General features: G+C 36.7%; 1 protein-coding gene and 1 non-coding gene across 2 annotated transcripts; one reads left to right on the top strand and one right to left on the bottom strand.

The window, feature by feature from the left end:
• Positions 1–25,772: 25,772 nt before the first annotated feature.
• On the bottom strand, positions 25,773–53,575 carry LOC107863863 (rRNA biogenesis protein RRP5). The gene is given in 28 exon segments (XM_047404205.1): positions 25,773–26,341; positions 26,463–26,543; positions 26,626–26,856; positions 26,944–27,099; positions 27,199–27,295; positions 33,158–33,334; positions 33,453–33,738; positions 33,741–33,834; positions 34,215–34,313; positions 34,658–34,841; positions 34,919–35,064; positions 36,777–36,834; positions 37,998–38,625; positions 39,428–39,578; positions 39,784–39,858; positions 39,958–40,004; positions 40,007–40,122; positions 42,089–42,189; positions 42,282–42,365; positions 42,753–42,898; positions 43,014–43,146; positions 44,756–44,854; positions 44,949–45,023; positions 45,531–45,637; positions 47,002–47,279; positions 52,032–52,166; positions 52,997–53,133; positions 53,492–53,575. Coding segments are annotated over 28 exon segments (4,113 nt in total). The 3' UTR covers positions 25,773–26,233.
• On the top strand, positions 35,317–35,396 carry LOC124893082. The gene has a single exon (XR_007050542.1). It is a non-coding gene; the product is annotated as a small nucleolar RNA R12 (small nucleolar RNA).
• Positions 53,576–57,655: the final 4,080 nt, after the last annotated feature.

The raw sequence follows: 57,655 nt of genomic DNA, 5'->3' as shown, positions 1-57,655 counted from the left end.
ACCACTGCTTGAGTGTGCATCAAGATGTTGACCTAAAACAAACATAGCGACCCTTCATGTATCATTTAAGACTTCTAAAAAAAGTGTTGTGGAAGCCTTCTGAAGGCCTTTTACAATGCCACAGCTTTGAAAAAAGTGTTTCTCCCTCATTGACAAGCTCACAAAAGGCCAAGAACTCTATGTTATCCTCAAAGATGGAAACGACATACTTGAATCTCGAATCAGCAAGCTGGAGGCAAGATTGAAAATTATTGGGATTCACATACTACAACAAGCATCTGATATTCTCCAAGATATGTTGAAAGAATGCTAAGGCAAGAAAAAACAAGCAATTATATCCATATTGCTAAGGAAGTAATGATACTCAATCTATCTTTCAATCTTGTTTGTGGTTCCGATCAGGTCAATAGCAGTGGACCTAATCAGAACCATAAATAAGAAGGCATGGGCTGCAATTTAAAATTCAAAAATTGTCGCCTTCGCTTAGATTGCTTATTTTAAATGCAGTTGTTCTTGGGCTAAGTTTTCTTTACTTACCATACATTATTTCAACCCTCGATGCCCGCAAAGCTGCTTTCTTGGCGTTCTATTATTTTCTATGTAGGTGATCGTTCCTACCACGCTACCTAGTCGCAACTCCCCAGCAAAGTGCCCAGTTGAACTAATTTTCTTTAAGAGAGACAATAGACAAATTTTTAGTACTGGATACACTTTTATATTTGCACTTGATTCAGATTCTCGTGTTCTAATTTAGCTTCAACGGACAGATTTGCTAGAAGTTCTTTGCTACCCTATGTTTTTCTCTTCAATTATCTCTTAGAAGGTATAGTCTTTCATCAAATCCCCTTTTACCTCGCAATTATTCTCCTACGGCTCTTTCTGGCATATAATCATCTTCTCTAACAACACTTTCATATAAATTTGGGTGAGGAGAATTTCTATTGGTATTCAGTTCTTATTTTATGCAGTGTGATGCTTTGAAGGCCTTCTCAGAGTCCAATGCACACTTAAAGTTAAGTCCAATCGCTATTGGATCTATGAAATGACACTAAATATTGATCCTTTTTCAAAACTTGACATGCATAAACATGAGCAACAACTGTCATTAATTCATAACAGGGTATCGGCACCATCTTTATGGGCCCCTCAGCCTCACCAATTCGAACCTATCAAACTAAATTGTACAATGGAGGATCTTATTTGAATGATCAATGCCTAATCAGTTAAAAACTGCATTCACAAAATCATTGTACTTTATGTGTATTATCCCAATGACCTTATCAGTAATACATTACTCCCACACATAAAAATGAATCCATCCATCTGGGCGTATCTTATTCTTTCTAGCCCATCTATGGGTTAATTTGAATAAACAGAACCTGTTGCAACAAATGATACATTTGCTAAAATTATCAAACAATTATAGACATTTGTTTCGACAGATGATCAATCTGTTGCAACTTATGACTTATCTATTGGGAAAATCAAACAGATATATCCATCTGTTATAACAGATTGTCGATATATTGTAAATTATTAAATAGATATAATATATTTTGCAATAGATTACCCATCTGCTAGATTTATTTTAAAACAATTTTTTTTCTTTCTGAAATACAATAAAAGATAAAATATTGGATTTAGATCAGTTTTTTTAATTTACATATTCGAAAAGTCACCAGTTTTGTTTAATTAAGAGATGTATTTATATATAACTCCACTTCTAGATATGGCTGATCCAGATTTGGACAAGGTGATTTTGCGCGACTCCTTGCAGGAACTTGAAAGACAAATTCATGAACTCCGATGGGAGTTGAGCGACATGAGAGCAAGGCTGACGAGGACCCTGCTGCTGTCGGATGACGATGTGTCGGTTGATAATAATAATAATAGTAATAATAATAATTAGATTATTTTTTTCTTTTAGCATAAGTATTTTCTTTTATTATATCAGATCTACCCAGGGGTACATTTTTTTCCTTGTATATATTTGTATATAATGGATTCAAAAATCTATGTTTGGTCGACTTTGGATTTATAATTCTTATTTGATATTTAATTTTAATTTTGTATATTCCTTATTCTCAACATATTGATGGTTGGAGGTAGGAATTGAGCATTTGTGGCAATGGATGTACCATATGTTGCAACAGATGGTTAATCTATTACGACAGATGGATCATATGTTGCAACAGACGGTTATTAATTAAAAAAGGGTTATTGTTAGTGAGGGTGAAAAGTCATGACTTTTCGATTATTTAATATGAAAAACGATTCGTAAATAAATAATAAGGAAATAAATAATAAACACAAATTATAACCATAAAAGAATGGTTATTTAATTTTAATAACTGATTGTGACTTTTCACCATTTTTGTTTTTAAATTTGTTTTTTTTAATTATTTATTTATTATATAATAAAGAAGTCACAACATTGGATTAACTAAGGTATATGATGATTGTTAAAAAAAGGTGAACAGTCGTGACTTTTTGTAAAAACTCACCAGCTTGTTTTAATTAAGTCATTTTTTTCACAAAAGACAATAAGAAAATAAATAATAAACACAATTTATAATCGTAAAAAATGGTTATTTAATTTGGATAATTGAAGTTAATATAAAATAGGGATAAGTAGTGACTTTTCGTCATTTTTGTTTTTAAATTTATATAATAAAAAAGTCACCAAATTTGGATTAATGATATGATGATTATTAAAAAGATAGATTATATGTTGCAACAGATAGATTATCTAATGCAACATGTTGTCGATTTGTTGCAACAGATGGTATATATGTTACCGCAGATGGGTTATCTAATGCAACAAATATAGAATTTTTTGTCACAACTCAATAAAAACGGTTACTGAAAAGAACTAATTAATAATAATAAGCTAAAAAATCATAACTTATCACAATAATCAAAAAGTCAGTCAACAGTTTCATTTAATTAAGTCATAACTTTTCAAAGTAATCGAAAAGTCATCAGTTTGTATGTAATTAATAAATGGAGATGAACAGTCGTGTCTTTTTGCCTAACTCATTCAAATTCAATCCTATATAAATAGATCTCAACTTACTTGTTCATTCTACTAAATTTATTTCTTGCATATTGTCTTTCATATTACACCTTCAACCACTTTCTCTTCCCTGATTTAAGTAAGTTTTTTTCTTGCTTTCTGTATAAATATACCCAATTGGTAGTGTACGTTGTATTATATTCAGATTCTTTTCTTTACTTTTGTTTTAATATTTTTTGTCAATTCATTCATGTTCTAGATATGGCTGATCCAGTGTGGGATGTTGTTATTTTACAAGAAACCGTGTGGGAACTTCAGACGCAAGTTCATTACCTGTAATTGGAGTTGTTTGTAATGAGAGCAAGGATGCTCCGGGAGATTCGAAGGCTGAGGAGGGCACTGTTGCTGCTGGTTAAAGATTGGCCGACTGGCAATAATGATGATAATAATAATTAGATTTTTTTTCTTTTATCCTTTGTATTTTTATTTATTTTTGTTTAATAAAAAAATTATGTTTGATTGACTTTGACGTTTTAATTCTTATTTAATTTTCATTCTATCTATTTCTTCTTCTCAACAAACATGTTGACAATTAAGGAATAATTTGAATCCAGTAGCAATAGCAAGAGTTGAAACTTAAAACTTGACCCAATGCATACATTAATATTCAAGTAGAGATCACTATTAGATTATATTAATTAAGCACTTAGTAAATTATTAAAGTTGATCAAATAAAAACATGAATAAGAACTACAACATACCAGTATAATCCCAGAAGTGGGATCTAGGGAGGGTGGTGTATCCCTAGACCTTAACCCCCTACCTCGTGAAAGCAAATTATTTTTTTTCTTTTAGTATATGTATTTTTATTTGTTTTTGTTTAATAAAAAGTTTATGTTTGATCGACTTTGATGTTTTAATTCTTATTTAATTTTTATTCAGTATATTTCTTATTCTCAACAAACATATCGACGATTAAGAAATAATTTGAATTCAGTAGCAATAGCAAGAGTTGAAACTTAAAACTTGACCTAATGCATACATTAATACTCAAGTAGAGACCACTATTAGATCATATTAATTAAGCACTTAGTAAATTATTAAAGTTGATCAGATAAAAACACGAAAATAAAAACTACAGCATAACCAGTATAATTCCAGAAGTGGGATCTGGGGAGGGTAGTGTATCCCTAGACCTTAACCCCCTACCTCGTGAAGGCAAATTATTTTTTTCTTTTAGTCTATGTATTTTTATTTGTTTTTATTTAATAAAAAATTTATGTTGATCGACTTTGACATTTTAATTCTAATTTAATTTTCATTCTGTCTATTTCTTCTTCTCAACAAACATGCTGACGATTAAGAAATAATTTGAATCCAGTATCAATAGTAAGAGTTGAAACATATGGGTTATCTGTTGGGTTTGTGGAAGGAGTTGTATTGTGTTGTTCTAAACAGATTACTCATCTGGTGCAACAGATAAATATTTTGTTGCAACATATTTCTCGTCTATTGCAACAGATAATTATCTATTACAACAGAATAATTTATCTATTGAAACAGATAACACATCTGTTGCAACTGATTAACGATCTGTTTGATTCATGTTACGGGCACTATAGAATCATAAACTTGAATCCAACATATGAGTCTTCTATTGCAATAGACTGAGTGACATGTTTAAATTTTGGGCTCTTATAGTGTATTCATGAACGGGTTCTATCCATTGTTGAAAAAACAGCAGTAGCAGTGTACCCAAATGACAAATTCAACTAAAAATCATAATTTTACTTACCAAAGTCACCTATGAAGTAATGCCAAAGTGAAAAGTAATGTACGAAATAAAATTTCACCTAAAAAATTAGTCAAGCAAAATAGCAGTAGTAGCGATTAAAACAACAACAATGGTCGACAAGAAGAAGATGAAGATGATAATGAAGTGAAAAATGATGACAATGAAACCGAAGATGATGAATAAAGCAGTAGCAATAATGAACAATAAAAATCACGAAGAGAGAGAACAACAACGGATGAGAAGAGAGAGAAACACACCTTTTTTTCCTCCGTTTCCTGTTATATTAACGAACATTTGGATCAAAGTGTAAATTTATAAACTTGTGAGTTATTTTTAAATTTTCTCAACTTTCTTAATTCATAATAAAGTAATTGTCACCTCCACTCAATTATTAAGACTTGAGACACCTATACCGAATTTTCAAACTCTTTTGTCACTTTTAGCTCATCACCCCGAGTAACAAACTAGTCTTCTTTCATTCCATTTTTGTTAATGTAAGAATATTTTTTATTTCAAATATCTATCTCAATTTTAAAAAGCAAGAATAACAAAGAACAATAAATTGATCTCTTTTAACAAATTGATATGATATTTAAATCTGAGTTGGAATAGAGTTCTAGCTTCTTCAGTAGTTCCTTAGAATAGACAAAGAAAATGAAAAACATAAAAATAAATAACAAACTATAGAAAACTGAGGTGTTGGGGGATAGTTTTTAAACTAATTTTTAAAATATACTGAAGTAATTAGTTAATACACATTGTTATCTATAAATTAAAAATTGAAAAGATATAGAATAAAAGTTCAAAAAAATCATATGTAAACAAAATAGAAATATTTATTTTATAATAATGAAAGTCGTAAATATTTTAAAATATGTATTTGATATTATTGTTCATCTTTTTAATGTTTTTTTATTTTATAGTTTTTCTTTATTTCATTCAATTATATGCAATTCATAATTTTCTGATTTCTATATTTAATATCACATTCACATATTTACTTTTTTTTAGAGGATCACAAATATATTTATAGACATCTTGATATTTTAATTTATTTATTCTCTTTTAATTTTATTTGAAAATTTATATTTATGTATAAACTTTTTATAGTGATTTGGGCATCACTTAATTTCATAATATAAAGAAAGAAAATTAAGAACACAAAGATGAATTATAGAATATGAGATAAGACTATATTTCGATAGTTGTGAAAGTGTTTAACTTAAATTTTAAATTATAATCACTTCTAACATATTAAATTAGTTTGAAGTCTTCTTCTAATCTACATATCATTTATTTTGTTATGCATAACAAAACTTATCTATTCTAATTTCTATATTTTGAGATAAGAGTGAAGAAAACTAAACTGGTTATGTCTGTAACACAAAAAAATAATTTAATTCAAAGTCAAATTATAGAAAAATAAAGTAATTAAAATATAGTAGAAAAAAATGCACATTAAGGATTGGGGGGGGGGGGGGGGGGAGGGGTTGAACTAGTTTCTAGAATATAATGAAGCAATTACACAATATCATATACATTTTACAATTTATAAATTTTACAGTAGAATAAAAATTTACATTGTTTTTAATAATCATAAAAGGTCATTTGAAATAAAAAGGCACCCACAGGCTATATGGACCCAGCTTTCCCCTAGCTGGAAGGCCCTCAATGCATGTAGCCACACGAACCAGAGAAAATCCATAACTGTATATGCCTATATGGGGGACTCGAACCTCCAACTCATAAATTTTGGGGGGGACTCGAACTACCCGATCGTAAACACACCCGCACCGGCTAGCGTGATTTCCAGTGTTATTCCTTTGGATTCTACTTTCACGGTCCGGCACATCTCGCTTTAAATCCCAATTTAAAACCATCATTTCACATACACAACCATTAAGCCAATTACTTACCAAAGACACTTCGTTGGTATCGCCAAACCAACACCACTTGCAAGCGTACAACATGCCATTACCATTATCAATCAATCAATCATTTATTTGACTTTGAGACTCAAACCCATTATCTAACAAAGACAATAATTCAATTCAAAGTTTAGGAACTCAAACCCATTATCTAACAAATACAAATCAATTTAATGTTTAGGGACTCAAACCCTTGTAGCCAATTAAACCACAAAGTTTACCATTTAAATAATTACATGGCCAACAAGGCCTTCTCAAAACCATTTACCAACAATTCATATTCATTAGGCCAATGTCTTAGTTCAAAACACCATTTAACATGTGACTAGTTTATTCTCTTAGGCATTTTCACATACACTTTGAGATGGTACCATTACCAAGACCAAAACCCAAAGTAAAAACCATCAAGTTTAGGGTGAACCATTACCCAATTGTTAAACCATAATTACCAAACACCCACATGTGAAAAACCATTCTTAAAACATGTATAAACACAATTAAAACCAAGAGTAAACAATACTCAACAATATGCAACAAAACCCTCAACATTGGTTTTCAAAACCACCATTAATGAATCATAATCAAAGTTTTAAAAACATGATTTTCATGAACTAACAATGAGGGAAGAGTCACGTACCTTATTCATGAAGATTCATGGAAAGAACTTGACTCTTGAGCCTCAAGATGACTACCTTGTAAAAACCCTAGCCCAATCTTCAAGATAGTGTTTAGAGATAGTTTTTAGAGTGTTCTGATCCTTCAAAGTGTCTTATGAGAGGCTACGATGTGTTTTAAGACATGGGGTCTTAAGGGTTTGGGGGTGGGAAATTTCTAAAATATCCTCATCTTAAAAGCTAAAAAATATGCGCAGGGGGGTACAACTTTCTCCCCTAACTCGTGCACCAATCATATGAGTAGTACACACCATTCGTACCCTAGACAGAATGTTGGACTCCAATTCTATCCAATATTCCAGTTCATGGCCTAACTCATATCCAATCATACGATTGGTACCCTAGAACCGTACCCTAGGCAAAATCATCTAGGCTAGACATAGGATATCATATGATTTGGCACTATACTTCTCGTACCCTAACATACGACTAGTATAATGTCCATTTGTACAAAAACCAACCAAAACCATACGGGGTATCATATGACCAAGAACTCCAAACCATATCTACATAATACGATAAGTAATCACAAGTCATATAATGTCCAAAGAGCTCAAAATCCAAAAAATTCCAATGATCAAAACTAGGGTGTTTCAATTCTCCCTACTAGGATCATTCGTCCTTGAATGACAAATTAGAGAAACCGCAAGCACGATTTAACACATTATTACTCATCAAACTTCCCTTTAACCAAATTAGAAAGCAAAGACATAAAACAAAGACATTAAGATCAATACATACCTCAAGCATGAATTTTTGGAATGGTGAACAAGTGTTAATACTTGGACTTTACATACTTTTCTGCCTCCCAAGTAGCTTCTTCAACCTTATGGTTCCTCCAAGGAACCTTTATAGAAGCCACATCCTTCGTTCGCAACCGACAAACTTGATAATCCAAGCTCTCAACAGGGACTACCTCATAACGTAAGGAATCAAAAATACCAAATCCTTCCAAAGAAACAACTAATGAAGGATCACCCATACACTTCCTCAATTTAGAGACATGGAAAACCGGATGAATAGAGCTCAAGATAGGAGGCAACTCCAACTCATAGGCAACATTACTAACCCTCTTCAAAACCAAATACGGACAAACATACCAGAGACTGAGCTTTCTCTTTTTACCAAACTGCATCACTCCCTTCATGGGCGACACCTTTAAGAACACCCAATCGCCAATCTTAAACTCCAACTCCCTATGCCTCACATCTACATAGGACTTTTGATGAATTTGAGTGGCTTTTAGTCTATCACCAATCACTTTCACCTTCTCCAAGGCTTGGTGAACCATGTCAAGGCCAAACAACTTACCCTTACCAACTTCATACCACCCAATATGAGAATGACATCTCTACCATACAATACCTCAAAAGTAGTCATACCAATGCTAGAGTGATAACTATGATTATAAGCAAACTCTATAAGAGGCAAATAGTAAACCCAACTAACACCATAGTCAATTACACAAGCACGAAACATAACTTCCAATGTTTGAATAGTCCTTTCTTCTTGTCCATCTGACTGCAAGTGGAAAGCGGTACTAAGGCACACCTTAGTTCCCAAACCTTTCTGAAATGATCTCCAGAAATAAGAAGAGAACGGAGTACCATGGTCCAAAATGATAGAAACAGGTGCATCATGCAACTTTACAATCTCTACAAGATACAACTTAATCCTCCACCGAATAACTAGTCCTCACAGGCAAGAAGTAAGCAGACTAGCTCATCCTATACACAATGACCCAAATCAAATCACACCAATTTTGAGATCAAGGAAGACTAGTAATGAAATCCATATTGAATATCTCCCACTTCCGTTTGGACAACTCAATCTTTTGGTACAAACCTCCGGGTCTCATGTGCTCAACTTTCACTTGTTGACAAACAATGCACTTCGGGAACATATAGCCTACCTTGGTACCTCAAGATACCATATCCACCAATCACAAAGTCAACAACCTTCTACTAACCTAAATTTTCTCTAATATTCATCTAATCAGGATCTAACATTTGCTCTTTCTTTATCTCAACAACAAGAGACAACTATAATATCAGATACACAAACACACCCCATCCTTAGAGTCCATGAGACAAACTCCAAGATTAGTCAAATGATGGATGTCCTTTACTAACTCCTACTTATCCTCATTCACATAAGCTAGATTCCTCATGGATAACCTACTAAGAGCATCAATAACTACGTTATCCTTACATAGATGGTAGTAGAGAATCATATCGTAGTCCTTCAGCAACTCAAGCCATCTCCTTTGCTTGAGATTCAACTTTTTCTAAGTAACAACATAGAGGCTCTTATGATCAGAAAAAATATCAACATAAACACCATAGAGATAGTGATGCAAAATTTTCAATGGAATACCACAACCAACAACTCTAAATCATGAGTAGGGTAGTCCTTCCCATGAACGTTCAACTGTCTAGCAACATAAGACACTACCTTACCATGTGCATCAACACACAACCAAGCTCAACACGAGAAGCATCACAATACACTACAAATCCATTATTACCCTCGGGCAATGTTAAAATCAAAGCTGAAGTTAACCTATTCTTCAACTTCTCAAAACTACCCTCACATGCATCGGGCCACAAGAACTTTACTTTTTTTAGGTCAATCTAGTCAATGGGGAAACTATAGTCAAAAACCATTTTATAAATCTCCTAAAGTAGCCGGCTAAACCCAAGAAGCTCTGAATATCAATTGGAGTTATGGGTTTAGGCCACTTTTTAACCACTGCAACCTTTTATGGATCCACCATAATCCCTTCACTAGAGATAACATGACCAAAAAAAGTCACAACCTTCAACCAAAACTCACACTTTGAGAACTTGGCATACAAACATTGATCCCTCAAGGTTTGCGACACAGCACGGAGGTGATCGATATGATCCACCTCACTCTTAGAGTACACCAAAATATCATCTGAAAACAATGACGAACAGATCCAGAAACTGATGGATGACCCTATTCATCAAATCAATAAACACTGTTGGAGCATTGGTCAACCCAAAAGACATAACTAGGAACTCATAGTGCCCATATTGGGTCCTGAAGGCAGTCTTAGAAATATCTTCCTCCCTAATCTTAAGCTGGTGATAACCCAGCCTAAGATCAATCTTAGAGAAATACTTCTCACCTTAAAGCTGATCAAATAAGTCATAGATCCTAGGAAGAGGATATTTATTCTTTATGGTCACCTTATTCAGCTGCCGATAATCAATACATATCTGAAGGAAACTATCCTTATTACGCCCGAACAACACAGGAGTGCCCAAGGAGACATACTAGGATGGATAAAACTTTTATCTAAGAGATCCTTCAATTGCTCCTTAAGCTTTTTCAACTCGGCTGGAGCCATTCTATAAGGAGGGATAGAGATAGAACGAGTGCCCGAAATAAGATCATTAAAAAATAAATTTCCTTATTGAGAGGGACACCAGGAAGGTCATCAGAGAAGACCTCAGAAAACTCATTTACCATAGGAACAGAATGCAAGGAAAGATATTCCAAGTTAGAATTTTTAACCTGGACCAAATGATACAAACACCCTTTGGAAATCAACTTCCAGGCTCTAAGATATGAGATGAACCTTTTCTTAGGCACTAAAGAACCCTCTTCCCATATAATGACCGCTAATTAGGAAATTTAAACATGACTTTATGGGTTTGACAGTCTAAAGAAGCATAGCACGAATGCAACCAATCCATCTCTAATATGACATCAAAGTCAATCATGTCTAACTCTATCAGATCCATAATAGTTTCTCTACCACTAACAGATCATAGAGTCACAACCTGGGTAGATACAACAAAAAGATCAGAAATAAACTCAGGATCAAAACTAAAATGCACAACCACGAATAGGGTCACATAAGAAAGAGTAGACCCTAAATCAAGTAAACAATACACATCACAAGAGAATAGTTTCAACATACCAGTAACGACATCAGGAGATGCCTCAGAATCCTGATGAGATTCAAAAGCATAACTAATTTTGGCCAGTGCCGACACCAGAAGCAGAAATAGATGTAGAATCAACACCTTTTTGGTGCAGGAATAGATGAAAAGCCAACATGGATCTTGTTAGCCCCAGAAGCCATTCCCAAAATCCATTATAGCATGGCATTCACACTGCATATGACCAATTTTTCCACAATAAAAACATTTGTTCTTTCCTTTCTCATAGAACCCATGATGTGACCACCCATAAAATCTATAAGAAAGGTGGGATGGAGCCGACTGAGCCCTACTAGCCTGAGATTGGGCACCCTATGCTCGGACCCCACTATCATGCAAAAATTAATGATCACTCGATGACTTCGGGTAAGGAGCAATAGCTATAAAGAAAGAATAAGAACTCTCTTACTTGTTTTTTGGCCACTTACTACCATCTCTACCACTTTGCTCAAAAGGACTAAATTTTTTCCCTGCCTCTTACTAAACTCAGCCTGCTTTCTCTTCTCTTTCTCCACCTGTTGCATATACATAACCAACTTGGAGATATCTATGTCAAGAAAGCCTTACTCTCAAGGATAAACTGACGAACAATCCCAAAGTGAACTTACGCATGCTAGCCCTCATGCTAGAAACCAACTTAGGAGCATACCTAGACAACTAATAAAATTTTAAGGCATACTCTTTGACGAATATCTTACCTTGCCTCAAAATCACAAACTCTTCTGCTTTTGCCTTACCCAAATCTCGAGGAAAAAAGTGGTCCAGAAATACACTAGAAAAATCTTCTTACTAGAAAGAATTTATATCTTCTCCCCTCAACTATTCCCACTCTTCATACCATTAGTACGCCACATCTATCAATTGGTGGCCAGAAAACTCAGCACCTTCAACCTCCAAAGCATGCATAACCCAAAAGATCTTCTCTATCTCATTAATAAAACTTTGAGGAACCTCCTCAATCTTTATACCAATAAACATAGAAGGATCAAACCTCATGAACTGGCCAACCCTTATGGTCTCGGGAGATGGAGTAACAGGAATACCATGCTCAGACTGAGAAGATACCAACTAAGTCAACAAGGTAATGGAGCAATGAAACTCAGCATTTCCCCTTAAGGCGACTGACTATAAGTATCGCCCTCAGGAGTAGGATCAGTGAGGACAGGTGGAACCCAACGAGAACAGTCAGATGTAGTGACCCTTGACCGGGTCTGGACTCTAGAAGTTGGATGAGCTCCATCCACATTGTCCTTAGTCGGGATAGAAAAGTTTACAAGAATATCAGATTTTCTTGGAGGTATGATTTGAAAGATGAGCAAACAAAAATCAAAAAGACTCAAGACCTTAGACTCTATAGCTCAATGCAAAATAACAAGAAAGTGAAATATTCCTAAACATCTCATAGCCTATATCTTATAAGTGTGGCGTGCTACACATCCATAAAAGAGACTCTACTTGACATGGCTTTGTGGACACCCAACTATGCATGAACCTAGTGCTTTGGTACCAACTTGACATGACCCAAACTAGGGCCTTGTCGTAATAGGTATTCCAAGTCTAACAAGAACTGAAGATCACCCCTGATTCTCAACCCAACCAATCAATAAATCACAAAATAATAACAAAACCCATAACAATATTATAACATACCCAAGTCCACAATTTGTCCATACAAAGCCTCTAAAATAAAACAAGAATATCTAGTCGAGACATGCCCCTGACCATAGCCAAAACCAATATCAAAGTCTAAACCAATAAAGATAAAGGAAACTCAAAGCAAGAAATAGAGTCTTTCAAAGTATATAAGCTTACCATTTCAAGTCAATACAAGTTGTCCCCGAATCTAAGTCACTAAGTAGGAGTTGTGATAGTATGACCAACACCTGCATCGCGTAGGGATACAATGTTCGAGAATGGTTAGCCTTTGAAGCACTAGCATGTAACTTAAGTATAAGGATAAAATAATGCCAACAGTTCAAAACCAATCATCCAATGCACATAACCAATGCAATACATACATATATATATATATACATATATACCATACTGGGATAGGGAACAAGATTAGCATGAGCTTTGAAAATATTAACCTGGGTTGTATAGCAAACCATCATATAACAAGGCACCCAAGACGACATGGGTTGAGCCCTTCCCTAGCTGGAAGGGCCCCAATACGTGTAGCTACACAAACCCAAGAAAATTTATAGCCATATATGCCTATATGGGGGACTCGAACCTCCTGGCATAATCAAGGTGACTTAAGCACCAATACATGTATTATGGAGGACTTGAACCTCTCAGTTGTAAAGACACCCGCTTCGACTATTGTAATTTCCAGTGTTAGTCCTTCGGACTTCATTATCATGGCCCGGCTACATATCCTGCTTTAAAGCCCAAGTTAAAACCATCATTTCATATACACAACCATTAAGCTAATTACTTACCAAAGGCACTTCATTGGTATCATCATACTAATACCATTTGCAAGCTTACAAAATACCATTACTATTTTCAATCAACCAATCATTCATTTGACTTTGGGAATTGAACCTATTATTTAATAAAGACACTAATTCAATTCTAAGTATAGGGACTCAAACTCATTATCTAATAAAGACATAAATAAATTTAATGTTTAGGGACTCAAACCATTTTAGCCAATTAAGCAACCAAGGTTACCGTTTAAATTATTACATGGCCAATAAGGCCTTTGCAAAAACATTTACCAACCATTCATATTCATTAGGTCAATTCCTTAGTTTAAAACACCATTTAAGATGTGACTAATTTATTCTCTTAGGCATTTTCACAATCACTTTGAGGGCATACCATTACGAAAACCAAAACTAATGTAAAAACCATCAAGTTTAGGGTGAACCATTACCCAATTGTTAAACCATGATTAACAAGAACCCACATATGCAAAACCATCCTTAAAACATGTATAAATATAATTAAAATCATGAGTAAAGAATACTCAACAATATCCAATAAGACCCTCAACATTGGTTTTCAAAACCACCATTAATGAATAATAAACAAAGTTTTAGATACATGATTTTTTTGAACTAACAATGAGGGAAGAGTCACATGCCTTATTCATGAAGATTCATGAAAAAAACTTGACTTTTGAGGCTCTTGATGAATACCTTGTAGAAACCCTAGCCCAATCTTCAAGAGAGTGTTTAGAGATAATTTTTGGACTGTTTTGATCCTTCAAAGTGTGTTATGAGAGGCTACAATATATTTTAAGAGGTGGTTTCTTAAGGGTTTTGGAGAGAAAAATGTCTAAAATATCCTAAGCTTAAAAGCTGAAAAATATGCGCAAGGGGGTACGACTCTTCCCCCTCCCTAACTCGTACACCAATCATACGAGTGGTACACACCACCAATCATACCCTAGACAGAATATTGGACTCCAATTCTGTCCAACATACGATTTCATAGCCTAACTCATATCCAATCAGACAATTGGTACCCTAGGCAGAATCATCTAGGCTAGACATAGGACATCATATGGTTTGACACTATACTTCTCGTACCCTAACATACGACTAGTATAATGTCCATTCATACCTTGGACAGAAACCAACCAAAACCATACTGAGTAACATATGACCAAGGACTCCAAATCGTATCCACATCATAAGACAAGTACGCATTAGTCATATGATGTCCAAAGCTCAAAATCCAAAAATTTACAAGGGTTAAAACTAGGGTATTTCGATTGAAGATGGGGTTAGGGGTTTGGAGGTGGGGGGAAGGATGGCGCGGTGGTGGTGAAGGGAGAGTACATAGTTCACCTAAATTAATTGAACTATGTTATCTTTTAAAGCAGAATAATAAGTTTAGATATTTAGAGCAGGATGCAGGTTAGCAAAATAGTAGGAGATATAGTACGCAGTGGATTAAGAAGAAGAATTGGGGGAATTCTTATTCGATAGCTATTTCTCCCTATCCTAAGATTTGGGTGATAATCGTTTTCAGACTGGCAATGGTCCTAAGTCACAGGGTGCCTAGTCTCAGGCTAGTGGAGCTCAGTCAACCCTACCTTATCCTCCTTGTCATTTTATAGGTAGGTTCATCATGGATATTATGAGGGCAGAAATTGAAGCTATAATTGTGTTTAACTTGGTCATATACATTGATATTGTCCTTTAGCCAAGGTTGTCACTAAGGCTAATAAAGTTTGGGTTGCCACTTTTTCAGCTACTACGCCAAAGGGCGCTACTTCTGGTACCGACACTGGCCAAAATCATCCCTATGCAGTTGCTATCCATCAAGAATTTGAGGCATCCTCAGATGTTGTTACTGGTATGTTACAACTTCATCTCCTATTATGTTTATTATTTGCTTGATACAAATTCTACCTTATCTTATGTGACCCCTTATATGGCTGCACACTTTGGTTTTGGTCCTAAAAGTATTTTTGGCTCCTTTTCAATTTCTACTTCAGTGGGTGATTCTATTTTTCTAGAAAAATCCAAAGAAGTTGTGTGGTGTCCATCTTTCATAGGGAGATATTGGTGGATTGGATAGATTCGGATATGGTGGGTTGCAATATTATCCTGGGGATGGATGGGCTTCATTCGTGCCATAACTCTCTAAATTGTAGGACCCAAAAGGTCAATTTCCATTTCCCTAATGAACCGGTATTAGAATAGGAGGGGAGCTCCTTAGTACCCAAAGAAAGGTTTATCTCTTATCTTTTAGCTCAAAAAATAATTTCAAAAGGGTGTCTTTATCATCTAGATCAGGTTAGGTATTCTAATTCTAAAAGTCCTTTCTTGCAATCTATCCCTTTTGTTAATGAATTTTCTAAAGTGTTTCTCGATGATCTTCCTGGAATTCCTCCCGATAGGGAAATAGATTTTGGGATTGATCTTCATCGAATACTCATCCTATTTCTATTCCTCCTTATAGAATGACTTTGACTGAATTATAAGAGCTAAAGGATCTATTAAAGGATCTTTTTCATAAGGGTTTCATTCATCCTAGTATTTATCCATGGAGTGCTTCTGTACTTTTTGTGCAAAAGAAATATAGGTCTCTTTGGATGTGTATAGACTATCGTCAGTTGAATAATGTTACAGTGAAGAATAAGTATCCTTTTTCTAGGATTGATGGTCTTTTCGATCAGCTTCAGGATACTAGATGTTTCTCTAAGATTGATCTCCGTTCAATTTATCATCAATTGAAAATTAGGGAGGTTGATATTCCTAAGACTACTTTTCGAACCTAGTATTTTTTATTATGTCATTTTGGTTGACTAATGATCCGACTGCATTCATGGATCTTATGAATTGAGTTTTCAAGCAGTTTCTAAATTTGTTTGCTATAGTCTTCATTGATGACATCTTGGTGTACTCCAAAAGTGAGGAGGATCATGCCAATCACCTCGGAATTATGTTACAAACTCTAAAAGACCAAAGGTTATATGCAAAATTTTCTAAGTGAGAGATCTAGCTAAATACTTTGACCTTTCTGGTGCATGTCATTTCGAGTGAGCGAATCAACGTAGATCCATGAAAAGTTAAGACAGTTAAGAAATGGCCAAGACCCATAACTTCTACTGATATTAGGAGTTTCTTAGGCTTAGCTGGGTATTACAGGAGGTTTGTGGAGAGATTTTCTTCTATTGTTGCTCCATTGACAAGGGTGACTCAGAAGAAGGTTAAGTTCTTATGATCTGATGCTTGTGAGGGTAGTTTTGAGAGGTTGAAGGATAAATTGACTTCTACACCAGTTTTGACCCTACTCGAGGGTATTCAGGAGTTTGTTGTGTATTGTGATACATCTTGTGTGGGATTGGGTTTTGTCTTGATGCAGCATGGTAAGGTTGTGTCCTATGCTTCTAGAAAACTTAAGGTTCATGAGAGGAATTATCCAACTCACGACTTAAAGTTGGCGGTTGTAGTCTTTGTATTGAAAATCTAGCACCATTATCTTTATGGGTTTTATGTGGATATATATTTATATCATAAGAGCTTGCAGTACGTATTTACTAAGAAGGAATTGAATCTCTAACAAAGGAGGTGGCTTAAATTGCTTAAGTATTATGACATCAGCCTTCACTACCATCTAGTTAAAACTATATTGCTGTTGATTCTCTTAGAAGTCTGTCTATGGGGATCTTATCCCATGTTGATAAGAAGAAGAGAGGTGTAATACCCCGTACTTCTACCTAGCTTAAAATCATCCCAAGTATGTTAGAAACTTACTTTGAAATATGAATCCACTTTTATATACATGGAATTTTTAATATTTTCACTTTTTTTCATATGGGAAATTGAATTAGCTTTCCAACGATACCAATTTCATCTAAATCCGATATCGGGGTAGAAAGTTATGGTCGTTTTATAGAAAGCAGTCAAAACTGCCCAAGTGCAACGATGAGGGACAACAGACCGTCGCAGTGGAGGTAGTGAGACCATCTTCTACCTAAGGGCAATGGCTCAAGTAGACGAACCATCGAGCTAGCGATGGATCGTCGCCCAAGCCATCGCAGCAGAGGCAGTGAACCCCTATTCTGCCCAAGTACGACGGTCAAGACCGACGGACCGTCGACCTAACAACGGACCATCGCACCCACCATCACATAGTTCATTCAGTTATTTTAAAGTCATTTTTAAAGGGTATTTGAATCTTTTTCCACCTGTTTTAACCCCTAATAATATCAAATCAAGGCTCATAAGTTTATTATCCATCTACAACATCAAATTAGGATTTTCTCTCAAAGATAATCCCTAAGAACAAAAAACCCTAGGTTTTTAATTCCAAGTCAAGAATTCAAGTTTTCCTCCATCAATCTTCAAGAAATCATCAACCCAGGTATGTTATGTGTTGATTCATGGGTCTCTTTCACCCATGAAACTCAAGAATCTCTTTTCAAAATCCAAGATTTATGTATTTATGAATGTTCACGATTTAAATTAAATTGAAATCCATGTTCATGATGTTGCGGGGTTTTGATTCATGTTTGAAATTACATATTCCAATGATTGATCCTAGGATGTGATGATTTGCATGATAATCATGATAAACCCTTAAATTTACACGTTGATGGATGTATCCATGATTATTAGTTGTGTTGATGATTGTATAACCAAAGCATGCTTCCCATGTGTTTGATTAAATGCCTATGTGAAGAAAAAGTGTCATTCTAGTATGATAATATGAAATCCCCATTCATGTACAAGTTTATGCATGTTAAGTGTTTAATTAAATGTCTTAGTCAATGAATTATGGATATATGTGTGGCCATTGTGTTGCTTTAGCACTTGTACTTCATGAAATACCCATCTTATTATATTATGGATTGTCGATGTTGGTCATGTATTCAAGAAAGTCATATTTTGTCAGTTTTACGCTATCGAGTCCTGGGGTTACTTGTACTCGATAATTAGCTGTGTGCCTAGAGCTAGTGTCATGTTTTCAAGATACTCTCAGTCAAGCCATGTTCATAGAAATTCAGTCAGTCATGTGACTCAGGAAAACTCAGTAAACTCAAAAATCTCATAAATACAGTAATCTCAGTAGTATTCCATCAGTCAACAAAACTCAGTTAATTCAGTTCAGTAATCCATGTTCAGTGTCTATTCAGATGAGAGTAGGAATTAGCACCGAGTAAACCCAAGGATGGGAACACACACTGTCAGATGAGGGTGTGATTCTTAGAAGTCATCCTTGCATTCCAGAATTATGTAGCCAGCATAGGTTGAGACATCAACACTGTCAGATGAGGGTTGATGAGATGGATAAACACTATCAGATGAGGGTCTCACCATTCTCTTTTGGGGACACTCAGATGAGGGTCACCCATAACTTATCCTTACTAGTGGCACAGTGTTGATACCCTTTCAATTGAGGTTATAGATTGGACCTCAACTCAGCTATAATGCATTAATTGGGGCATGTCGGTTAGATGAATACTTCCCACAATTTCAATACAGAATTAGGATTGTCAGATACAGTCATCAGTCTTAGTAATAAAACTCAAATTGTTCTACAAGATTCAGGACTGTTAGATACAGTCAACTTAAAACAGTATAGAACTCAACTAGTTCCATCAGAACCTAAACTGTCAGATACAATCGCCAGTATCAGTTATTTCAGTTATACAGATATCAGTATCTTATGTTATCAGTACTCAGACTCAGTAATCATGTTATCACAAACTCAGGTATAGTTATTATGTATTCATTTATGTATTCTCACATCCATGTTATCCAGTCAGTTAGTATAGTTCATGTATGTGAACCCTTTACATTCAGCCTACCTCATATGCATACCAGTATATTCAAATGTATTGACGCATTTGCGCTATGGTGTTTTATACCATAGGTTCAGAAGCACGAGCTCCAGAGCATCAGTAGCATTTCAGTCTCAGCAGTTAGAGTTAGCAGTGAGTACTCATCCTTCGAGGACATGACCATTACTTTATTATCTCATTAATTAATTTATTTCAGTAGTTGGAGTTAGTTGGGTACATGTCCCATCAACTCCTAATTTAGACAGTTCAGTCAGTTAAAGGCTTTTCAGACTATTATGTTCAGACAGCTTATTTTAGGTTTTATTTTAGTACTGTGATACCATATTATTCAGAGATAATTTTATCATTTTTGAACCTTATGGCCTTTCAGCCTTTATTTCCGTATTTATATAGTATATTATACAGTGTACATGTACAGATATCAATAGGTTAGCTTGTGGTCTTTCTGGGTCATAAGCACCGTGTGACGTTTTAAGTACCAAATTTAGGGCATTACAAGAGGGTTGGTAAAGGATATTCACAAGCTGATTAACTTGAGAGTTCATCTTATGGATTCTGAGGATGGAATGGTGATTGTTCAGGAAGTGGATAGATCTTATTTTGGTGTGGAAGTGAATAAGAAGCGGGCTTTGGATCCCATATTTATGCAGATTAAGGATGATATGGGTCAGCAAAAGGTTATGACTTTCAAGATTGGGGTAGATGGTATCTTGAGATATTAAGAGAGGTTGTATGTTCCTGATGTTAATGGGATGCAGGAAAGGATTTTGATTGAGGCTCATGAGCTTAGATATACAATTCATCCGAGTTTGACTAAGATGTATCATGACTTAAAGAAAATCTACTAGTGGAATAATGTGAAATTAGATGTGGAGAATTTTATTGCTAAGTGTAAGGTTTGTTATCAAGTTAAGGTTAAGCATTTGAGGCCTAGTGGCATATTTCAAGAGATAGAGTTTCCCATGTGGAAGTGGGAGATTATCAGTATGGATTTTATTATCGGTCTTTCACGGTTTCGAAATAAGTATGATTCCATTTGAGTCATTATGGATAAAATGACTAAGTCTACTCACTTTTTGCCTACCCATTGTGGATAGACTGACTAAGTTTACGCATTTTTTATCTGTGAGAACTAACTACTCAAGAGAGGATTATGCTAAGCTTTTCATTCAGGAGATTGTAAAGTTGCATAGTGTGCCTGTGTCTATTATTTTAGACTGACGTGCCCAATTTTTATCTCAATTCTAGCATTTGGTTTAGAAAGGTTTGGGTACTCAGGTGAACCTTAACACCGCTTTCCACTCTCAAATGGATGGACAAGCTAAATAGACTATTTAGATTTTAGAGGATATGCTAAGAGCCTGTGTGATTGATTTTAAAGGTAGTTGGGTTTACCATTTGCCTCTTATTGATATTGTGTACAATAACAGTTATCATTCTTACATTCAGATGGCTGCTTTTAAGGCTCTTTATGGCAGGAGGTGTAGGTCTCCTATTGGGTGGTTTGAGGTTGGTAAGACTAGGTTGTTTTGCCTTGACTTAGTTCACCAAGCCATGGAGAAGGTGAAGGTGATTAGAGAAAGACTTAAGACTGCTCGAAACCGCCAAAAGTCTTATGCAGACATGAGACGAAGAGAGTTGGAGTTTGAAGTAAGTGATTGGGTATTCTTGAAGGTATCTCCTAAGAAAGAAGTCATGAGCTTTGGGAAGAATAGGAATCTTAGTCACCATTATTTGGACCGTACAAAATTGTAAGGAGAGTTAGGAATATAGCATATGAGTTACATTTGCCAGCAAGTTTTCCATGTGTCCATGCTAAAAAAATATACGGGTAGCCCCTCTTTGATAGTGCTTATTGAGGATGTTGGTGTCACGAATTTGTTGTCTTATGAGAAAGTCTCCATTGAAATATTGGATAGGCAAGTTCGTAGATTGAGGATAAAGAATGTAGCTTTGATGAAGGTCCTTTGGAGAAATCAAAAGGTGAAAGAAGCTACATCGGAAGTCGAGGAAGATATAAAGGCCAAATACCCGTTCTTGTTGCCCGGGTTGGATAAAAGTGTTAGGGTATGAGTTTTGTCTTCCTTTGATCACTTTCCAAGTTTGTCATTTGATTTTGGTGTATTCTTGTATTCTCGTGCTGAAAGTGTCCTAACTCATCGTTCGGGGATGAATGATCCTAAGGAAAATAATGTGAGACCCCATAAAACTTTGGTGATTTTATTTTTGACCCTTCCGCGTGCATAATGTCAATTTTTGACTGGAATTACGTTTAGGGATGTTAAAAGGGTGTTTTGGGAAAGTTTCAGATTTATTGGAAAGGGTTAGAGGTCATTTTGGGACACCAAGGCAGTAAGCCTTTTTGATAAAGTCGTGTCACTGAGGTTAACGTCTGCGATATTGGCATGGCACAAGGCTAACCTCCATGATATTAGTGTGCCACGCCGCTGTTTTAAATTTGTCCAGTTTTTGTTTTTTTACTTGAGTGAGGGAATTTTGGTCTTTTACCCCTTGTACAATATTTAAACATAAAATACACCCTTTTTCCATCTATTTTAAAGATCAAAGACCTTTTCTTCCTCTTAAACACTTAAACTAAGAAACTTCAAGGGTTTTACAGTAGAATTTGTTATTTGGGCTCTAAATTTTAAATTATTTTCAATTCCTTGTGTATTTCAGACATGTTTCTCTTTCCCCTAACTTTAATTTTACATTGTGGCATTAATTTAATGGATTTTCATATGATTTAATTGTGGGTTTTGAAATTGGGTTGAGGGATTTTAGTTTACTGATTGAATTACTTGTTCCATGTTCTAAATTGATCATTCATGCTTGAAATTGATGTTTTTGGAACTGAATTGGTGCATGGTATAAATAGTTGGAATGAGGGACATGGGTTTTTTCAAATTGATGGAATTTTTAACTGATAATTGCATTAACCTTAATCCACCTTGTAAACTTGATTTTGATTGTGGAAAATTGCATGATTTAACTTGTTTTTTAACGTAATGCATTGCATAAAAGGATAAATGAATGAAAAGTGGTTTTGGATGGCCTTGGTCTTGGATTTTAAATAGAACTTAGGAGTCCAATTTGGTTATGTGGATTGGTTTACATAAATATATTTGCTTGCAAGCATATTGGTAGGACGATACCAAGTGGTAAATGCCTTAACGAATGACTCCTAGGTTACTGGTTAGTTTTATATGAAAATTGTTTGAATTTGAGCTTAAAGGAAATTGTGTAGCTCACCGTGAAGGTGTAAGTCCTGGGGGAACAAACACTAGAAACCATGTTTGCCAGCGTTGGAGGTCTATACTACTATCTGCTTGATGCACACTTGATATATATATTTTGGGATGGCTATTTCCTTGGTGGCTTTAGTTTTCCCTTGGTTTTTCCTCGATTTGTGCATCTAACATGCACTGGAGACCTTCCAGTAGGGGGAGCTGGACCCATATAGCCCATGGGTTCCTTTAGGATGAATCGAACTACACAATTTAGGTTAAATCCTTAAACTCTCATGTTCATGACCCTTTTCCCTATCCCAGCATCCTATATATATGTATATGAATATGGTGCATATGGTTTATGACTGGATTTTGGTAGTTACATTATTTTATCCTTATTCCCCGAGTTACATTCTAGTTCTTATCCCACTGACTGTCCCTGAACGCTATATCGTTTCATGATGTAGATTTTGAAGGATTTTTTGTTACTCCAGTGCAGCATTAGGTAGTTTAGCTGCTTCTCACAAGATCACACGCAAGTGTCCATGGTCCCACTAAGTAATAAAGTGGCCTTATAAAAAGTCAAATATCGATCCCATAGGGGCTTGTGTTGACAACTATCTTAACATAGTTCACTATAATTATTAACAAGTTCAAAGGTAACTAAAAGAGTCGGTCATTAAAACTACAGCAAACTTAACAATGCGGAAAAGTAAAGTGCTTGGACAATCAATGTGGAGAAACCTAGGTTAAGGCTCTACTAACAATCATACTATGCTACTAAATTTCATTGGTTATGTTACTTATATTGGTTGTTCATTCACGGGGTTAATATTATGACTATGGTCTTTCGAGCCTCTAATCACCTATCTAACTTAGACCCACAACTACATCGTTGAGCGGGAATGTAAAAACTAAGTTAAATGCATCTATATTTCATCCTGTACGTGAACAAAATAGGGAACTTAAGTATATTCCTATCCTAAATGCAAATTATAACTTCATTCTGTAGAAGATTACAATTCTATTCTATTTTCCCCACTTTCTATCCTTTTGTTCCTCCTTCCGGGCTCATAAGATGACAATGGATGTATTCTAATGGTCGCGAATCCTTAAAATAGTAATAAAAAGGATAAATAATCAACCTAATATGATAAATAATCAAAACCAAATCAATTCATAACAAGATTAATCATGTTCTTAGTCTTAACCCAGAAAAGGGGTGTTTAGCTGCTCATGGACATAACCGTAATTGCAATGATAGAATACATATTAAAATCCATAAACAAATCAAAATAATGGAAGAAAAAATCTAATTTAAGTGTTCTTCATCCTCACTCCAAGTTTCAGGTTCTTCCAAGGTGTGTAACATAATGTTTAAAGGACCTATTTATAGGAGGACACAAGTTATCGATTTGAACTTACCAACGTACCACAGACCTTATCGCATTGCCTAGGGTCAGTGGCACACCAGTATCATGGTGACGCACTGAAATTGATCATTTAGGATGGCCCCAAGGGCGTGGAATGGACCCTAACGCGGTGTCTAAGGTTCTGGCACGTCACTAACCCCAAAACATCCATTTTTTGGCAAGTCTTGTCCTGTGCTTGTGTATCATCCATACATCATCATGATAAACTCACCAAGCATCCTATAGAATTAAACACCACTAATTAGAGCTCAAAACCACATACAATCCAAGACGATGAACTAGACACTTAAGCTAAGAATACTAGTTTTGTCTTTTTTATCTTTAACTAATTGTTTTGTCTCTTGGCTTGTTTCAATTGAACAAGTTATTCCGCACATGATGACACAATCATATCCTTAGTAACTCATTACACACACTAGAATCCATCGAGATCAACTAGAACAATACATTGCTCAAGTTCATAACACTAGTTTTCTCGTCTAAACTCTAAGTGACCAAATTAATTCCAAACTTGTTTGAAAGACACCTTAAACATTGTAATCAAGTATTTTAACACTTGCATGCTCAATTATACAAAGATTTACTCATTAAGCACAAGAGAAGTCCTCAAAACAAGGCTAAATAAGCCCGGATAGCAACACTGAGGTGCCTAAATCCGCTTCAGATCAGTGGTGCGTTTGTTGAGTTGTTGTAAAGTGGTGAGATTCCATCCGTCGAAATGCCCTGTCATTTCACTAATTTCTCTTATGAACTTAGTACTGTTGGATTCTTTTTCTTTTGGTCATAGTCGGGGGCATATCTCGACTTAGTTGTTATTTTGGTTTTAGAGGCTATCGTGGACAAGTGTGGGTGAATTGTTATTTGTATTCTTTGAACCGTCATTTGATTCGTCTATTCCTATTACTATTATCATTGGTTTGATTGACTTCCGCTTTATTTTTATAATTATTGTGCTCTTGAGGTTACGCTAAGGGAGTGATCTCCCATCCATGGTGGGCTTGAGATATCCGTCACGTGAGTATTTATTCTGATTCAAGTCATGACAATGTCTACGTGAGTATTTATTCCTTGCGAGCCCTTTTACTCAAATGATGTAGAATAGTAATGATTAAAACTGCAGTAACTCCAAATTTGAGCATATCATTTCTAAAGAAAAGTTACTAATATATTAAGGGATGTATTGTGGGGGTTCTCACCCGGTACAATACTCACGTTGGAGCTCAACTAAATCTAAATTCGTGCCAAGAAACCCCACACTAGGGGGTAAGCGCTCCCTAACAAAGGCAACTCCATACCTAGGAGAACTTGAACCAGAGACTTCTGAATAAAGATGTGGAGTACTTACCGCCCTATCACAACCCATGTTGGTAGATAATAAATATAGGAAACACGTAGTCCTTTCTCAACTACTTTTTGACATTTAGAAACAGGCTGGAATTGCGTAAGAAAATTTAAAGCGTCAAAAATGGATTCATCATTGCTAAAATTCATATTCATACACAAACGCCTACAGAATATCATATCCCCCTTGCTTAAAACTGAGATTCTCTTTACACCACAATTTCTCTGTTTGTTCCAAAAATTACTCTTTTACACAGTTACAAAAAAGAAGTCGCATGCTTCTCTGCCGTCTAGCATGTTTCAAAACTTGCATTTCAGTCTCCTAACTCTATTTCAATCACTCAACTCACGTCCAACAAGAGAAGTTGGTTCTAGTGCTGGGGACATTACTTTCAACAGATTCTTGCCACAGTTAGTCGTGTTTGTACGTCCCAAACAGCAGACAGTTTCAACCTCAAGGTAATTTCTGAATTGGACATCAATACCATGTGATGATCTGTTCTCCAGCACTATGAAGGACTCTGAACCAGGTCAAAATATTCCAGTATCTCCACGACTGCTGTGTTTAATTCATGTAAGACTGCTCTCAACATATTCCATTGCTTTCCTTTTCACAGCCTCCATTCGTTCATCATCACCAAGCGTATTTTCATACTCAAGATACTTTTTAAAGAGGAACTGCACTCCAGATATCACAGGCCATTAATAAAAAGGACAGGGCACCATCTTAAAACAAGAAAACCAACTGAAAGAAACATCACGACAAATATTCCAGGGTATTGAAAATATATATAATCACCTTCATCTTTTTGGGTGGAAGGCTAAGAGTAATTGCCCTTTCAAATAAACGGATCACATCTGCATTTCCCAGTCGAATCTCCTGTTCATGTGATTTAGTTTTGAGTCATGAACAGTAAAAATGATTTTCTTCACCCACACAATAGTGCAGTTCAATACGGTACCTGATCGAGATAAACGCTCCACAGATCAGTTCTCTTTGGATACTCGCGAAACATTTTCTCAAATAAGGAGCGACCCCTGTCAGAAACTACACACTTGAACTCTAGAATAGCTGTTTGTGTAATAAAGTTAAAATGTTTGTGCAGAAGAAGACTTAGCAAAGCACGATTCACCACTGACTGGACTCCATCTTGGTTTTGTTTCAATAGCCACTGAACCCGCCTGAGCCAAACCTAAATGCAAAGAGGACACAAAGAGTTAGCAACAGTTAAATAAGGATCAACCAAAGCACTTCCAAAACCACTCTTAGGTGTCACTACCTTGCACGAATGCTTGAACTTCTTGACCATCTTGTTAAGAAGTTCATCTGTGAGTTTGTGTTGCTCAGTCCTCTCATACATTCCTAACAAGGCCAAATGCACTTTTTTGGGATCACAATACTGCAATGCTCTTTGGAATACTTTTGCAACAGCTTCCTGGGGCATAATCAAGAATATGGGATTCAGAGGCAAATATTGGAATTGAAAAGTGAAATATAACAAACATAAATGGGTCAATATCATTGTTTTGCTGACCTCTGGTGGATTTCCATACTCGTTTTCTAAATTAAAGTAAGCAACCCAAACATTCAGCTTTTCCAACTCTTCTCACACATTTATCGTCCTCAAAGCCCTTGAGAAAAGAACCAAGACACAACTAACAGGTCATACATAATTTTCCATCACATTTTGCAACTCAATAGTACCTAAAAACACTAAATCAAACATGAGTTGTGCATTTGTTTGCACCTCATGTGGTTCTTTTAGTTGTTTCATGCAAGGAACCTTTTGGAGCAAAGTGTTATACTTAAGCCATATAGATCACATATATCTTCTGAGGCACTTAAATGTGATGGCACATCTGCCCAAGATAGTTTTTCCCAAAATGTGATGTTAGATTGACAGTCAAGGGAACAACCCTATTAGCTGGTCATGGAAACAATAGTGGAAGTCCAGAAGCCCATATGAAGTTAGCTGTTTTATGTGGTTGGTTGCTCACGAGGTGCAGCCTACTTGTTGAAATCTGCCTCATGAGCTGTTAACTAATGCTAGGTTGGCATGATTACATGGCTGCTAATGTGTTTTTTCTGTTTCCAGAAGATAGAATTTTCTGTAGTAGTTTTTCAGTTATGATTTTCCTAGTCTTTAGGCATATAGCTGTTGGTGGACTTAGTTCCTATTAATTAGGTAGTTCAGTTTTTTGAGTTACTGCATTAGTTACTGCAATTTGTTAGGATTTTGCTGTATTTAAACAACTTTGCAGCATAATAAAAACATCTCTCTTTTCCTCTTCATTTGTTTTTATTTTTTTCCCTCTGTAAACATCTATAAATTGGTATCAAGAGCCTTACTTCTTAAGGGACTTGTGAGAGACTTGTGAGTGTGTTTTTTTTTTTTGAGTGTTTATCCAAATTTGTGGCTGCAAAACACCATTCAAACAATGGAGAATGCATGTTCTTTTTATGCTATGGCTCCGCCAGTTTTCGACGGAGAAAATTATCAAGCCTGGGCAGTGAAAATGCAGGCTTATTTGGAGGCCTGCGATTTGTGGCAGGCTGTCGAGGAAGACTATGAAGTGCTTCCTTTGCCAGAAAATCCAACCATGGCTTAGATTAAAGCTCACAAGGAGAGGAGAACAACAAAGTCCAAAGCTGAATCATGTCTCTTTGCTGCAGTTTCTACCACCATTTTCAGAAGAGTAATGATATGCAATTCCGCCAAAGAAATTTGAGATTTCCTCAAAAAAGAGTACGAGGGAGATAAAGAATCAGAGGAATGAAAGTACTGAACTTGGTCAGAGAATTCGAGATGCAGAGAATGAAGGAATCCAAAACCATTAAGGACTATTCTGACAGGTAGCTTCTGATTGCAAATAAGGTAAGGATACTTGGAACTGAACTTAATGACAATAAAATAGTTCAAAAGATTCTTGTAACCTTACCTGAAAGATATAAGGCAACTATTGCTTCATTGAAAAATACTAAAGATCTGTCAAAGCTTAGCTTGGCAGAGTTATTGAGTGCTCTGCAGGCACAAGAACAGCGAAGGGTGATGAGGCAAGAGGGATCCATCGAGGGAGCCCTGCAAGCAAAGTTGCAGCTTGGTTCAGGTACTGCTAAGGGTAATAAAGGAAAAGAAAAGAAAGGAAGTTATGAAAACTACGAAGGTATATCTGCAAAAAATGCTACTACCACCGATAACAACAAAAAAGGCAAATATCCTCCTTATCAACATTGTGGGAGGAGAAATCATCCACACTTCAAGTGTTGGAGAAAGCCTGGTATGAAGTACCGAAAGTGTCAAAAGCTTGGTCATGCCGATATTATTTGCAAAGAGAAGGGTTTACAACAACAAAATGAAGCACAAATTGCAGATCAAGAACAAGAAGAGCAATTGTTCGTGGCTACCTATTATGCAAGCAAAAGTTCAAGTGAAAGCTGGCTTATTGATAGTGGTTGTACAAACTACATGATCAGTGATGAAAAGCTTTTAAAGAGCTTGACAGATCAATTAAATCAAGAGTCAGGATCAGAAATGGAGAATACCTCCCAGCGACAGGAAAGGGGACCGTAGCAATTGAGAGTTATAAAGGTACAAAACTTATTTATGAAGTTGTATTTGTTCCTGAACTTGATCAAAATTTATTAAGTGTTGGACAACTGCTGGAAAATGGATTCAAATTATTATTTGAAGACAAGGTGTGTCTAATCAGTGATCCTAGTGGTCAGGAAATGTTCAGAATTAAAATGCAGGGGAAAAGTTTTTCCTTAAATCCATTCAACGAGGAACATATAGCTTTTCCAAGTCAGTCCATAGTTGCAGAAACGTGGCACAAAAGGTTGGGGCATTTCCATCACAAAGCTCTGTTGTTTATGCGAAGGAGCAAAATGGTAAATGATTTACCAAACTTGGAGGAGCATATCTCAAGATGTAAGGCTTGTTTGCTTGGCAAGCAAACTAGACTTCCATTTAAAAGTTCCACATGGAGAGCTACAGAGAAGTTGCAGCTCATTCATACCGATCTCTGTGGTCCGCAAAGAACTCCGTCGCTTAATGGCAACAGGTATTATATTATCTTCATTGATGATCTAACAAGAATGTGTTGGATTTATTTTATGAAGTTTAAGTACGAAGTTGCTGGAATTTTCATGAAGTTCAAAGCTTGGATAGAGAATCAGAGTGGCTGCAAGATTCAGGTTATTAGATCAGTTAATGGAACTAAATATACATCCGATAGGTTCAATTCTTTTTGCGAAGAAGCTGGAATAGAGCACCAGCTAACTGTCCCTTACTCTTCACAGCAAAATGGAGTTAGTGAGAGAAAGAATATAACAATCATGGAGATGTCCAAATGCTTGTTACAGGAGAAAAATCTGCCGAAAAAGTTTTGGGCAGAAGCAGCAAATACAACTGTCTACTTGCTGAATAGACTGCCTACGCGGGCGGTGGGAGGGAAGACTCCATTAGAGGCATGGTATGGTTTCGAACCTGATTTTAAAACCCTCAAGATATTTGGATGTCTATGTTTCTCTTATGTTCCACAGGTTAAGAGAGACAAGTTAGATAAGAAGGCAGATTTGGGAATCTTCATTGGCTATAGCTTATTGTCTAAAGCTTACAGGATCTTTCAACCTCAATCGGGCAAGATTATGGTAAGTAGAGATGTTCAATTCCTTGAAGATGAGCAATGGGACTGGAATTTTGAGGATTCTCGAGTTCCGAACGACAATTCAAAGTTTGATGAATTGGTGGATGATCAACCTATTAGGAGAACGAGGTCACTCTCTGATATTTATCAGAGGTGCAATGTTGCTATTTTTGAACCTGCAGGATACGAGGAAGCAAAAATTGATCAAAAATGGATAGATGCAATGAAAGAGGAGCTGTCCATGATAGAAAAGAACCAAACTTGGAAGCTAGTGGAAAGACCGCAAAACAGAAAAGCGATTGGAGTTAAATGGATTTTTCGAACAAAGCTCAATCCAGATGGTTCGGTAAACAAGCACAAAGCTAGATTGGTGGTGAAGGGCTACGCACAAGTTTGGGGAGTAGATTTTTCTAATACTTTTGCCCTGGTAGCTAGATTGGATACAATTCGAATGCTTTTGGCAATAGCGGCACAGAAAAGTTGGAAGATTTTTCAAATGGACGTGAAGTCTGCTTTCTTGAATGGTCCACTATAAAAGGAAATGTATGTTGAGCAGCCAGAAGGATTCAGTGTACCAGGAAGTGAAAATATGATTTATCTGTTAAAGAAAGCTTTACACGGGTTAAAGCAAGCTCCTAGAGCTTGGTATAGCCGTATGGATAACCATTTGCTAGACTTAGGATTCGAAAGAAGCTTAAGTGAATCGACTCTTTATGTCAAGAAAGTTGGCTCTAACATTATTATTATTTCTCTGTATGTTGATGATTTACTTGTGAAAGGAAATAATATAGCGTTGATTGAAGAATTCAAGGAGGAGATGGTGAAAGTCTTTGAGATAACCGATCTTGGAGAGATGACCTATTTTCTGGGAATGGAGATTAAGCAAACTCAGAATGAAGTGTTTGTTTGTCAAAATAAATACATGAAGGAGATTCTAAAAAGATTTAGAATGGAAGAATGCAAGAGTATGAACACGCCTATGAATCAAAGAGAGAAGCTAATGAAGGATGATGGTGCTGAACGAGTACAAGAAGGAAGCTACAGGAGCTTGATAGGATGTTTGATGTATCTTACAGCAACAAAACCAGATATATTGTATGTTGTAAGTGTACTGTCCTTCTTTTTGAATTCTCCAAGTGAATTGCATATGAAAGCTGCAAAAAGAGTACTCAGATATGTCAAAGGCACTATAGATTATGGAGTCAAATTTAGCAAGTGTCAGACTTTCAAACTTCAGGGATTTTCTGACAGTGATTGGGGTGGTTCTGCTAATGATATGAAAAGTACTTCATGGTACTGTTTTATTTTTGGCGCTGGATGTTTTTCTTGGTGTTCGAAAAAACAAGAGATTGTTGCTCAATCCTGCAGAAGCAGAATTCATTGTTGCGACAGCTGCGATCAATTAAGCTTTATGGATAAGGAAAATCTTTTGTGATCTTGGTTTGGAGATGAAGGAAAGCCCAGAGATATTTGTGGACAATCAGGCTGCCATTACTATTTCTCACAATCCAGTCTTTCATAGAAAGACCAAGCACTTCAATGTGAAGCTATATTTTCTGAGAGAAGTGCAAAAGAATGGTCTAGTGAATCTGGTATATTGCAGAACGGAAGAGCAGCTGGCTGGTATTTTTACGAAAGCTCTTCCAGCCAGCAAATTTGAATTCTTGAGAAGCAAACTTGAAATTTGCAGCTCTTGACGCAAGGAGGAGTGTTGAAGTCTGCCTCATGAGCTGTTAACGAATGCTGGGTTGGCATGATTACATGGCTGCTAATGTGTTTTTTCTGTTTCCAGAAGATAGAATTTTCTGTAGTAGTTTTTCAGTTATGATTTTCCTAGTCTTTAGGCATATAGTTGTTGGTGGACTTAGTTCCTATTAATTAGGTAGTTCAGTTTTTTGAGTTACTGCATTAGTTACTGCAGTTGTTAGGATTTTGCTGTATTTAAACAGCTTCTTTGCAGCATAATGAAAACATCTCTCTTTTCCTCTTCATTTGTTTTTATTTTTTTTCCTCTGTAAACATCTACACGACTCAAAACAAACTAGAGAGGGCTTTCATTATGCAACAGGTGCTTTATGCCTAACCGTGATGACTAAAACAGCAGACACTTATTCCTTCACTGTCCTGTGGCAAGTCAGATTTGGTCATTCTTTTTTAACCTATTCAAGATGCCTTTACCATGCATCGTGCAGTGAGGGATCTCTGACCATCTGGGGGGTTTGAACGAATAAGGAAGCTACGAGAAAGATTTGGAAAACTGTACCAGCTTGTGTTTGTTGGATATTACAGAAGGAAAGAAAATGCAAGATGTTTCGAAGGAAAAGTAGATCTGGTACCGAAGATTAAGTTCAGATGCTTATGACTTTTTTTGTGTAATCTTCAGGATGTCAAAAATGAAAATAGCTGGTTGATTTCCTCAATTCAGTACAAGGATAGGAATTGGTAGAAGGAACCCTTCTTTTTTCTTTTCTTTTTTTCTGTAAGAGAGTTCTATGTAAATGTACTAGAACCAACTTGGTGCTAGATTTTTCTCTTCTATCAATATGCATTACTAACCTGTTAATTAAAAGATCTTTTCATATGCTTGGCAATTTGACGAGGTAAACAGGCCAATATAATCTTCTTACTGTCCTGTTAGCATATTCACTGTCCTATCACATTGAAGCACAAGAAGCAGAATATTTTCCTTTCACAAGAAGCATATATAGTCTAGAAGAGCAACAATACCAATATGACCGAAGGTTTATTAAAATTCCAACTACAACTTTATAATTCAAACTCTTCATTTGCCAGACATGGAATTCACTGTTTGTTTTAGATGAAGAAAATATAACTTCAAAGATTTACCGTTCGGCGATCAATCGGGCCTTCTCAACATCAGCCAAAGACAGCACAAATGCCATGTATTTTATCCAGACAAAGCTGCTATTTGGGGAACTTCTAACTAATTTCTCAAACTCATCTTCATCTCTGGGAATATCTTTTTCCAGTAATCTTTCCTCGGCAGCTCTAATTTCTTGTTCCCTGCTTAAACAGATTTTATCATATGAAGACAGTTATGATATAGACAACATTACTCTCTATGAATTAGTAAAAACTGAAAGAACAGGTAAGAAAGAAATAAAAATGATTCAAACAGTTCCTCAATCTTTTAGCTTTTTTTGCTGCACGTTTCTTGTTCTTGTCATCTAAAGTATCGAAATTGATGGCATCACCTGAGTCTTCATTAACTACATCACACATATCCAAATTTTCAGTATCATCAAGTGGGACCTCCAGTGGCGGTATGGATGCCCGAGATTCAACTTCAGCAAGGAACAGATCCTTCCCATCAACAGATTCACCATCAAGATCCTCCCGTCCTTGAGAGCTCTTCTCAGGTGAAGGAGTTGATTCAATACCTATGGAAAGAGCATCTCCATTCACTAACCAGAACTCAGCCTTGCATCTGTTTCAGTACTTGTAGCATCATTAAAATATGATTTCTTCATCCCAAGTAAAATTCGATGTCTTTCCTTATCAACCTACAAAAGGTTGAAAAAATGAGTTTCGAATGTAACAGAACCAAATGGAAGAAATGACACACACACTATACAGCCGAAGTCATCCCTCTAGCTACTCTGAAAAGTTAGATTAGTACTTGTAGAAAGAAGGGTGATAAAAGAATTTGACATGCAAAAATCAAGTACCAACTTTTATAATTCACTTATATAGCATGATCTAACATTGTTATTATTGTCCAAACCAGGAGACGACGACAAAAATGAAAAAAAAACGAAACAAGGGATATAAACAAAATTATTTATCATTACTCTTCCTTTCCCTTTTGGCTTGATAAAATTCACGTATACAAAAATGTGTCTACACTACCAAAACTGCAGTGTTATACAGAACAAGCATTTACCTTCAAAATCTTTGCTGTAACTCTATCCCCAGCTTTGTGTCTAGAGTCAATAGTGTCAACATGATTGTCAGAGATCTCTGAAACATGGCACAACCCAACCTAGAAAATAAAGCTGGAATCATCAGCATACAAGTAAAACACAAGCTTTCTGCTAAGAACCATAGCTCATCAACATTGCAAACTGATGAGAAAAATACATTCATGATGAATATCAGAACTTGCTTATAGCTGATGAAAATACAAAGCAGGAAAAAGATATATTAATCAGTAAAGAGTATGAGAAATTCATTACAGTTGATGCAATAACAATAATGCGAAAAGCTATAGACTGAAATATTAATAATGAAGTGAGTGTGATCCATGTTCAAAAGTAACAATGTGGTCACTTAGGTCATAACAACTTACTGCCAAGTCACAACTACTGGAAGTGACCTGGTACATACCAAGTTTGTGTGATCAACTGTGATAAACAGACCATATGGTTCAACTCGCTTGACTCTGCCAGATATGACATTCCCAACAGTCAAATCACTTAGAGCATCATAATCAGAGCTGGGGGCACCAACTGCACTCGATGTCCTTAGAGTGACTTCCACTCGCTTGGACAATGGCTCCATGGAGACTACCCTGTAGTATAGGAACTTAGCATACGAGAACGAGAGGATTGATACAATAAATAATTTGTCCATACTGAGAAAACTTACTTTCCCATGACAAGTTTCCCAACAGGGAATTCTTTCTCTGGATTTTCCACATAGCCATCAGACAAGTTTGACAGGAGAACTTTAGCATCAACTTTGCGCGAACGCATTACAAAACAGCCTTTTGGTGTTACATTTTTCACATATGCCTAAAAGTAAAAAATGGAATACATTACACTTTAACAGGCAGAAAAAGGAAATTTGTCATCACTGCAGATGCAGTAACATAGAAAGAAACAAAGGCTAAAATGATCTTACCAATGAGTTTTGAGTATACAAACAGTTTATATCATATGTTCTTGTTTTCTTTGACAACTGAGAAATCAGTTCATTTCATATATGTTGAACGAATTTAATGGAAAATGATGAATAAACAAGAACTATTTATGCATATATAAGAATGAAGGATGAAGAAAGACATCATTTGGAGTCGCTATGATATGTCTATAATGATAACTAGAACCAGCTACTTCTGACTGAAAGAGGAAACATATACACACCCACACCCACATACATATACACTTGTTACAAAGTCAGTCCACATCCATTTATTTTACATATAAAATACAAGATGCAGTTGCTCGAGCGGAACAAAAAAGTTCATGCTTGAAAAAGTGTGAAAGAAGTTTCAGATGAAAGGTGAATTACATTCCAACAGAAAGGGAGAATGGAAAAATGAGAACAATAAATATTTGATGCAACAAAATTAGTTACTTCAAGATTTTGATATTAGTGGAAAGGAGAAACAAGGTGTATCTGAAGGCATAGTTATTAGCATTGATAAAAATTGAAGTACACATTCAAATCTCCCCACATAATATAATGCATCTCTTTTAGGAAGTCAGCCTATGTAGCAGAAGAGATCAGTTAATCAGCAAAGTGGCACTTGATATTATGCTTTGATATTGTAAGTGACAGCAATATGGAGAAAACTTAACTAGAGACACGTATGAGGATGAAAACGGAGCATGGTGTATGGGAGGCTAAACAGTTTATATGGGACAGATCAATGGACATATGTGATGGAACCTTGGGATGAACCCAGAACACCTAAGTTGAAGTCAGGAAAGATGTCATATTGGGAACCCGTGGTGGGATGAGGTCTGTTCATGGAGGAGAGACTTGAAGTTCAAAAGAAATCTAAATGGTTTGGTTCTGTATTTTAGGGGGAGGGTATTAGCTGTTAAATGCCAGCTTCTTCTAGCTATGATGCATATTTGCCTCTGAATGTGAAATCTGATGTTAAATATGTAGGGTATCAATTGGTTTTTGCCACTTACATTGAAGGATTTAAAGAAAGATATACTTCAAGAAAAGCAGATGTTGGATGAATAGCAAAGGGAATTGTCCTACTTGTGGGATTTTGATTTTGGGGCAAGTTGAAGAATTGAATAGGACAGACGACCGTCTGTAAGGAGTGAGCAGTAACTTAATAGCTAGATGTCCATGAGATGTTAGGAAGATCATTTCATTTTGTTCGAGGGAGAAAGGAAATCATATGATCTTCTCCACCCATAGAAAGAATACATCCCTTGGACACCAAGGAAAGAAAAGGTAAATTACCTCAACATGATAACGAAGATGAAGCTTTCCTCATCTTTAAGAACCCCTTCAATCGATTAATTTCCAATTAGACAAGTGTTACATAAGATTCAATACTATTATATCATCAAAATTAACTTGCGGGCATCCATCAGAGTTTGGCATATATCAATGTTGTGCGATATCTTTTGCATGGAGGGGGATGAAGACACAAGCACGAGGGTATTATAGGTTTAAAGGTCAGAAAACTACGGAAAGAGAATGACAGCACATTAATGCAGCTTGCAAGAAAAAAAGAAACATCCAAATCATATTGTACCTGCACCATCATATTAGGATGAAGATCCTCAATCTTCTCCACCAATACAGGAAACTTCCTGAATAAACAATAACCAAAAAAAATAAAAATCAATAAGCAACAAAAAGAAGTACGGAAATGATATAGCCTATGGGTGAAAATACCTTATATATCCACATTGAAATAATTGCTAGATAGCCTCAAGGAGGGAAAGGAAGGATAGGTGGAAAGACATCTAAATTGTTTTTTTTTAAACAACCGTGGTGTCCGGCCCAGATTGCGCACACCTCGACTAATTCCACGGAATACCTGTCACCTCCCACCTGCAGGACATCAGGTAACTCTATCCACCAAAACTAGAACAGATGGAAAGAAATAAACTAGTGTTTGTCTCTGTTGGGAATTGAACTTGAGAACTCACGGTGCTCAACCCACGTCATTGAACCACTAGGCCACACCCTTGGGTGCATTGTTTCTTTTGGTTTTAGAGGAACGGAAATGCCAAAGTGGAAGGGCTTCTCTTTCCTTCCCCTCATCTTTTATTTCCTAAGCCAAACAAAGGAAATAGACATTCACCCCTCCTATAGTACTCCAATAATGAGTAAGATTCCAATGTTATACAACATTACCAATTTTATAACCCATTTACCGAATAAATTATCAAACAACTATTACAGGACATTTCGGCCTAATCATCTATATTAACTTCCTTGAGTCTGCAGCAAGGAGGATCGTGAACACATAAGAAGGTCCAATGCACTGGATGACAGAAGTCATAACGCATAGCATATATCCGCCTTTAAATTCACTATCAGAACCTCTATTTTCCCGCCTAATCAGCTAAATTGACACCCTCAGGTCTGCAAGGAGGAGGATATTGAAAACATAAAAAGGTCCAGTACACTTTAGATAACAGAAGTATCATTGGGATCAAGTGCATAACACACATTGACTGTGAAATTCATTGACCGAACTCTGCAGAAACAGACTAAGAAAAGCTTAGGCAACAACATTTTTTTATCATCTAGAAGAACAATTATATTCCAAAAGTAAAACATTTGTAGCATGTTTTTTTGCAGCATGATAAGAAATCTATAACCGATGAAGATTATAAATGCATTCAGGCTCATGAAGTTCATGTGTGTTGACCTTTAAGAAATAACACAAGAGGAGAGGAGAGCATACGTAGACGTCTTAGGAAGAGTCCTTAGAAAATTCAAGTGTAAGAGATCTGGAACTTACAAAGTGTCATTGAGTGCAGAGAGTTTCTGCTTCTGGGTTTTGTGTGAAATAGATCGCAGCGAGAGGTCAATATGAACAGTTCCCTTGCCTGAATAAGCAATCTCCAGAACTTTGCACTTTACAAATTGTCCTTCATGATATCCAGATAGAGGATCGGTTACCCCTGGATCTGTCAGTTCAGTGAAATGAACCTTACCATATAGGTGAGGATCAATCTGAACAAGCACTCCACCAACACCTGGAAGGATTTTGGAAATCCTGCCACCCAAAACACTGCCTTTACGAATATGAAATGACATATTTTCACTTAAATGATCTGTGGGACCATCTTCTTGACAAGCAGGTCTTTCTGGGTCAATCAACAGTGGATGTGAAATTAAGCGCACTAACTTCTTCTCCTTGTTACAACTTAAAACATAACCAGAGAAGGCCCTGCCAACAGAGAACCTTTTCTGAAATTCATCTAGCTCACTAGGCTCACTTGAGCTATTTAAGATATAGAGCTGGGCCTTAACATCTCGAGATATCGTTATCCAAGCCCATTCACTGTCAACTTTGTACACAAAGCCAGAAACTAGCTGGCCAGTTGAATAACTGAATTTTTTAACGGGTTCAATTTCACCAGATCCTGGACACAAAAGAACAACCATAGTCAGAACTCAAAAGGGATACCTTCAAAAATAAAAGTAGACTTGCATCACTTGAACATGATTGAATTGTGTCTATTTCACGAATATTAATCTGAATATCTTAACCACCCTAGTGCGTAAGATTTATTTTGGTTTTTATTTCTTTAAATGGAATAAACCTTTTCTGCATCCATAGAGGAACTCATAAAAGAAAGACAAGATTTTCAAGTTTATAAATTGAAGTTTGTCGCCATGAACTCATAGAAACAACGAATGAGATTATCGAACTAAAATTTAAGAGTTCTCAGCATTACGCATATATATGCCAGCCACAAATACATCAGACTGGGGAAAAATTAGTCCAATAAGAGAATACCCCGACATATCCGGTATATAGAGAAGGACAGAATCACAAGACTTTTTGGTGTTAGTAAACATAAAATAACCATGCAAAGACATAAGGATTGGGTAAAATAGTTCCCTATTAGACATGCCAAGCTTGTGGAGCTTGCAAAGAGACAAAAATTAAGGCAGCAAACCTTCTACTAATATATCACACAATACAAATTTCAGTTTATTGCACTCTCTCAAGATCCCATCTGGAGTCTCACAGCCAAAAGTATATTCTTCACACTCTACAGGGCTTTAAGAGGGATGACATTTGATCTAACAACAAGAATGCAAATCTGTTCAAAGTGAACAAGGTAGACGCCAAGCTCAAGTGGAAGAAATTCATACGAGGTAATAGTCGGTAAAAACAAAAAAGATATCATGCCATACTTAGCAATGTTATCATTTCACCTGCAAGTATGGATGGTTTAATGGATAGCTCCCACTGATAGACACTCTTAACACTTTCTGAAATATTAAACTTTGAAATGATCCTTGCAGTAAGTGTCTGCCCAAATCTGAAGTTACTAAATGGAGCTTCAGTATAATTGTCATCTGATGCCTATTCATCAAGAAATTGAAAGACACAAGTTACGGAACACAAAAAATTAAGTTACATTTATCTTTTTCTCCTATTCTTTTTTCTTTCAAGGCGGCAAGGATTTCTATAATCAGGTATACTTTCTTTCTTTGTCTATAATGCAAGGGAGGAACTCATTGCACTATTACATAATCATTTGAGAAGAAGTTATCAAATAATTACTTACCTCTGTTATGTGCACCCTCCCATGGAAACTGGACCCAAATTTTAGTCTCAGTTCAAGTGGACTTATTTCAGTAATCTGCAGTTAATTGAAAAGAAAAAATATAGTCCCAAGCTAATTTGTGACCTGAATCCTTCATGAAAAAATATAATCTATTACCAAGAAATATATCCATACCTCTGCCTGAACCAGCGATCCGACATTATAAGTAGATTTCCTTTTAGCCTCTTGGAATTTGACGTTTCAATAGCTTCACTGATAGACTTGAGCTGCAGCAGCAATCTCCCACTTGTTGAAGGAGAGGGACAATGAATAAAAATGACCTACCACTCACACAACTAGCTCCCAAAATAAGTCATACTAATTTTAGTAAGTCCCATAATTATACAAATACTTATTGAGCCTTGACTTAGAATTCGAAGTCTCCTTATATTAAATACTCCCTCCGTCCCATTTTATGTGTCGCCATTTGACCGGGCACGGAGTTTAAGAAAAAAGGGAAGACTTGGTAAAGTTTACCAAATTATCCTTTATCAAAAAATGTGTCAATATCTTTTTTTTAATTAAGTGGGACCAACAAGGGTAAAAGGGTAATTGTGTCTTTAAAAAGTTGCCTAATAAAGAAAGGCGACACTTATTTTGGGACGGACTAAAAAGGAAATGATGACACATAATTTGGGACGGAGGGAGTACTAGATAGAAAGAGGTGTACATTCCTGACGTCCCTCCCTCAAAGTGATTCAAATTCCACGGTAGCCTTCTCTTTTATATTCTTCCATTTAAGTATCAGCTAGATATATCTTCTGACTGGCATGTGCACATACACCGTGCAAAGATGGTTTCTCCAACATTTCTACCCATGGTAATAGTCGATTGAATGTTTACATTAGCTTAAGTTCCATCTACCCAAGTTCCCACTTCATGAAGATTATTACAGGGAAAAATTGGCATTGCTTTATAAATCGATGATTCCATATTTCACTTGCAACCATACTACAAGATTCTTATACTTTTTTCCTTTCGATCATATTAATTAATCTATAATTCTATATCACAGCTACCTCATGCAGTCATTTGCTATTCACCAAACATAAAATACAAAACATGTCGAAGCAAGTTTTGCTCTGAAATTTCTGATTCGCTTTACTTCCTTCTCAAGTCTAGTGACACTACAAGGTCCAAGCTCATATTTTCAAGGTGATGTTAAGTCACAATTTTTTTTTGCATAACCATGGTCTTTCAGTCAGCTTGCACGCATCTCGATTAATTCCGTGGAGTATTTGCTACCTCCCACCAGCACCAGCATATGCATCTGCATCTGGTAACTCTATTCACCAAGGCTTGGATAGATAGGAAGAGATCACATAATGTATTTGCCTCTGGTGAGATTTGAACATGAGACCTCATAATTTTCAACCAACTTTATTGGCCACCAAGCAACACCGTTGGGTGCTTAAGTCACAACATTTACCCCATGAACTAATATGCACATCTCATTTGCTTTACTGTTGGAATTTCTAAACATCACTTTTGTTGAAGAGTCCCACATCGGGATCTTATGGGACGGGCAGTTTCGTTATATAGCTTGGGTAATCCTCATCTTTTTGGTTTGAGTTATACCCAAAATCCATTTGTTTACATACGATCAAAGAAGGATCCCTCCCAATTCTTGTTTCCCAGTGTTGGACCACCCATATTAAAAGTTGCCCGTGCTCGAGATGTTTAGTTGTGGCGTTAGGGGGGAGGGAGGATGTTAAAGAGTCCCACATCGGGCTCTTATAGGATGGGTGGTCTTTTTACATGAATTGGACAATCCTTATATCTTGAGCTAGCTTTTGGGGTTGAGTTAGGTCCAAGATCCACTACTTCACAATTTTCATTGCAACTCAAATACCATAAAAATTCCAAACTGAAGCAAAACCACAAAATAGTGAAAAAATAAAATAAAATGACATAACATTTTTCTGGGAGGTGGTTGAGTGGTTGGGAGGTGGGCCTCCTTTGTGGGAGAAGACCTGGGATCGAATCCAGCCTCTGTCTGCTGCTGAGCAATGAGCTCGTTGCATGGGACTCGCCTAGTGCGGTGTACATCTCCTATGTGGTTGGTGTGCTATTGCACAAAGAACAGGTTACCACAGAGTGCTCAACCGAAGGAAAGAAGTTGTGGCAGAGGATTCCAAACAAAAAACATTTTCCGCTCCACCCGGACAACATAAATGGAATGACAATGAAAACACAAAAAAGACTAATAGAATAAGAATTATCAGGTTTTATTTTTTTATAACCTAGCATTATCAGGTCTTATTACCTTTCTCCATTGGTAAATGATTTAGGTGGAAAATTTGGAGTATTGTAATCAGCTCGTGATGCATATCCAAGTGTGTAATTATATGATGGTACTGAAACAACCTGGTTAACAGAAAATGTTAAGCACGCCTACAACATGAATCGAAGTAGGCAAAATACAACATAAAAACACGGGGAAAAAATGAAAGACTTGCCAAGTAATTTTCTTTAACAATCTCCACAACAACATTTACAGTTTGATTTACTTCCAATTCTCCTAGCATTTCCCTTTTGCGTTTCTGTTTAAGAAGGTAAGGTAATCAAATACACCAGAAAAAAAAATTAGAGCAGTGCAACCAGAATAGATACAAGATAAAACAAGAAAGAAACTACAAGATTTATACAAAAATTTAGTAGTTTTTCACAGAAGAATTAGTACAAAAAAAAGTCCCCACCTTGTGATATGTGGGCTGCCCACCCGCACAGGCTCAAACCCTGCCGTAAACAAAAGCCTGGTATCTAAGTAGAAAAGGATAGAGGTACAGTCCATTATCCACCGAATTTCTAACTGTGCACACTGTCCCTCGGGGATCTCCCAGTTATAAAAAAGGTCTTCAACGAGACGAATAAAACCGAGAGAATGAACAGTACAGTATAACAAATGAAATAGCAAATTCAAGAATGACCTTCTGGGTTTGACTGTTAGTGGTCTCTTTCTTTGATTTATCCACAAAAACAGGCTTCAAAGACAGATCCACCAGGCGTTCTATCTTGGAAACATCCAGTACTGCTGTGCGAATACTTGAGCCAGTCTCCACAGGGATTCCACTTACTGCAAAGGTATCATTTACTTTATTAGTTCTCAAGGAAACAAACAATAACTGTATATTCAATGTTTCAAAGGGATTTATACTGATAGTGGGAAATAAAACCAAAAACGTCATTACATTTCTGAAAGCCTACTACAACACCGAATTCCTTTATTTCATGAACTTTTCCCTTCACAGTGCAACCCAGATTAAACTGTTCCACCCATCTTAAGTCGGAACCTCCAGAGTCCACTGACTGCAGCTTGGAAATCTGATAGCAGAGAAAGATGAACAAAGATCCATTCAAACTGACACAGATTCTAAGAGAAAAGAGTATTCCCTACATCACCTTCTATATAACAAGATCTGATAGAGGACACAGTCCAATAAACATGTCATATTTATGAGCATCGGTTACTTATTATTAAGTGAGTTTTTGGGATACACAATTAATGAAAAGAAAAAAACATTTTTACTTACATAGACCTACGTTTGGGATGCGGGAAGCGAGGTTGAGATGGCTCGGGCATGTGATGAGGAGATGCTCGGATATCCCAGTGCAGAGGTGTGAGAGGTTGGTTATGGATGGTTCCAGGAAAGGTAGAAGTAGACCCAAGTACGGGGGAGAGGTGATTAACTAGGAGGAAAGGTCTAAGTAGACCCAAGAAGTACTGGGGAGAGGTGATTACATAGGACATGACACAGTTTCGGCTTATCGAGGATATGACCTTAGCTAGGAGGTTGTGGAGGACACGGATTAGGGTAGAAATTTAGTATGTGGGAGTGCATTGTCTTGATGTTCGTCCATACTAGTAATTGTAGTATTACTCTTGTAGTTTCTTGTCCTTCGATTTTTGTTACTATCTGTTGTTTCTTGTACTTGGCTTATCATACTGCTTTGTTGTATTACTATTCTGTTACTATACGTTGTTTCTTGTACTTCCATTATTTCTTTTCCTGGACTGATTTTCTTGAGCCGAGGGTCTATCCAAAACAGCCTCTCTATCTCTAGGGTAGGGGTAAGGGTTTGTGTACCCTCTAACCTCCCCAGACCCCACTTTGTGGGACTACACTAACACTGGGTATGTTATTATTGCATTTTATTGAACAATGAAGACACTAGAGACTCCAATGCAAAACCTTAGCACACAAGATAATTTTGAATCTTGTTTCAGGCTACCACATTCTCCTCTGTAAGCAGAAAATAAAACAAACATACAAGCCCACCTGTTATGGACCCAAGGCAGGTATTCACGCTCTTGAAAGTCGAAAAGGTTAATTAAATGATAAAACAGATGAGCAGAAACTGTAAAAGACTTTGATCATTCAAGTCAAAAGCAACAAATATGGAGATGAGGAGATCTACGGTACTTCCAAAAGTTTGTAGTCAAAACAGGCAACTCATAAGAACATATGATAAGTTTACTTCCAGTCCAAAAGAACACAACCAAGAACAAGTAAGTGAAGATAAATCAAATGGGAAAAGTCTGGCTAAATTTGGGGCAAAGTTGAACAATATGTAACATAACACACCCTATGGGCATAAGAGTTAAAGTGAATTTAATTTAACCCAATTAAAAAGGATTTACAGCGAATTTAGGAAGTTCCAAGCGCACTATTAGATAGAAAGTCCCTCCCTTAATAAAGGCAGAAAATCTGTCTACACAAGGCCCATACCAGAAGTCTTAACAGATTTCCAAAAGGTTTGTTCTATGTTCTGATAGTTTTCTTCCCTACCAATTGCAGATGGCACCTTCCAGGTTGGCTAAAGATGCAACAGACAGAGAAAACACTCCGTATGACAAGCAAACAGGAATATTTTGCCAGTCAAAAGATCAACAGGGCTTTTCTGCAACATAGAATTCACGGTCAGTAATTACCTTCTCCACAAGGAAGTATTCTTGAATAAAGGATGCATCCGTTGAAGAGCAAAAAGACTGCTTCAAAGAAACTGTAATTCGACTTGTTTCACTGTTGACCTGGATGAGAAAGGGAAGGGACGAACCAAAATTTCACTGGGAATATCAAAAGCATAACATACTAAAGCTTCAGTATACCGAACTGTTGACCTACATCAACAACGTTAGTGCGTACAGACTGTCCAATCTGGTAAACTTCAGAAAGACTAGATCTTCTATCATAAGTAGCCTTCATGAAAAACAAAATGGCGATGACTCAACATTTTCTATTGATCATATTGTGCACTTCATACAAACAAAAGAGACGATCATGAAGGTAATAGATTTACTGCAAGAAGTATATATACCCTGTTTCTTGGAGAAAACCCAGTCAAGCGCCCAAGGTAGCGAATGAAGATACCACTTTCAATTATATTACAAACATACCCCTGGATAAAACTATATATGCTGTAGATAGCGGAGAAGTGGAATTACCAGAAAGAAATATCATGGTCAATAAACCAACTTCAACTACTAATGCTTTGAGCATTTCAAAAGAAAAACTTTAGTTGTTGTGATCTCTCCGGTTATGAACAATCACTAGTTTGTAAGAACCATGCCTACCCCACAAGAAAAGGAGAAAAACAAAGATAAAAAATGTGCCTCAGTTCCTTGCCATTGGATTATAAACAGTTGCCTAGCTTACCTAGAAAGGAGAGATGAAAGAAACTCAAAAACTATGAAGTACATTTCTTACATGCAGCACCGAGTTAAGACGGACTTGGTTAATATCCAGCGGAAGTTGCTGAGCTGAGGTCACAAGAGAATGTTTTGCTGAGGGTATAAAATTGCTGCCGTCTATGTCTACAAACATCAAAGACCCAAACAAATATCTAGTCAGTGCAGTGTCATGTTAAAACATTCTCTCTCATGCAGCCTCAGAAACTAAAGAACATAGAAATACCACAGGTCAATCTATGGACAATAGTTGGTTAAATTACAGAAGAATCACATAACAAGTAGAGGATACAAAGTTGACCGCAGCATTAATATAAAGGTATTATAATGGGCATCTCCAACTCCAACATCTACAGCGTACTGACTAAATCAGTATTGCTGAATCAGTACTCAGTACTTGACTTTGCAGAATGCGACTAGAAAATCTAGAAGTCTCTTTCCCCCTCTTCAAACTTGTACTGTTGTATTCCTCAGCATTAAGGAGGATATGAGAGAGATAGCTAGTTACAAAGCTCCTAGAAATTCTACCACTTGATCTACTTCTTCCATACAATGTTCTTTACACCAAAAATAAAGAGATAAAATACAATTCTCTTTCACTTAAAAAAGGGCAGCTCGGTGCATTAAAGCTACCGCTATCCGCGGTGTGCATGGAAGGGCCCCACCATAAGGGTGTATCGTACGCAGCCTTACCTTGCATTTCTGCCAAAGGCTGTTTCCAAGGCTTAAACCCGTGACCTTCTGGTCACAGGACAACAACTTTACAAGTTACTCCAAGGCTCTCCTTCACAATTCTCCTTCACTTCCTGAATTGAATTGGACCTATCTTCAAAACATTCTCATTTCATTTCCAGAACAAAATAAAAGCCCCCCCCCCTCCCAAAATAAAAAAAAGAAAACCTTTTCTCACCCAACAACTCAGTAAATCTGGGTTATGTTCTAGCATGGTCCAATTAACCTATGTAAGACTAAAAAAAGATTGCCCAAATTTGAGCCATGAATCTACAGTGGAGGAACAGATGGCCGTTTGTTTCCCTTGTTTCACTGCACAGGCAGCATCTGGAGACTACAGGTAGTCTCCTTTTCTGGAGCACTTCATGTGTTAAGCAAGATCTCCTAGTCACCAGACAAGTGAAACATTTTAATTTGAATGGTACTATGCTTTTCCAGATTTTCCTCCATAGGATTACCCCTTGCAGATTCCTCCTCTCTTCTGCTTTTAAGTTTTCATACTACATCAATGATAAGTTTTGCTCTCAATGACACGCTAATCTAGATTAACAAGAAACCACCTTTTTGCTATTATTGAATAGGCATACAACCACTTTGGCTTCTTCTCAGTAAAACTATTAGCTATGTCTATCCAACAAATAAAATACAAAATTACTGGACAACTAAAAAGTGAGCTATGAAAAAAAATTGGTCAGAAATGACCAAATATTAACTGAAGAGATATCTTGATACAGCTGGATGTAGGATAGAGAAAGTACCAAGAACCAAAAGCGGATCAAATTCATACCCAGGTCTCAAGGCAGACTTCATCAACTCAGCATGGCCTGCAAGCGGCTTAAAACAGTAAAAGCAATTGCAGAGAAACAAAGGATTCAACGGATGATATTCACCACTGTGATAAGACAAATGTTGGGGTGAGATTGTGCCCTTAAAATGACCCTGAACAGTAACATCTAGCACAATTGCATCCGGAGTTACTCGTTCAACCACTCCAGAAACAACATTTCCTGGTTTAACGAGTTCATTGCTGAATACCCTAGCATTAACACTCAAATAATTGGAGGAATCATTTATGTAAAAAAAAATGAAATCCAGAAATGCAACCTAAAAAAGAAAAAAAAAAAAAACCAGTGATACGAGTCAAATTGACGTCAACGCTTTTGAGCATGTAATTCGAGGCCAACACTAGGGAGCCCAAGCCATGACCACCTCATGGATGCCAAGACGTGTTTGGAGTACCCTTTTAGAGCTCCAACTAGAACAATGTCATGCGTGGATGATAGTTTGGAGCGCGGGAGGAGCTATCGCTGATGATATCATCAAAGGGAGTATTGAGCAACGTCGTGTTTGGAAGATAGCATGGAATCTACGAGGTCCAACGAAGCAAAGGAAGAGCATATGTGACAACATATGGCCATTTGGCATTTAGGGTCACTTTTAGGCCCACTTGGTATTTAGGGTCACTTTTGGGCCCATTTGTAATAAATAGCTCATGGCTATAAATAGTTAGGTCTTCCTTCATTTTTAGGATAGCTGATGAATAATGATGACAGATACACTTGCAAGAGTTTTTAAGCTTGTTGGGAGCTTATTGCTTTATTGAGAAACACGGTTGTGAGCGATTAATTTTACTCGAGGTCTTCATAAGAGAATTGGTGCTTGAAGGATTTATCGTTGGGGTTTTTGGGTTTAATATACCCATTAGTTTCATTGATTTTTCTATCTGTGTTATTCTATCTATCCTTTACTTTCCTGTATTGTCTCTATCATTTTTCCTTTGTTTTTGTGTTATTTTGCCTTTCCGTATTCTGTCTCATATCATTTAGTATCAGAGCCGAGCCGAGCTTAGGATCATTCCCACGATTCTAGTCTTGGGTTTGTTATCTAGAAAATTAAAAAGAAGTGTAAAAATAAACGTTTTGGTCATTTTTGAATCTTTGAGTGTTTTGATTTTTGAGTCTTCTTGTGTTTCTAGTACTAGAATCTTGTTCCCTAGTACTATTAGAGCCGAAATCTGAAATTTGAGCTTATTCCGACAAGATTTAAGTGTTCCACCATTGTTGAAGTTTGAGTTTGAAGAAATTTGATGTGGGTTCTCAAATATGATTTTTGTGGTTGAATTTTTGAGCTTAAAATTGCTTGGATTGTGCTAGGGAGTTTGAAGTGAGCTTGGGTTTCGAATTCGTCAAATTCCGAGTTTGTTTGCTCAAGGGTCAATTTTCTGAATGTTCTTCATGTGCTTCCTATCTTGTTGAAGAAGAGCATTCAAAAAGGGTGTGTTTGAACCAAAGGAGTGAAAGAAAAAGTTGTGTACTTGTTTATGCCAAGGAATATTCCAAAATTTCAAAAGGAGAAAGGATAAGGTTAGCACAAAAAGGGAATATTGCAAAAGAGGAAAGGGCAAAAATAGAGTACAAGGGGGGACCACAAGAAATTTCAAGGCTTCTAGAGCTTGAAGGATACATTGAAGAACCACAAACTGTTGAATAACTGTGCAACTAGCCTCAACGACACAGCAATTTGGGCCAAAACACTTGACGACTTCCCTTGACGGCTCACCAAGCTAGTGACGAACCATCGAAAAATCAGTCGCGAGTTGAGGGTTGTGGATGACTTACTGGTTAGAGCTGACGGACAGCCTGACGCTCAGTCAAGCTTGCAACGGCCAGCCAAGTCATCCGTCGCCAAGAACCAGTTCAACAACCTATTTTGGAAAGGGGGCGACGGCCCAAGCGGCGGACCACCAAGGGGCTGACGGTCAGTCACTCAAACCATCACCCTGAGGCAGAATTGCACCACTTTACCAGAAATATTGTGACGGGTTCCTTGACTTATCTCCACAAGGTTGACGGATCACCAACAAATTGGTCGAGTTGGAAAAAGTTTTGTAAGCTCATTTTCAGATTCTTAGTTTCTCTTTTTGATTCTTCATCATCTTTTTTCTTAATTAACAACTAGTAACCCCTCTACTTAGTCGTGATTAGTTCTTGAATCCGTTTTTCTTTCTTGTTCTCTTCTTTGTGTGCTTTTATCATTTGTTTCTTAGTTAATTTCTTGTCTCAAGTCCTTTTACTTTTAATTGAGTCGTCCATATTTGCTTCATCCCCTTTCTCCCATATACTAAGAACCATGGGTGGAGCAACCTTTGATACCTTAGTCAAAGCCATCAAGGGGTGCGACAAGATGTGAATGGATTGATTAGGGATTGATCACACATGAAAGGGAAGATGGTAAATTTTAGGTGTCTTACTCCCCAAAACACTTCCACTATCACTACCCCGGAGATCATCCACCAAAATTTTTCTCCAATAACTCAAGAACATGTTCCCTCAACCCAAACAAATGCAAACCAAGCTCTACAAAACATTGTTCAACCATTCCAAATCCAATTACGCAACGATTCTTCCCACATTAGGCCCATTAACCGTGATACTAGCATTTTACCTAGCATTACTCCTCCTCTTGTGCAGGATCATGAACCAATACTTCCAAAGGAGAATGCAGGGAGAGTGCCTCGTGAACATATGCTTGAAGGCCACACGGAGTTCTTACCAAAGGATTCCAAACTTGAAAAGTGTGATGGCAAGTCGATGAAAGATTTGGATTTAAGGTCGAATCCTTTTCAAGAAGGAGAGGATGATACGAGTCAAATTGGCGTCAACGCTTTTGAGCATATAATTCGAGGCCGACACAAGGGAGTCCAAGCCATGACCACCTCAAGGATGCCAAGACGTGTTTGCAATACCCTTTATTCGAGATCGAATCCTTTTCAAGAAAGAAAGGATGGTATGAGTCAAATTGGCGTCAATGCTTTTGAGCATATAATTCGAGGCCAACACAAGGGAGTCCAAGCCATGACCACCTCAAGGATGCCAAGACGTGTTTGGAGTACCCTTTTAGAGCTCCAACTAGAACAATATCAAGTGTGGATGATACCTTGGAGCGCGAAAGGGCTATCTTTGATGATATCATCAAAGGGAATATTGAGCAACATCATGTTTGGAAGATAACGTGGAGTCTACGTGGTCCAACGAAACAAAGGAAGAGCATATGCGCCAACATATGGCCATTTGGCATTTAGGGTCACTTTGGCGCCCATTTGGTATTTAGGGTCACTTTTTGGCCCATTTGTAATAAATAACCCATGGCTATAAATAGTTAGGTTTTCCTTTATTTTTACGATAGTTGATGAATGACGATCAGAGATACACTTGCGAGTGTTTTTAAGCTTGTTGGGAGCTTATTGATTTGTTAAGAAACATTGGCTGCGAGTAATTAATTTCACTCGGGGTCTTCGTAAGAGAATTGGTGCTTGTAGGATTTATCGTTGCGGTTTTGGGGTTTTGGGGTTTAATATACCCATTAATTTTATTGATTGTTCTATCTTTGTGGCACGTAGTGGAGTTAATGCTAAATTAGAGGTTTGGAGGCAAAACCTTTGAGTCTAAAGGGTTTAGGTTGAGTAGGTCCTACACGGAATATTTGGAGTGTAAGTTCAGCAAGGTGTCTCATGAGTTCGATGTGGTTGTTAAGCTTGACACTCATCCTATCAGTAAGAGAGATAATTTCAAGTATCTGGGGTTTATGATTCAGGAGAATGGAGAGATTGACGAAGATTTCACTCATCGGATTGGGGTAGGGTAGATGAAATGGAGGCTCGCCTCCGAAATCTTATATGACAAAAAGGTACTTCCCAAACTTAAAGGCAAGTTCTACAGCATAATGGTTAGACCAACTTTGTTGTATGGGGCAGAGTGTTGGCATGTTAAGAAGGCCCACCTTCAGAAGATAAAGGTGGCGGAGATAAGAATGTTTCGGTGAATGTGTGGGTGTACTAGGAAAGATAGGATTAGAAATAAGGTTATTCGAGATATGGTGGGAGTGGCTTCGGTGGAAACCAAAATGAAGGAAGCGATTTTGAAATGGTTCGGTCATGTGATGAGGAGGAGCATGGATACCCCCACTGCGGCGGTGTAAGAGGTTGGCTAGGGATGATTTCAAGAGAGGTAGAGGTAGACCGAAGAACTGTTGGAGAGAGGTGATTAGACATGACATGGAGCAGCTCCAGCTTACCAAGGACATAACCCTGGATAGGAAGTTGCGGAGGAGGCGGATTAGGTAGAAAGTCTAAGTTTAGGATGTTGTATCTTTTGTTCTGTTACTTGGAGTATCTTGTTTATGGTATTATTGGATATGTTAATTTCTATTGTATCTTGTTCTTTTAATATTCCTTGTCTAGATTGTTTTATTTTGAGCCGGGGGTCTATCGACATCAATCTCTTTATCTCTATCTCACATCTGAGGTAGTGGTATGGACTGCGTACACTTATCCTCCCCAAACCCCACTTGGTGGGAATATACTGGGTATGCTGTTGTTGTTGTTGTTGTTGTTGCGGTATTCTATCCATCCTTTACTTTCCTTGTTTTGCCTCTATCGTTTTCCTTTGTTTTTGTGTATTTTGCCTTTCCGTATTTTGTCTCGTATCACACAGCGGTGAAGGAAGGGCAAGGATACATATTATAGATCAACATGACAATAAAGCGGTTCTTCTTGAAGAAAAGCTTGAAAGTCACAGTAAATATTCCAGTCGAAGGATTTCAATGATTCAACAGACACCAACTCTACTCTACTGAACCACCACAAAGAAAGCAAAAGAGCTGCCAAAGATAATAATTTCAAGATATCTATTTATTCATGAGACACAAAATTTACATATGGAACCAATAACAATAGGAACATCACAGTTAAAGCAACCAATATAACATCCTAGACAAAAAAGAAACAAACCTTGAGGGTGTCATTGTGAAACTGAGGTTAATACGGCGTGAAGCTGGATTAGAACTCGTAACTCTACATTTGACTACTTGTTCAACGTGATACATGGAACTTATTTCACACCCGGGATCAAGTCCACGTTCAGATCTGGATACACAAATGGACGCGTCAGTGCCAATAAGATGTCACAAATATCACAGAGACATCAATTGGCATACAAGTAAGGTAGAGAAAGTATCATAACCTTGATATTTTTGCGTTTATATAATACATAGAGTGAAATATACCGACAAATCTCAAATCACATGTAGCCTTTACCCTGATAATTAAAAAAAATTGATCATCCAATTCATATTGTTTATATTTAGTCTTTCTTCATTTCCAAAGAAGAAGAAAATTAATTAAAGTTCCCTATCAATTAGAAAGTTGACATCCCCAATAACATAAACATATCTTAGGGCACATATTTGAAAGAAATTATCAAACATGCAAGCAGCGTTGACACAAAGGCAATTTGCAACATTTCAGGCAACTTCTATCGTACACTCGTCCTGATACTCTTAACAGTTTTTTGGGGATAAAAGCAATCCTGTAATCTCATACAGATAATAACAGAGTTCCATTCTGAAAAAGATCCTCTCATAGCTAGTCTACACCAAAATGTTCAACTCTCCATTATATAGGTCCACATCCATAGATTGGTAAAACAAACTCATAAGTCAGAAGAGAACAAAGTTGTCTGGAACATATAGGTGATACATACTTGAGCCTCTCAGAAATGTAATCATGATTAACAGACAAAATAACATAATAGAGTTAAAGAGCGATCATTTACAGAAACATAATCAGATTCAAAGCGAAAAAAAAAAACTTAAAATCACTGTATTACCACACATCATGATATAACCAAATATAGATATAGTGTTAGGTACTGGGATATGGGATATAGTTTGACGGGCGAATTCTAAGGGACTAACCTAGGGGCAAACCCTTGTACTCCATTGTAAAAGCGGACAAAGCAACTGTGGTTTTCAATCTTCGTTATCCACCCGTGTGTTGTTAGTCCTTCAGTAGCATCAGCATAAGAACCAAGAATTTCAAGTTTCGATTTAACCTACAAAAGACGCCAGGGAAAATTTGAGAGACGTCCAAATGATGAGAGAATGACAACGAATAGCAGAAGGAACGAGAGAATGGCAGATAATTACGAGTAACTTTCTTAAAAGGTGCAATAATAGAGTGGATATGAATGGATAAATAGTTAACTGGATTTTGCAGTACAGGAGACAAATGGTATGGGTTTACACAGGATAAGTGCGCACTCAAGAGGGGCTTCACAGAAGGTTCCAACACAACCTAATGCTTTTTTTTTTGTTTAACTGAGAAACATAATGAAAATTTTACAAGCCAACAATGAGTACAGCCTAAAAATGGCATAGGATGCACCACTGACCCACTTCACCTTATCTTACCCGATACCAACATTCACCAACACCGTCTTTCGAAAAGCTAAAACCATATAAAAGGTCCTTTTTAACAATGAGATTGTAAAACATGATAGTTGTCAAAATGTACAGAATAAGAATACTGACGTCCCATGTCAGTACTTGTTAATTTCTTGGTATAAGAAACAATTAAAACAACGGTCACCTTACAACAAACTTATCCATATTAATGCACAAACAAAAATATCATGAAACTCTACATTCTCCAGCAGTTTTAATTTTCGTTTCAAATTTCATTATATTTCTGTTAATGTTAACTTTAATCTAGTTGCAATTTGAGCAAAAATACAATGAAGATGCAAAATGCAGCCATCTTAGAGAATCCAGATACAAACTGCAATGCATAAATTGTAGATGGAAATAAAAAAATATTAACTAAAACATCATGACAGCACACAAGACAAAATTAGAACAAATTTCGATTGCTTTATTAGAATAAACATAATACGGTAATTGGAAAAACCAATAATTTTCTCATCCAACATCTATGTTTCAATTTTCTTCTAATCCTCATTAGCGAGAGGAGAATTACTCAAAGCTTCTGTAACTAGAATGAACAACAACAGTGATAAGAGGATCCCCTTGTCTCAGACCTCTCGAGCTCCCAAAAAAAAAAAGGCCTGGCTTACCATTCACCACCGTAGAAATCTCACCAAAGACATGCAAAAATAAATCCATTTCCTCCACTTCTTCCGTATTCCATTTGAAGCATAATAGAATCTAGGAATTTCAAGTTCACGTGATTGTATGCCTTTTCAAGATTAAGTTTGCACAACACGAATAACACTCCTGGCTTTCTCCTTGAATCCACCACCTGTTTTCCACCAAAGTTGCATCCAAAATTTGTATGCCCTCCACAAAACCATTATATGATGTCAAAAGAGTCTCATGCAGCACCTTCTTAAGTCTAAAAAGAAGCACCTTAGAAATAATATTGTATATGCTTCCCACTAAACTAGTAGGTCTATAATCCTTCATTCTCGTAGCTCCCTCTTGGTTTAGGGATAATGACAATGAAGGAGACGTTCAAACTATTTATTCACCTCTATCTTGGAACTAAGCAATAGTATCCATCACATGAATTTTGATCGCATTCCAGCTATGTTGAAAAAATCCAAAGAGAAACCATCTGGTCCCGAAGCTCGTCACCTGTGCTGCCCGAAGCTCGTCACTTGCACAACACTTCACCACTCTTTTCACTTCCTCCTCGATTGCCCTCTCTAACCACACACCTCCTCCCCGCTAATTTGACTGAACTCTAAACCCCCACAAAAGGCCTCCACTCCACTTCCTCTTTAAAAAAATCATAGAAATCTACAACTGTCCCCTTTACGTCCTCCTTCCCCATGACTCACCGCATTGACACCACTAATTCTATAAAGTTCCACCTATTTGCGACTACTACCCTCGAAAAGAATTTAGAATTAGAGTCCCCTTCAACCATAACACCTTTGCTTTTTGCCTGCAAAGCCAAATTGGTTGTAACACCCTCCAGATTTCAAGCATTTTATTTTTCGCTCTCCCGTGTTCGAAATGTCGATTTTTGACTTAAATTGTGTTTAGGCATGTGAATGGAGTGTCTCGGAGAGTTACGGAATTTTTGGGATGGGGTTCTCCTCTTGATCAATATTTTCTCCTCAAGTTTTCAATATAATATCTCATAGTATAGGTTTCATAACTCTATTTTTAGATATATGAATTATTTTTAGCCTAATCCTTGCACCTAGATCCATATCCCCAAATCTTAAGATTGAGATCATGAAGGATCCGACCTCTAGATATGCACTCGTATTGGACACCCGCACCCGAGTCCGAGCAACTTAATAATAAAGAACCTACTAAAAATATAATTGAATAATTAAAGTTACTTGGCTTCAACGCATAAACGCACCCACAACATTACTCCCCTCACGTAGAAAGAGCTTGTCCTCAAGCTCGAATTCAACGTAATCATCCAAAACTTCAGGAAGTGTCAACTGAATCATCCAATTTCAGCCAAAAAAGTCATTTGCACTAGTGAATGGTTGAATATTGTTCGTCACAGTTATAGAGTAATCCCTTAGATCTTTCACTGCCATTTCAGCATAAGTGAATCACTACAAAAAGGATGTGGTTACTGGTTTGGGTTTTCCTCGAGGTAAATGAACCGACCAAACTAGTACTAGTAGCAGATTTTGCCGAGTTTGTTGTACTGACTAGACTTGTTTGAGACTGTTGCTATGCCCCCTCACAAATATTACTAACTTTTTGTCGTTGCTTTGTTCTAAAGCCTTGATACAATTATGGTTGTCGATAAGTTATAGTTTGAGCAACTGCACATTCATTTTGATCGAATCATCCAACCACGCCATAAAAGTTCCCAAGTGTTCTGGAATAAGCTCATCATCTCTGGCCAACTTTTCTTGAAACTAATGCTGATAAATTTCAATTGTACCAGTTTGCTGAAGTGTTACTAATTCGCTCACTGGGTTTCTACTTTCAAGAGGTTCAAATCGTTGAAACAATGTTTTAAGAACTCATCCCAACTAATTGGGCCCTTTGCTTGTTTAAGCTGATAATACCATAATTGTGCTTCTCCCAACATGTGAAACCCAACCACTCCTACCAATTCGCTTTCATTGTATGTTAATTTTCAAAAAATTATTCACAACTATGTGCCCATACTAATGGCTTGACAGTGGCACCATAAGCAGGAAAATTCATCTTTGCATACCTTGGCTATCTAATGGGAATTACCATTTGTTGTATGATTCTAATTGGTTAATTAAATAGGCGGTGTATTTCCTCGAGTACCATTAATCTGCCAGTCGTAGGGGCACGGCTCGACTCATTCCTATGAGTTGTTGGTTATCCAAGCTAGAAAGTTGTCCTTGATGACTTGGACAATTCTTTCGTTGAGGCATTGTTCCATCATTATAGCCTACAAGTTTCGAGTCCATAGTGTTTAATCACTCGTTCCCCTGAAAACTAGAATTGAACTCATCACCCATTTTGTCAAGCTTTAGTACCAAATTGAAAGGAATTTTTAGAGAAGGATCGAGTCACAGGAAAATCAAAATCATGTAACTTCGACTTTCCCTTGACTTTGTTCAAATTCCTAGATCAGCCTATCTTCTATATAAATCCAGCTCATTAAAGGAAAACTGAGGTTCAATGGAAGAGAAAGAGAACTTTGAATTCATTTTTTTGGTTGAAATACGACTTACTGATTTATTCCTCCGCAACTCTTTTAAATAGGAGTCTTATTACAAGAATAGAAAGTTTAATCCTTATGAAAATATTTAACATAAATCCAATTCTATACTAATAACTATAGCTAAACTTAATCCTTCAGAAAATATGAAACACAAATCCTGCTCTAGAATAATAAAGAAAGCTACTAAAAATAAAATTAAATACTTAATAGAATTACCTTTAACGCATCCACAACAGTGACAAAGTTGGCCTTAAAAAAGGGGGATACAAGTGTATCCCATAAGGAAAAGTAACATTGATTCAAAATATGATATCCTTCCGATATAAATACATCAAGTTTCAGTTTAGTTATAAGAAAAAGAGAAAAAAGTGCCTGAAACTTGACTTTTCACACTTAGAGATACTTTTATTTGTTACTTATTTTCGCATGCAACACAATCCACCACATGAAAGATTTTAATGATTAGTGACAATGAGGCTCATACAAAGACTTGTCACTTGTGTTTGCTCTAATACAACATTGAAAAGTGTGAACCACAAAATAAAAACTTAAATACTTAAAGAGGAGACATTTCTTTGAGGTGGTGATTCCTATTGTTTTTTGTTCCTTTACTATTTCTTTTCTAGACTGATTTATCTTGAGTTGGGGGTCGATCGGAAACGGCCTCTCGATCTCACCTCCTCTGAGGTAGTGGTATGGACTGCGTACACTTACCCTCCCCATACCCTACTTGGTGGGAACATACTAGGTCCGTTGTTGTTGTTTGTAAAGAGGGACATTTCTACATATTTGTAGGTTTGCAACATCATCATCCAAATTAAATTATTTTTGCAGGATATTATAAGGAAGTCCAAATTAAGTTATTTTTGCAGGATATTAGAAGGAAGTTTCTTCCTACAATTAAAAATTTTCCCCTTCAAACAAATGCATGAAAG

Source organism: Capsicum annuum, unplaced genomic scaffold (assembly GCF_002878395.1).
Source record: "Capsicum annuum cultivar UCD-10X-F1 unplaced genomic scaffold, UCD10Xv1.1 ctg5353, whole genome shotgun sequence".
NCBI lineage: Eukaryota > Viridiplantae > Streptophyta > Magnoliopsida > Solanales > Solanaceae > Capsicum > Capsicum annuum.
Note: the sequence above shows the minus strand (reverse complement) of the source record. Positions and strands in the feature narration are given on the sequence as shown.